Source organism: Sprattus sprattus (assembly GCF_963457725.1).
Source record: "Sprattus sprattus genome assembly, chromosome: 2".
Lineage (NCBI taxonomy): Eukaryota > Metazoa > Chordata > Actinopteri > Clupeiformes > Clupeidae > Sprattus > Sprattus sprattus.
In genome coordinates this window covers 13,089,522-13,160,720 of record NC_137921.1, presented here as the reverse complement: position 1 = coordinate 13,160,720, position 71,199 = coordinate 13,089,522, and the positions used below count along the sequence as shown (strand labels likewise).

The 71,199-nt window shown below is 41.3% G+C and overlaps 6 protein-coding genes across 14 annotated transcripts in view; 5 read left to right on the top strand and 1 right to left on the bottom strand.

Moving 5' to 3' along the window:
* Positions 1-24,883: 24,883 nt before the first annotated feature.
* Positions 24,884-28,544, top strand: mmp9 (matrix metallopeptidase 9; the record flags this gene model as incomplete). The annotated part of the gene is made up of 13 exons (XM_080860461.1): positions 24,884-25,018; positions 25,219-25,457; positions 25,608-25,756; positions 25,929-26,057; positions 26,244-26,417; positions 26,528-26,701; positions 26,789-26,962; positions 27,077-27,232; positions 27,338-27,548; positions 27,644-27,783; positions 27,897-28,047; positions 28,197-28,300; positions 28,420-28,544. The coding sequence occupies 13 exons, from the start codon at positions 24,884-24,886 to the stop codon at positions 28,542-28,544; spliced, it is 2,061 nt and encodes a 686-aa protein (XP_080716587.1).
* Positions 28,545-29,311: 767 nt separating this feature from the next.
* LOC308360840 (zinc finger protein 335-like) lies at positions 29,312-44,428 on the top strand. Of its 9 annotated transcripts, XR_013968535.1 has the most exons (29): positions 29,312-29,837; positions 31,674-31,865; positions 32,051-32,321; positions 32,428-32,505; positions 32,604-33,644; positions 33,952-34,095; positions 34,223-34,369; positions 34,463-34,745; positions 34,834-35,011; positions 35,233-35,345; positions 35,450-35,468; positions 35,561-35,692; positions 35,826-35,917; positions 36,035-36,195; positions 36,460-36,677; positions 36,800-36,899; positions 37,434-37,522; positions 37,795-38,072; positions 38,276-38,417; positions 39,187-39,378; positions 39,505-39,647; positions 39,978-40,114; positions 40,718-40,821; positions 41,152-41,229; positions 41,429-41,512; positions 41,711-41,776; positions 42,080-42,185; positions 42,588-44,317; positions 44,390-44,409. XR_013968535.1 is itself a non-coding variant. In XM_080833007.1 (28 exons), the coding sequence occupies exons 2-28, from the start codon at positions 31,674-31,676 to the stop codon at positions 42,707-42,709; spliced, it is 4,671 nt and encodes a 1,556-aa protein (XP_080689133.1). In that variant the 5' UTR covers positions 29,312-29,837; the 3' UTR covers positions 42,710-44,428. The 9 variants fall into 9 exon arrangements, 8 of the variants coding, with proteins under 8 accessions (XP_080689133.1, XP_080689132.1, XP_080689134.1 ...); XM_080833007.1 differs by having other exon boundaries at positions 34,487-34,745; positions 35,576-35,692; positions 42,588-44,428; XM_080833006.1 differs by having other exon boundaries at positions 34,487-34,745; positions 42,588-44,428.
* Positions 44,429-44,432: 4 nt separating this feature from the next.
* LOC308380927 (uncharacterized protein) lies at positions 44,433-46,501 on the top strand (the record flags this gene model as incomplete). Its single annotated transcript, XM_080858392.1, has 5 exons — positions 44,433-44,704; positions 45,223-45,367; positions 45,596-45,702; positions 45,959-46,005; positions 46,325-46,501. The coding sequence occupies exons 1-5, from the start codon at positions 44,449-44,451 to the stop codon at positions 46,499-46,501; spliced, it is 732 nt and encodes a 243-aa protein (XP_080714518.1). The 5' UTR covers positions 44,433-44,448.
* A 390-nt stretch (positions 46,502-46,891) lies between these two features.
* LOC308360173 (pepsin A-like) lies at positions 46,892-50,901 on the bottom strand (the record flags this gene model as incomplete). Its single annotated transcript, XM_080831959.1, has 9 exons — positions 46,892-47,029; positions 47,139-47,237; positions 47,331-47,475; positions 47,571-47,687; positions 49,110-49,306; positions 49,552-49,670; positions 49,797-49,914; positions 50,500-50,641; positions 50,846-50,901. 9 exons carry the CDS (start codon positions 50,899-50,901, stop codon positions 46,892-46,894), a joined length of 1,131 nt encoding a protein of 376 aa, XP_080688085.1.
* A 7,308-nt stretch (positions 50,902-58,209) lies between these two features.
* On the top strand, positions 58,210-61,694 carry lamtor5 (late endosomal/lysosomal adaptor, MAPK and MTOR activator 5). Its single transcript, XM_080831757.1, has 4 exons — positions 58,210-58,343; positions 58,497-58,558; positions 58,773-58,893; positions 61,123-61,694. The coding sequence occupies exons 1-4, from the start codon at positions 58,309-58,311 to the stop codon at positions 61,181-61,183; spliced, it is 279 nt and encodes a 92-aa protein (XP_080687883.1). The 5' UTR covers positions 58,210-58,308; the 3' UTR covers positions 61,184-61,694.
* A 3,455-nt stretch (positions 61,695-65,149) lies between these two features.
* The window catches only part of slc16a4 (solute carrier family 16 member 4), a gene marked incomplete at both ends in the record, with an annotated part of 12,608 nt that continues 6,558 nt past the window's right edge, over positions 65,150-71,199 (top strand). Inside the window, 6 exons of the mRNA XM_080860839.1 lie at positions 65,150-65,172; positions 67,956-68,094; positions 68,218-68,350; positions 68,434-68,577; positions 68,680-68,841; positions 70,532-71,137. Of these exons, the coding sequence (XP_080716965.1) occupies positions 65,150-65,172; positions 67,956-68,094; positions 68,218-68,350; positions 68,434-68,577; positions 68,680-68,841; positions 70,532-71,137 (1,207 nt within the window). The remainder of the gene's footprint in view (positions 65,173-67,955; positions 68,095-68,217; positions 68,351-68,433; positions 68,578-68,679; positions 68,842-70,531; positions 71,138-71,199) is intronic.

Here is a 71,199-nt window from a genome sequence, read left to right as displayed (position 1 = left end):
GTGTTCCTACTTCCAAGGAGTGCTGCATGGTAGGTTCCCTTAAAGTTTTGTTGGCTAAAAGTAAAATTTCTTTAGTTATGCATTTGCATGAAATTAAAGGTTTTATCATATCTGTGAAAAAGTCGTCCGCTTCTTTTGTTATGAGAGATATAGATTGATAACTAATGCTGAAAATGAGAACTTTAAAATGCTGGGAGTTTGAGCAAAGAAACCATCTTCTCTAAAAAAATGAAATAGAACGTGTCAAACTCAGTGGTGAAATTACACAGTTTCAACATTCACTGGCCACAATTCCGGAAAACACATCTTGGGCAGACAAATGAGATGAGACGTTATACTACTAACCTGATATCAAGAGATCACTGAAATTATTTTTTTAAAGTCCCTATAAAATATTAACGCTCATTACTTGTGATTGTATTTGTTTCAGAAGTTGCTCGAGGCAGTTGCTAAGTTGGGCAACACCTCTAATGACAGCCAAATGGTGAGTGTCCTCGGGGAGGGCTTGGGCGCTCTCCTGGAGCGTCTCCTTGAGATGGAGGAGGAGCGGAAGAAGCTCAGAGAGAAACAGGAGACTGAGCAGGAGAGGCTCTGGATCATGGTGTCGGAGCTGAGGAAGGACCATGAGCTCCAAATGCAGTTACTGAGGGCAGAACTGCAAAGGCAGCCTGCACCATTTGATGAGGTAAAAAAAATTGCATTCCCTGTCTTGAAGCCTCAAAGTTCACAGTTCCTATATTACCATATTACTCCTCATTCTGTGATACCTAAATTTCTTCCAAAGCTGGTGTCTGCTGAGTCTTTCATAATTTCTCTTATCTGTGCTATGTATGTCCATCTGTAATTATATTGGCACTAGATATTTTCCAACTATGGTTATTTTTGGCATTGTGTAGGCCTGTATTTGTTATATGTTTGAAATGAAGTAGAACCATATTTACCCTGTGTTCTCAGAAGCAGAAGTATTCTCATGCAGCAGACAAGACTGGGGATCAATACACATCTCAGAGATACCGCACAACAACAAAACTGAGAACTGATGACAAAAGCAGTGAGAAGGCAGTGGAAAACCAAGCAGGGAAAGTCACTAAATACCAGGTAATAATAAACAATAGGAAGACACAGGGCTTTGCTGGAGATGCAGTTGAAGAAGGAAGAGGAGAAGAAGCTCCTTAATCTTTTTGAGAACAGATAAAAACAACACATGAGACATCAGGAGAAGAGGAGGAAAGAAGAGAAGAAGGAGGATTTAGGCTGGGACTCTAAAAGAGGTTAATACCAATAAATATATATTTTTAAAATCTGAGAATCTGAATACGTCATTTCAGTTCTACTTGTTGAAGCGTTTCAGAAATTGTTAACAAAAATCAGCAGATAGCATAAAGTTGCATTTCCTGCCTGTGAAAGATGCAGTCCTACCACATGAGATATAGGGAGGCTGAGGCCTGCCGAATAACGGGTTTCCTTCTAAATGCAATTTTCTTCTCTGTCTGCCTATAAGACAAAACTGTAAGTAGTGGATCTTATCATAAAGGAATTTATGGCCTCGAGATAATTATACAATTTACTACCATCGAAGGACTACAAATGTGGAGTAAATAGCTTTAAATAAAAAAAAGAGCAATGATCACTTGCCATGCCTCAAAGAACAGGAGCAATGCCTAATTCAAAATGGACGCCAGGGGATAACGAGACTGTACACTCATATGACCACACCATTATCTTTCTGTGAGGACCAGCTATATCCAAAATAAATCATATGGAGGGGCTGCTCACTTTTGCCAAACCACACTCTAATTTCCCTTGTGTATAAAGTATACAAATAATACAGTTGATTAAATCCACAACATCTCAGTTCAATCCTGATCTTGCGTCCTCCTACATCGTCAGTTCTTGCAAAGTAACAAACATATGTAAATTTAATAAGGCAGGGGTTATTTGACCAACTGAAAAGTTTGTAAAAAATAAAAACAAGAAAGCACTTCATCGGTTGTGATCCATTTGGTTCCATCAGTCAATCTCTTAAGGTGAACCTCTGGGCTTGTTGATTTCAGATCCGTGGATGGTCTCAGGTCCTTTTGGATTCCTGGTCTGTAGAAATATGTTGTTCGGTGGCCATCTGGATCTTTTCTTTGGCCCCTGTTTTGCTTTGTGATGGCCCTTGTCCACATCTCTAGCCTCTTGACCCTTGGCCCCCTGGTCTCCCAAGTGGACTCTGGCCCTACAGGTTTCATTGCAATTTGGCCTTCTTCACAACTGTTACCCCTTTCCATTGGGTTTATCATCTGGTGTCTGAAATTATATATACATAAAAAAAAAAATATGTTGCCCCCCCTTTGCCCACAAGAATGTTCACACATCCAACATGCATCGACATCGACACAAGCATAATCAAGACACAACCTTAAAACAGTTTTCCAAATATAACCCCCCCCCCCCCCCTTTGATAGAACGTGATAGAACGATAGAATGTGTGCTACTATCAACATCATTTAGATGTTGGACGTTCGGAGGGGGTCTCGCCCAGGGCGTTATTCCATGTAGAACCGCCACTGCTCCAGATCGACCTTTTGTTTACACAAACCGGGTGGATTGGGTCACTGAATCTGCAACCTTTTGCATAGGGTCTCCAAAGTGAGTAGATTCGAAACCCGCCAGCGAATTGGTGTTCGTCTAAAACCCGATCCGCATACTTTTTAACCTGATGATGTAATTGCCCCAAGTGAACGCCTCACAACCTCAGCCTGAACCCTTACTAACATTGCTGCGTCACTTCATATCAGCAACAACATAAACTAAATCGATGGTGTTAAGAAGCTGGTTAGGAAAGTGATGACAAAAACAGTTTCTTCCCCCTCGCTGTCTCACTATTGAACAACTCAAAGTAACATACATATTTATCCATGTAGCATATATATTTATCCCTGCACTTCTTGCACTCTCCACTTTCTTCTTTGCACTATTGTAAAAATTCATAGCTCCTGTACATACTTTTTCAAACTTCATAGACCATTGCACTGTTTGTTTTTGTTCATAGACCATTGCACTGTTTGTTTTTGTATTGTATTGTGTTTGTTTTGTATTGTGTTGTAATGTATATTATGTGTAATATACAGTATGTGTAAGCACATTGAGAGTCAGGTCAAATTCCAGGTCAAATTCCTTGTTTGTTCTAACTTACTTGGCAAATAAAATCTGATTCTGATCTGATTCTGATTCTGATTTACAAGCCACACTTTGATCTATCACTGTTTAATTTATTTGCATCAGACCATTGTTCAAAACCAGTTTTTAAAAGTGTAGGCAATAGCCTATATGAGCAAATTTGATTTGAAAAGATTTTTATTATTGATGGAAGATTTAAAACTGTAACTTACACAAACAAGGGTTATGGTGTGTGCGATGTGAAGCGAAATGGAAATGGAAATTCACAAAGTACTCTGAAACGGTCACGTTGGCATCGTATCAGGTGGTATGGAATATTGCTTGAGCTAAAAAGTAATATAGTGAGTGAGAGAGGGTGAAATGCCCTGTATTGTTATTCCTTCATTTCATATTACAGTGCATGAATTTCCCTGTATTGTTATTCCTACGTGGCTTCTTATTACAGAGCATGAAATGCCCTATATTGTTATTCCTATGTTTCTTATATTTCTTCTTATTATTATTCTTTGTACAAAACTTCTGCGCCTTCAGCTCTAAACTTTATACTTTTTAAGATATTAAAGAAAAACTAATATAAATGTTCCCATTGACTTACAGTGGGCCATTGTGACAATTTATCTCCCGAAACACTGTTTTCTGATTGGCTAATGGGGTGTACATTAAGTAAGGGTCATTAAACTGGCTTGCACCTGTGCTTCACTGACACCTGTGCCAAGGTTCCAAGGCTCCTCTTCCCTCTGTCCCTCTCCATTTAACTGTATAACTAGGAATATTAAGAGACACCTTCCATACTCTACTTCTTTATCTCTCCATCTCTCCATCTTTCACTTTATCTCTCTCAGTCTACTTTCTCTCACACTTTCTGCTTCACTCAATTTTTCTCTCCTTCTTTCAATATTTTCCCTCTTCACTGTCTCTTTATCTCTTTATCCATGGCCAGTCCTGTTCATTCTTCTATCCTTTCTTCTTTCAATTACTCTGTCCATCAATTCCTACAGCTTTTTCAACTTTTTTGTCAGCTTTCTTTGACTTTAGTCCTTTATCCTTCCTCACACTCCATCTCTCTGCTTCTCTCCATTTTCTCTTCTTTCAATATGTTCCCTCATGTCTCTCTCTTTATCTCATTATCCATAGACACTCCTGTTCACTCTTCTTTCAATTACTCTGTCCATCAATTCTTACACTTTTTCAACTTTGACTTTACAGTCCTCTATTCTCCCTTCAATTTCATTTACTTGCTCCATGCCCTGTCTATATCTTCCACTTCCATTCTAACATTTCTTTCCTCCTGTCTATTCTCTTTTCTATTTTCACTCATTCCCTCTGTCTGTAGAACCTCCATCCACTTGTTTGTTTCTATCTATTTTCCCTCCTCACTCTCTCTTTATTGCCTTTATCCATGGCCTTGTTCACTCTTCTTTCCTTTCTTCTTTCACTCTTGTTCACTCTTTCTCCTTACTTAACTTTTGCATTGTATGCAGTCATAAGATGAAGATTCAGAGTTTGGGGATTTGTTGAGTAGTAATAATTTAATTTAAGATCAACGAAGGGAGGCTGTGTATGGAAAGTCTGATGTTACAAGTATCAGAGTTATAATAGTCTCAGCTCCTTCTATTCAGATCAGACAATTGTCAACGCTCCAAAAACCCTACTGGCTTCCAGCGAACGTCCAATCCATATAATTAGTTCTGTGGAAAAACAATGGGCCTCATTCTCGACAGCAGTTGGGAAGACTTTCCGAAGGATTTCAGAAGGAACTCCACTTCGGAAACATTTATGAAAACATTTGCATTCTCCATAGTTTTTTCTTCTGTGCTTTCTTCTGAACTTCAGACAACTTTCAGAACTCGAAATAGCAGTCGTAACTCTGCCTGAATCTTCTCAAATGCGATTCCACGGGCCATATTGTGGTTATTTGAGGAATCGCGTTGAGGAATGACATTTGAAAAAACTCTGTATTACAGTAAAAGGGTTAACGGTTGAATTTGTGAGAACCCGTTGGTGATTGCGTTCACGTCAACTCTACAGACATCCTCGGATTAAAATAATAAATACGAGAATATTTGTATCATTAACAATTACGTTTCACATTTATAGTCATAATTACACGAGGTAGTATTTATTGTTACACTAGGTCTATATGGTTCATAGCTTGACTGTTCTCTCCCTTGTACGTCGCTTTGGACAAAGGCCGCGTCTGCTAAGTGACTGAATGTGAATGACATGAACACTGCAAATGTAAGTGAATAAATAAATAAACACTAAACCCAATCTCTAAGAACTAAGGCATGAATTTATTGTATTTTATACTACTGCTCGTGGCCAGTCTTCACCCCTATGTAGGCCATGTTGAATGATAGGACTGACTGCAATTTATACTCCTACTCGGGACCGGTCTTCACACCTATGGTGACTATTTTTTCGATAAAAAAAAAGTGATTACTTAAATGTGTTTTACGGACTTCGGACGTTCAACGTAATACAATATCTCCACCTTATTAATGAACACCTGTTACGAGGTGGATTCAGGAGATTGCGACAGCACACGTTTCTAAAATTGCGTCTCCTAATAAGGAGCTGGCAGGGCGTGTATGTATGCAAATCCACTTTCACGAGAACGCGCATCAATCTAAGAAACGAATCGGAAGGAACCCAGCTGAGAAGACTTCGGCTGCTTATGAACACATTTTCAAGCGTGCGGGAATGCAGCGGAAGCGTTTCTCTTACGTTGTTTTTGCAAGGTCATGTAAGAAACATTTCTGAAGAATTACAGAAAAAGGTCGAGAATGAGGCCCAATGTTCCTGGCTCCAGTTCAAAACTGTGTTTGCCTCCCATTTTCCGATCATCATTGAGGACCAGCGTCCCCTTGGCAACTTGCCACTATTATTTAGGCTTTTCATTTCTTCCTCCTTCTGCAAATGATGACAGGTGCTGCAGGTGTATGTGCAGGTTGTGTAATGCTTCCTCAAAGTTTTCTTAGTAATGCTCAAACTCGCAAAATGGCAGATATTAAATGGTAACTTTTTGTGAAATTTTGCACACGCATTAAGGACAGTCCCTTCTTCATTCACACCAATTTCCATGGCTCTCAATAGACCACTCTAGCGCCACCAACAGGTCAAAGTTGGACTTTTGTAACACACACAACTTTTGAACCGTATGACCGATTTTCAAAAATGAGGTACCATTGGATTCCCTGGATCAAGACGAATTAAACCATGGCGTCAATTTCCGGTTATTTAGATTTTCCGCTATTTCCGGTTTTATCAAAAACCTTTGAAAGCCTACTCCGCCTACAATTTTTGGCAAATCTTCTTCAAAATCACCAGAGATGATCTTCAAACCTAGCCTCACAAAATTTGTCGACAGAATTTTGATCCTCACAACTGTTTGTCCGTTACAGCCACTCAAATTCAGCAGAAAAGCGGCCAAACAGGAAGTGAAGTCATATGTCATCAAATATTTAAGTGAAATTTACGCCACAGGGTGTGTTTAATTCGTCATGATCCAGGGAATCCAATGGTACCTCATTTTTGAAAATCGGTCATACGGTTCAAAAGTTGCGTGTGTTAACACAAGTCCAACTTTGACCCGTTGGTGGCGCTAGAGTGGTATAATGAGAGACATGTAACTTTGTATGAATAAAGAAGGGACTGTCCTTATAGTCCAGGCAAAGTAAGCCGTTTTGGGGCCAAAAATAGAATTAATTGTAATAGAATTTTTTTCAGCATAGATCATTTCCATGAGGTGTCCAGAACAACATACTAAAAGTCCTAAGAAATCCTAGTTGAGGAAATATGTTAAATTCTCATCAATCCGAGATGTGTGCCATAAGGCCGTGCAACATTACATCCCAATGGGACTATTTTTTTCCTTTACTCCTATCAAAATGAAACTTTACACCATGAAACAACCCATGAAAAGTAATACATTTTGTATTACAAGTTTCTTTGAAAATGAATTTTAATATGCAAATGAGCTGTACACGCACGCTAGCATGTGGCCTGTTAGCACGTTAGATGTGACTGTTTGTGTGCGTGTGTGTGTGTGTGTGTGTGTGTTAGAGAGAGAGAAAGAGAGACAAAAACAAAGAGATAGTACAATACAATGTTCTTTTTAGAATCAGACCTGTTAGCACGTGGCCTATTAGCACGTTAGCCGTGACTGTGTTTGTGTGTGTGTTTGTGTTAGAGAGAGAGAGAAAGAGAGACAAAAACAAAGAGATAGTACAATACTATGTTCTTTTCAGAACCAGACCTGTTAGCATGTGGCCTATTAGCACGTTAGCTGTGACTGTGCGTGTGTGCGTGTGTTAGAGAGAAAGAGACACAAAAACAAAGCGATAATACAATACTATGTTCTTTTCAGAACCAGACCTGTTAGCACGTTAGCTGTGACTGTGTTTGTGTGCGTGTGTGTGTGTGTGTGTTAGAGAGAGAGAGAAAGAGAGACAAAAACAAATAGATAATACAATACTATGTTCTTTTCAGAACCAGAACCAGACCTGTTAGCACATTAGCTGTGACTGTATGTGTGCGTGTACGTGTGTGTGTATGCGTGTACGTGTGTGTGTGTATGCGTGATAAAGATATAACTAAATAGTAAGCAGTGAATAGCGTGAGTGGGTCTGAGTGAGTGAATGTGAGAAAGAAAGAAAGAAGTTTTTTAGGTGTGTGTACTTCACCACCAAAAGGAGGTTAATGTAGCACACATTCAATTATATTAAACTGCAAATAAATATCGGACATGAAGCGAAATATTGTACCAGCAGCAAATTCAAACTGAGAGGGCCAGTCAGAGTGAGCTCTGGAACAGAAGAACCGTCTTTATATTCAACAGGCAAACAGGACACTGTTGGTGGAATTTTGAATTATTAGCCAATAGACTTGTGGGCCGCACCCCTTCAATGGGGAGGAGGATAACGCCCGACTCACATTGCTGCGTTGGAAGGCGTTGATGCGTCAGGGTTAACGCATCCCCATTCACTTTGCATGGGGTGACGTCATCCTTTGCCGAACTGAATTGTGGCTCCGTTTGGTTCGCGTGCGTTGCGTTTCATGCTTTGCTCGCGAGTTGAAGAAGGTTCAACTTTGACAGGCAATGCATGCGTCAGCCAATCATATTGCCTTTCATGCATAACTGACAGCACAGGCACTAGCCAATCATATCCCGTATATGCTCACGTCTACAGAGCGGCAAACTCAAAAAAGAAAAAAAAGGCTGCCAAACTCCGTAGATGGTCGTATTTGTACCTACAAGTTGGTTGTTTGACTTTTTTTTGGTTAGATTTTTTAAAAGTTACCGAGAAATAGACACTGTACAATGTAAAAACCCCTTTATTGTAACTGAGAAATACGTATCATAGGATTTGCGAGGTGTCTGAGCACACTGTCTAATGATGGGTTAGGGTTAGCATGCTACTACTCACAGGGTAAAAGCTTACTAGTGACGTGATTGGTTTGTTGACCTGTCAATATCACTATAATGTCTCCGTTATCAACAGAACCCCATGCGCCAAACTCCTCCTCCACCGTCCGTTGCATCAACGCCTTCCAACGCAACAATGTGAGACGGGCATAATAATTCTATAGTCAGCATCATTGACATGTCACGGAAAAGGTTCTTGATCGAGAAAAACAAATCGAAAACATTTTCTGCCATCGTTGCATTCTGTTTTTATTCACTTTTTGATTTTATTTTATACATAACAAGCTCATTATTTATACATTTTATTTCTGACTGGCTCCTATTATACGTATATTATACGTTTAAACTACTTAAACTGCAATGATAACTATTAAGGTGGCCTCATCCAATATATACATGTCAAGTTTGAACATTTGTCCAAATTAGCACCTATTTTAGTAAATTAAGCCTCATTTGCATATTTAGCCATTACTTTTAAGAAAACCTGCAATACAAGCAATACTTTTCTTAATGTATGTGATAAACTGGGAAAAGTTTTGTGGTGATATATAAACGTTTTGTTTTTTTAAAACCCTATTTACCAGTATTTTCTCGCCCGAGAACAAGGCATTCATTTGTTAATGTAAATTCAATAAGTGGAGACCTGATATAAATTGTATTTGGTGGATATGTATCAATGACCCTTTGAACTATCTAAAAATGCTGAAAATGCTGAATAACAACTTTTCCTAAAAAATATTTACCTCAGACTTTCAACTCGACCTATAAACAGATTAGGGGTAATAGTACACTACTGTTTCCGCCATGTCTGATATAACACTGAAAATCACCCCCTCCAAATCAAATAATATGGGTAAATGATGCATTTTCTGAATCCTTAGGGTCATGCCAGTATTTCAGTGTTTGGATTTTGTATCTCTGATGCTCCCTGGTGCCACAGGATTAAAAGACATAAGATGACTTAGGCGGAAATGGAAGGTAAACTGTGTGTGATTAAAAGTTTGAAGAGCTCCAGGGTTGGCTGTACTTATCTAAAATGTTCACAAAAGGATTTCAATTAAAGCTCAGTGTCTCCCCTTTAAAATGATACCAAACATAACAAAATAAAATACTCCAATATGTCCAATATATGTCCAATATAGATTTTCAGCTATGTCAGTTTTTGTAATGTTTTTTTTTTTTCTTTTAGTTTTTTTTATCCAGCCTGGATCCTCTACCCCTTCTCTATTAATAAGTGTGGAGCTCATGTGCATATTCAAATTAATTTCAAAAGAAACTTGTAATACAAAAGAAGTTACTTTTGATGTATACTTTTACTATGTAAAGTTTTATTGCGGTAGGAGTAAAGGAAAAAATTAAGCATATTTGAGTGTATTTTGGGCATATTCGATTAGTGTATAGCTCATTTGCATATTAAAATTCATTTTCAAAGAAACTTGTAATACAAAATGTTTTACTTTTTATGGGTAGTTCCATTGTGTAAAGTTTCATTTTGATAGGAGTAAAGGAAAAAAATAGTCCCATTGGGATGTAATGTTGCACGGCCTTATGGCACACATCTCGGATTGATGAGAATTTAACATATTTCCTCAACTAGGATTTCTTAGGACTTTTAGTATGTTGTTCTGGACACCTCATAGAAATTATCTATGCTGAAAAAAATTCTATTACAATTAGTCTGTCGAAAAACGCTACTTTGCCTGGACTATTAATGATTGTGCCAAATTTCACAAAAAGTTACCATGGTTACCAATGGTTTGTCCGGTACAGCCACTCAAATTCAGCAGAAAAGCGGTCAAACAGGAAGTGAAGTCATATCTCAGCTAATCTTTGAGATATCAACACCAAACTGGTTTGTCACTTGGAAGATACTACAACATGTTCCCATGTGCAAAGCCAACTTCATATCTTGAAAAATGATTGATATAAAGCAAATTGGATACATTGTTAACGCTAAAATAATGCTTTACACATCTGCAGGTCAAAAAGTGAAACTCTGATTCAATCACAAGTTCATATGAAGACACTTGAGAACGTTTAGTACACAAATCTGAAAAAAAGTTGACTGTAACATGAAAAGTAGATTTTTGGTGAATATTTCAAACATGCATGCTTGACTACTTGCTAGGGTGGTTCTCTATAGAATGTCTCTCTGTCTCCTCATCCGCGCGGCTCCTAAATCTCACACACGCAGTCTTCCATTAACACACGCGCAGTCTTGGTTTTACGCACATACATTCTCACAGACACACAGCTTGGTGTCACACACATACATTCTCACAGACACACAGAGTAAGCGCACACACACAACCTCCACTCAGTCTAAACTTCAAGGCAAAAGCATTGTAAATGTTGGATTTGAAATGTAATATCCCATTGGCAAGTCTGCAGCATGGATTTTTCTATACAGTGACAAATTGTCACAAAAATACATTTTTCCCTGGTTCGCAATGTTTGGAGGAGGAAACCGCCATCGCTGCTTGCAGCTATATTTCCCTTTTCTTTCTCTCTGTTGCTGGTAAGCAAATAAACGCCACTGTATTCTTTCCAGAGGATTTATTCAATACACACCGAAATAAGGTTACAGCACATAGGTTTTTGGCTCCGGTCGCTCACACAAAACCATTCCCAAGAATCACCTCTCTTTCTCGCTATGCCACACCCACCCTGTATGTACGGCTCTTAAGGGAGCCGCACCATTTTACAACACACGTTAATGTTACCTAAATGATATATATTAGCGCAGGTGTGAACATGCATCAGCTAAAGGTAGATAAAAGAAGAAGGATCAGAATCATAGAGATTTGCAAGCAGTCTGTGAGAGTCAGATGAATTCTCTCATAGGCCATGTCTGTTTATACAGAGTTACTGAGATAAAGAGATGTCACAACATCTAAGGGTGGGTTATTATAACGTAACTGAAAGCACTTCTGCAAGAATTTGATTAAGACCTTCCTTTGTTCCAGCACACACAAAGCATCTGTGCATACATACATAGACACTCATACAACACTGTTGAATCATCAACAAACCAACCAACCAACATGCCCACCTGTGGAACCAGGTCCAGTCGAAAAAGTCATTGGAAAAACCTTCTAGGCGGGTCAGACAAGTGTCAATGTATCAAAATCCCTACAGGCTTCCAGCGAACGACGTCTTCCATATAATTAGTTTTGTGGAAAACAATGTTCCTGGCTCCAGTTCAAAACTGTGTTTGCCTCCCATTTTATCATGTTTCAGTGATTGAACATGGCCATCAATGAGGAACAGCATCCACTTGGCAACTTGCCACTATTAAGGGTTTTCATTTCAAATGAAAATGATGACAGGTGCTGCAGGTGTATGTGCAGGTTGTGTAATGCTTCCTCAAAGTTTTCTTAGTAATTTCCCTACCCCGCCCTGTATTGGCTATAAAAGCTGGAGGCCTTAGTCACCGTCTTCAATCTGATTACAGACTCTGTCTCTGTGCTTCCATACCAGTCTGAGATCATCTGTCCACTGTTAAGCTTGTGAGTATGTGCATACAGGGCCATAACAAGGGTTTGAAAATCAGTCAGGTTGTGAGAAGGGGTTAATAATGTTCTATAAACTACATATAATGGCTATTTGAGTGTGTGATTAAGAGCCTTCGTGTGTGTGTGAATGTAACCTACATGTGTCAAGGAGTTTCTTCAGTCTTGGCTTACAAAAGAAACAGACAATTTTTTTTTCTGTAGGTTTGGACATTGTTCAATTAGACCTCATCATCAATGTGTTGATAGTTTAGTTTAATTTACTGTAAGGTAGCTAAAAAGAATAAAAGTATTTTTTATTGTCATCCAATATAGGCCAAATAGTTTTTTTACAGCCAGCTTGCTAAAATGTTCAGTGTGTTACTGCTCAACTGTACCCTAGGCTAATTTCAAGGGTAAGATGTTGTATATGTGTGCATTTACTTCATCAAGTTTCAATGTAAGCTTCTCTATTACTCGATGACCAGGCTCAGAAGCATATATTTGTGATTGCATTGGAATATGTTGGAAGTGTGTGAATATGTTTTTTATTCATGTATTGTTTGCGATTACTTGTTGATCTCTGAAATGTTCCCCCAGGAGATGAGTGTAAACAGGCTTACTGCTCCTGGCCGACTGTACCCAGGAGACTTCCTGAGATCAAACAATAATGCTGCCACTGCAACATTTTTGGTACAGTGTATTATGTGTAACAATAACCTTAAACTTCCTGATGTGTGAAAATGAAGTATTCCTGACTCCTGCCTTTTCATCACAGGATGATGGGAACTTTGTTGTCACAACCACAAAACAAGTTTGGGAAACTGGCACATCAGGACATCCAGGTACCTACATAAAAATGCAAGAGGATGGGAACCTGGTCTTATACGATGGCGACGGCACACCACATTGGGCCAGCGACACTGGTGGGAATGGTGGGCCTGCAACCGTGCTCCGCCTGACCGATGATGGGCAATTAAAAATACTTGATGGTTTAAAAGTGCTCTGGAGTCGCCCCTGTCACTGATGCACAACACTGAGACCAGCAGATTGGGATTCTAAATTGTTTTCTAGTCATCAGCATCAGCACTGTTAAACGAAGTTGAATGATTTGATTCATGATGAAGTGATTGACATGAAATAAAGACGTAAAGATTAATACCTGCAGCTTGTTTTTTTGTTTTTTTTAATGAATGGCATTTCCATGCACTAACTTGGGCCTCCTGTTTTTAAAGCGAACACAGGTATGGGTGGGGATTTCCAAAGAACACATGATGCTACCCGAAATCTAAAAACAAGATTTATTTTGAGCAACATTTGTCTCTCCTACCTTACTTCCTCATTTTCTTCCCTCAAATTTTGGTCCTTCCCTGTAACCATGATGGAAATTAGGAAATGAAACACTTACCTTTTGGATCAGAAACTCCCAAACGAGGCTTCCACAGCCTTGAGGAAATGTTAAGGGTATATGTTCACATTCTAAGAGATGAAGCCCATACTGACAGTCAGACTCAATGTAACCAATGTAGAGCTTTTTACATTCAGGGCTTGGTGCATCATATTCGGACACAAATAAAGTATCTGCAGCTTGTTTTGGTTTTCTAAAAGAATGAGAGAGTGGCATCCCTCTATGCCCTAATTGAGCAATGACTCTTTAAATCAAACACAAGAGAATGCTAAACATGTATGTTATATCTATATCAGCCAGCAGCAGTGCTGTAGTGATAAAATTAGGAGGAGGAGACAAAAGAAAGGACCTCTATAGGACCTAAATAAATATTAAGGCATCTAGAAACAGGCCCTGGGTGTTACAGCTGAAAAGTATAATATAAAAAGAAACCATGCTGCAATTAAACACTTCCCCTGTTCCGCATGTATTGTTATATGTTTGAAATAAAGTAAAATCTACGTTTTTTCCCTATTATGTCATCTCCACTTGTATGACTAAAAATTGTGTAATTTGAAGATGCAGATATAAAATGCAAAAAAAAAATGGTCTTTTATTTTTACAAAAAGGTCTGAATAAAGTCAACGCTCAGAAGATATGATCCAAAAAACAGAGAGCAACTCGGAGGGAACTGGGCAGAAAAATCAGTCAGCAAACAGCAAAAAAAACTAAACAGGAGGCAGAGAATATCCAAAGACTTACTTACGAAAATCAACAGGGTAATAATGTCCATCGTGCCGAAAGGACTGACTCTCCAGAACAAAGACTGCTTACAGTAATTTCACAAAGGGCCAGAAAAACCCAGGTAAAGAGTCCTTGGGCGTCCTCTAGAGGCCAAACAACGTCCCAAATAATTGTAAAAAAAAAAATGTAAGGAAGGAGATTTTCCTTGCCACTGTTTCCAGAGGCTTACTTTTAGGAGGTCCGAGCTTCAATTTTTTGTACCAAATAAAATGTAACATTTCAGACGCTATATTATAATGATTGTATAATTCCATTAAAAACCATTTATGCCAATCATCTGTTTTAAAAATGAAGTGTAAAATTTATATTTTTCTGGATTCATCATCTTCACATATGCTGAGATCAGGTTCCATCTGTGGGAAAATAGTAAAGATATTTAGATGTTAGCAGCCCAATTACCATGGTTTTAGATCCTGTGAGCATACATTAAATATTGTTCTTCACTGTGCACTAAGTCACAAAAAGTTTCCATAAAAAAATATGCAAACATCTTACATGTCACAGTAATTAAGGATTCTTTATACCTCTCCAACCTGCGATCTGGGTTCAGCTCTGGGTACTGGCTGTCCTCAGTTTATCGTTGATAACTACTAGATCAATTATGGTAAGGATAAAGGATCTGACTGAAAGAGTGATAAGGCTGTCTTGTACAGTAGGTGGGGCTATGTGAACACAAGTTCATCATAGAATAAGTGAAGGACAAGCTGGTCACAGTTATTCTTCTTATCTAAGCTGCTACTTCTGTTGTCTTCCAGTGTTAAATACAGCTTCAGGTGTTGTCCTGTCACCTCACACAACACAGGTCTTCAGAGCCTGGGGATATAGAGTAATATATATCCAGTACCAGTCAACAGTTTGGACACACCCTACATTTTAAGGAGAAGGGTTTTCTTTACTTTTATTATTTTCTATATTGTAGATTAATACTGAAGACATTTAAACTACGGAAGAACACATGGGATGATGTACTTAACAGAAAAAGTGTTATCTATCAAGTAGAAAATAATAAAAGTAAAAAAAAAAAAATGAGAAGGTGTGTCCAAACTTTTGACTGGTACTGTATATATATATATTCAGTTTTCTCCAGTCAGTCACTGCTGGTAGAATCCTCCGGTGTTACTGGGCTTTTGCAAACGCTAGTGAGCCTGTTTGCTATAGCTGGGACACTGAATTGTCATTGCAATGGGGGATTTCAAATGAAAGAGTGGGTGGAAATTGAGAAGTTCCGTTTACTTCTTCTATTTACACCACATGTTCAGCTCAGACTGGCTCAGACAATCAGACAGTTTCTCTGTTTCCCACATTCTTAGGTCAGGCTTTGTGGTTTAGTCATTTATCACAGACAAGGCAATGAGTTTGTCTGGCCGTGTGTTGACATCCTTTAATAGTCTGTAGTTTGCAATCTTTAAAAAAAATTGAGCTGTAAACATATTTTAGACATTTTATTACTTATGTGGACCATCATAGACATTGCTTCCCAAAGTGTTTGCACTCACCTTGAGTAACAATTAATATTCAACAGCGGGTAGGAAGTTGATGGAGGTGCAATCTGTTTGAGTTTTGACTGTTATGAACAAATATCACGATGACTCTCCTTTAAACAAGTCAGGGTATACATTAATTGTGCTGGGGATTCACTATTTGATTATGCCCAGTCTCTGAAACACTCAATCAAGAGGGCTTGCAGTGGTCCTTGCACTAAAATGCTTCTTCAGGTACTGTTGAACCCAGTCGTCTATTTTCCTTTGGTTGTGTCTGACTGTTTTGAAATAGCACAGTGCCACCCATTGGACAAGTAAATGATTGCATGAAGAAGGGGAGGTGGGTAAACCTAGTAGTTACTTTGATCTTCTAGTGGAGAGGTAGAGTAGAGAAATACAGTAGAAGATTAGTGAAGGAGTGAATAATGACTCAGGTCTGTATGCATTATTAACCTCCATTACAACACATCCTGCATGACGCATGAACAGAGCTGGACAAATACCCTAACTGGAGATGCTGGGTTTCTAAGGATGCTGAAAAAGAGAACCAGTGGTTGTGGCTGATGCGCTCGCAGCCCACTTGGGGTTATAAATATAATTGAACAAAAACTGAGATATGTGAAGGCTTGTCGAGGTCTAACTTGAGCAATATACATTGTTGTCTCTGGTAGTGGCATGTATTCTAACCCATCATGAGAATGGAGTGGAAGGCTCTGGGACGTGTAAGAAAAAAGGAAGTTTCTTTTGTGATTGATGGAAAAACCTGTCCAGTAAAGTGGAAACCGGATTCAGCGGTGCACATCTGAACAACAAGCATCTCCAACTCTAGCCATGTACAGTATACTGTTTAAGACACCTTCAAGACCTTTAATGAAAATGAACTAGGCTTCTAATGCAAACAGCTCTAGCAACCTTTTGTTGTTCTGTATGATAATCAGGTTTCTCTGACCCTCAGCTTGAGATGGTTCTCAATGGCCCAACCCTATTCCCATACTACACTCTGATGAAGGAAGGTGCCTGTTTGAAAACCCCAGTGAAATGCTCACAAAGACAGCTTTGTTGATGTTGTATCCTGCTGCTCAAAAGAGAAGATTGGCCAGTGGGGTCCGCAATAGCACAAGGAATTTAACATCTTTTAAAATACATTAACTTATGTCTGGCAGAGCTGACAAACTGCACTAAAAAGGGGCTGCAGGTAACTCCAATACTACAAGATCACAGTGATATGGTGTATTTGGTGTCACTTTCATATTGACCTTCATTTCAATACCTTGCATGACACCTGGATAAATTACACAATGCCATGTGGATGTGACTGAAGGCTAGATGGTCATCAGCACATACTCCCCAGTATTCGGGCCTCAAGGTTTTCTTTTTTCCTTCCCGGTTTGACAACCCTGAAAGCCATAGAATTCTTTTGAATCATGGTTCAATGTTTCCATGTGTAATTATGGTGTTTTAAAAGAATGTGTGAGCTCATTTAACTGCTAATACTCATGTCAAATGCTTTGTTTACGGCTTTTTTAAGTGAACTATTACTGTTAGTTGTCCCCAGGCAGGAGGTCAAGTCAAGCCCCTGCAGAAATAATATACAGTCCATGATTGCTCAACCTGACAAGTCTGAACCAGCCTACATGGCCAAGCAGACCAAACACCGCCTGACTCACTCCTCATAGAAGTCCCAACTGGGGAATTTCCCCTTCCCTGTTTCCCCTTCCCTAAGAAAAAGGATGCTGGCGTTCCATGTATTTACAGTTAAACGTTGAGTTTGAAGCATGTTCCGGGAATCTGAGCTTACTTTGAGTTCTGTCGAACACGGCAGTTGGCATTGATTTTTCCTATAGCATCCATAGTTATCTCCATTTCCTTGCATTCCCTACCAAATGTGTCCCTGTTGCCCTTCAAATTCCTTTAAAGGACGCAGTGTTATTTATAACCTACTGTAAAGGCATTTAATCTTATTTGGACCTTTTCACCCTTACCACTTTTATTTTACTGTGAGGCATTACCCTTAACTGTGTGATTGCTTTCAAACCAGCGTGTTTAACAGGACTGTTTATGTCGCGCACATTGTTTTTAGCGTGTGGTTAGTCAGACCACAACCTGTCCTGCCTCTGCAGTTTGTTTATCTTTCTCTCAGGACCAGTGGATATTGCTTTTGTTGAATGAGCAGAAATGCATCAGCATGGCTCATCAAGTATAACAGGGAGGAAATGTCTTTTGATGTGCTGTTGAGCTGAGTTGACCACAGGGGCCAGGTATTCTCCGCAGCTGTTGCTGATGCCATCGTTTTGGTTCTTCTGGGAATGTAGTGCAGTATTGCTGTTGTATTCGGGTTGTTGCACCATAGACTGGCTGCAATGACTGATTCCTCCCTTTTTCTGCTTCCTCCAACGCTAATAAGCCACTCTTTTACTGCTGTACTCGTAATGAGATTTTTTTAGCCTTTGGACAGATGTCACTTGCCGCATCTGTTTAGAAATGTAAAAATGTTCTCTGGAGAACTGAATCTAGAGTTTTTGAAACCATGGGTTGAAGCTGTGGCCCTTGTGCCCTCCACTCTTCCAACTCTTGCTGTGCTTAGTGCTACCTGAGGCCCTTCAATCTGCGCCTACCTGTCCGAGATGACTCACAGGGCTGAGCCCAATCGGAGTGCTGTAGCGGAACTACAGGCAGACATTACAGTCACCAGCAGTGCAATCAACATGAGGGCACACTGACTCATGTGTCCCAAGGCAGACAGAAATATGGGGGTTATTTTTGAGACTGTCATACTCTTATTTGTTAACATTCAGACTAATAATCCAGTGCGTCATGTGCTGCTGCCTCGGGATGATAAACTGGGTTTAGAAAACTGTGGAAATGTAATACATCAAATATACTGGCAAAATGAATCCCAATGGGTTCTACCAGGAATACTAGATTGTCATCGATTCTTCTTAATTCTAGCAATAGAAATGCTAATCTAATCAGATCTGATCTGAAGAAAGACAAAAAGAAAGATTTGATAGATGGATAAAAATGAGGTGTTTGTGTGTGCGCGTGTGTGCGCGTGTGTGTGTGTGTGTGTGTGTGTGTGTGTGTGTGTGTGTGTGTGTGCGTCTGTGTGTGTGTGTGTGTGTGTGTGTGTGTGTGTGTGTGTGTGTGTGTGTGTGTGTGTGTGTGTGTGAGTGTGAGTGTGAGTGTGAGTGTGACAAACAAGGTAAAAAAATGCTGTTCAGCAACTCGGTAACAAAAAAAAAAACAAGACGGGAAAATCCAAACCACATCCTGATAGAATCCTTTGAAGAGGAGTCTAATGGCACGCTGCACTCACTGACAAGGCTTGGAGTTGTACATTCAGCACTCAGCTACTCATGCATGAGCCCCATACCGCAGTGCGTTGATAAAGCTGTTGGGGAGAGCGATGACTGGTGACCACATATCCAGGAAGTCAAAAGTTTAGATGACGACACTGTGTACATTGTCCTGTTTTTGGAGAGGCTGTGTATAAATAACTGACGCCCCCACTGATGCCCCCACAACAAAACCACAAATATCCCCCTTGCTGCCCTTATCTGCAGGTAAAAACAAACAACATGACACCCATGCTCTTTATTAAGCTGTGGCTGCATGTCACTGAACTTTAGAGCATCAGATTCACCCATGTATGTTACTGTAAACATTAGCCCGTTGCAGAAGTGGACACAAAGGACAAATCCATTAGATTAGCCAAAGTAAAATAATTGAGTTATTGAAGTATAGATGCTCCTGGTTAATAGAAGGGAAAGTTGTTCAAGTTGTACTTGAGTTAAAGTACTGGAGTCATTTTCTTTTTATTGCCAATGTTTGTGTGTGTGTGTGTGTGTGTGTGTGTGTGTGTATGTGTGTGTGTGTGTATGTGTGTGTGTGTGTGTGTGTGTGTGTGTGTGTGTGTGTGTGTGTGTGTGTGTGTGTGTGTGTGTGTGTCAGTGTCGGTGTGTGTGTGTGTGTGTGTGTGTGTGTGTGTCGGTGGGTTTATATCGGTGTGTGTGAGTATTATTATTAGAATTATTAGTATACGTCAGCAGTGGATTCACACAGGAGCTGGCAACATGACAACTTGGCAGGCAATCCATACAAACTACTACAGCAATAGCAACTACTACAAGTACAGACAGGTTGGACAGTGGATTTTTGTAGGCAGTGAGGAGGTTTGTGCACAGCAAACATTTAAAACATCATGAAGCCTTTTTCACTGGCCTGTGATGAGATTCATTTCATTTCAGCTGGTCGCACACCTCCCAGTTTCTGTAACCTGTAGCATAGCATTGCTGGTGCATAAGCGAAATGAACACGCTGGAGACACAAGTCACAGATCCATCTGTACAGGCATCTCTATGACCCTAGATACAGTCTTGCCTGATGGAGGCCTCAGGTTCAGAACTTTGCATGTATGCTGTCCCAAAACTGACAATTGCTTGGGGGAAAAAACACACTGTTCCTTGATGCAGTTCAGACTGGCTTTTGTTACCATAACAAGTTACATTAACCTATAGTGACTAGTGACTAGCAATTAAACACTAACCAGAAACTTCAAGGACTAGTCCAGTTTAATCCACACATGAATACAGGTCATCCAGTTTAACTGCCATGTCATATCGCCTAGGCGCCTTCACGGTGCTCTGTTAGGCACATTCCCTTTTCTTATTGCCGCTTCCAGCAGTTAATCCACAAATGAATACTGGTGATACAGTTGATGTTAACTGTCATGTATATTCCACTGTGCTCTTATTAGGTGTATTTTACTTTCCAAAATGGGTAGATGGTATTTTTCTCAGTAGTGACACCTTTCGTTTTGGAGAAGACACACACATGCAGTTGAAGACGTGAAATCTAGATCCATGCTTCAGTTTTCATTGCAATACACACTCTCATTTGAAATTCCCAAACTACCGCCTAAGAATCTAAACATAATCCCAGTCTTGACTTGTACACAACACTCCTCCTTTGGGAAGCTCCTCTCTGTGACTCAAGTCTCCTTCTAACCTCATAAAGTCCAAGGGTCATGAGTCAAGATCCTCTGCTGTTAATCATTCCTGTGTTCAAATCATTAAACACAGCATAAACACTCAGGCAAGGTCTTTGCACAAACCTAGTATTTTTTTTTTCATCATTTAGGATCCAGGGATGAGAGCGTCTTCAGAAATGAGAAAAACTGTACTCTGTACAGATGAAAAGGTCAAAGTCCTGGTGCCACTGTGCATGTACACTGTACTGTTCTGATACACTGTATTGGCACTGCATCAACTTCCCAATGTCAACAAACTTATATATAGTATTATGTATAAGTTTAAGTCTTATGTAATGTTGGTCTAACACATTTTCCCCAGAAAATACAGTTTTCCTACAAAGATTAGTTTTTATAAAGCTCATCAAAACGTTTATTGACTTTAATATACATGAGCATGTTAACACTCTAGGTATATTGCAAATGTCTTTGCCAACATTAAACGTCTGGCCTCAGGGTGAAATGATGTTGAATATCGTATTCCTGAAAGGCAAACTGTTTCTCCGTAAAAGCCAGAGCCATATGTGGGGGCTGAGTGGGTTTGGCTGTCGGTGATGGGCAGGGCTGACTGCGGAGCTGTGGTTGTTTTACAGTCACCCATCTCGGCCTGCGACATTTAAAGGGTAATTATTTTCAGGCGTTAAACGATGTCTTGTGAGGCAACAAACAATATGGCAGTTAACATTTATTTTGTTTATATGTCTTCCCAAAGCACTTCCATTCAGCTATGGGGACATGTTATTGATAACGCTAGAATGATGCTATGCAGTCCCACAAGACTTGCTTATGCTGTGTCATTGAGCGACTGCATCTAACAAAATTGTGTTTATCTAGTTCTGTGCTCAAATCCAAATAGCCCAGCAAACATCTTGTAATTATCTTCCTCAGAGATGACACAATTTTTAGACTTCTGTTCCAGCCTCACTATATGCTGCTTCCAATGGAGTGGGTGTCATAATATGATGGAAAACAAGATATGACGTCCTGTGTTTTTCGTGGTACCAGTGTGCCATGTGCCAGGCGATGTGGATGAGAGGCAGCATAAATAATATGGCGGCCCTCACAGTCATGGAGCCACATTCATTAAACGTTCGACGCCGTTCTTAATTAGTGTCAGATGTTTGGAGAGAAAGCATGAGGATTTAGCAAAGCGTTAAATATAAAGAAAAGTAAGCATATGCTCGAGTCAAAAATAGCAACGACGTCTGCATCCAATTTTCTTGCAGCATGAGGTCGCATGAATGAGAAGAGGGTGACCTTTGGGAATGAATTAAGTCCTTAAATCACCTCTATTTAGAGGAAAAAAATCACTCAATTTCTATTACATATGGACTGGCAAAGGAGGTCTGGTCCTGATATTTACTCCTTTGCCTGGTAAGTAGCCAATCCGAAGCAGACTAGAATATCATGTGAGGAAGTTGTAACCCCAGCTTTAATAATGCTAGTCAACATTTAGGCTTAGAAATGGGTGTGCACACTGCTGTGTAATGATTTAAGATTGTGTTTTTGAGGCCCATGTTTTCTTTAATGTATATTTGTCTTCAAAGAGATTTGTTTCTATAAATGTCCTTGAAATTGAGACGAAAGAACTCTCTCCACTTCAAAGCTCCAAAGCCTCAAGTTCCAAAGCCCAAAAACGTAAACAAAGACGAAGCATGTGTGCAGACGATGGGATGTCTCCTCTTACTTTCACAAGGAATGTTAATGTTTTACATTTACACCAAAACATTGGCAGTAAGCCAGAGTCCTTAACGTGAAGCATCAAGAGTCTGTGAAACTAGGGGATCTGTTAAACATGTTGTGTTAATAGTGTGTAAACCATGACTATACAACTGAAAATGCTGAGTAAGAATTGTTGTTACATTCATATTCAGGAGTATTAACTGACTGTTAGTTATGTATATTAAGATTGGTAATTTGCTGTCCTTTGTGAAAAGGCAATAGTTCTGTGCTTTGCCTTGTCTATTTTGTCACCATGACACAAGTCTTGGAAGATATCCAACAGTGTTGCTTCAGTTCAGTGCCAAAACTAATGAGCCATCGGAAAGCCCCTTGACTTGAAAAAGTTGTGGTTTTGCCTGGATGGCACATGGGAATTTGACAGCGTTTAGGTGTATGAGTGTACCGATTGCTTGTTGGCATTATACGTACGTGCTATTTAGGCAACTACGAGATATTTCAGCTTCTCAGAAGAGATGGGTGTGGATGGGTTAGGGAGGGCTGTCTGACTGACTGAAAAACCCCTGTGATGATGAGGCTTGGTTTTGTGTGTGGTCATCATTCTGCACAATGCAGTTCTAGCAGGAAACTGACCACTTACACCACAGTCTAACACAAGGCCCTGCAACACCTCCTTCACAACAGCCTTTCCTGAGGTTTCACCTGCTCATTGATTCAGTGTTCTTCCTATTAAGACATCATTACTTGCCGTGTGCACATCCCCAAGAACAAAATGAGAGGAACTCTAACGGTATCAAATAATGAAGCAACTCTTTAACTGGAAATCAGTCACTGCCACTGTCATTTAGATTTTGAAATGTTCCAATCAATTTCATACTGACAGCTGTGACTAAATTGCACAAGAACAATAAAAACAAATTCCACGTCCGAAATATCCAATATACAGTTTAAAAAAAAAAGCTCCACGCTTAATATGCATATTCTAACTCTATAGGACTTATGTAGGCAACCATGTCACCATGTATCATGTAGGCAACCATGTCATATCCTGTGACATAATTGTCTAGATAAATAATGAATAATTATGTGTAACTAGAGACATTGAGAAAGGGCAATCGATTTTACATGATTTTCAGATAACACGTTTGCAATATTAAAAATGGTCTTTATGAATTCATTACATTTCGTTTTTTAAGTCAAATGTAAAAAAAAAATCTGTTATTTATCTTTAAAGGTAAGGTTGTTTACTATCAGTTTCTATATATGCAGGCCACCAATCTTTTCTTCAGACTACTCAAATATGGTGTTCTGCTATTTCTGTGAAAGAGGAAGGTAATTTAGTTATACAAAGGAAAATATGTTTAATTTCTAGTGCTGGTGTTTGGGGACTTCTCACAGCAGACAGTCATCTCACTGTCACAAGCAAGTATTCATAGCCAGCAACCTTACCTGACCGATATAACAACTGCCCACCCACTGATCCTGTGCAGCAGGATACAACAACAACAACAACACACAACTTGATTTAAATTACCTTTACCTAATTAATGATGTTCCCTGAAAACTACAACGCTATACTGCAAATGTTAAGTTTAGCAATAGGTCTTTTAACACAACAACAGTGCTATACTATATCCTACATTTCAAAATGCCAGGCACAATTTCAATTTGTTTACTTCAGGTTAATTGTGTCAGCAGAGATCTTTTTTATCCTCTCTACTGTTCCAGGCAGGCAAAACCTCAAGACCCCCTTTTTAAACTAGTAAAACAACAATCTAAAACCACAGCTATGTCTCAGTTGTGAATGGAGGTCAAAGACAAAGCTAGTCATAAAGCAAACACTATTTGATGAACCACTACCTTAACTCAAGGTTTTACTTTAGTTATAAGTACAAATATAATGCAAATGTCTTTTAAATGTAAAGAAAACAGGGACCCTTGAGCACCGACACACAACTTTATAATAGTATCTGGCTGAGGAGCTGAGTGACTTTGGTGCAACTGCCAGTGCTCAGTTAATCTCAGAAGTGCATCTTTTTTTTTTTTTTTTTAAACACATGTATGAAGTTACACCATTGATTAGTTCTCTTTATATTTTTTTATAGATTTCTATTGTAATTTTCCCTTGTATGGCCCTAGGAAATTGTGGGAAGCCCCTTCTTTCTTGACACATAAAAATAATAACATGCCCATATGAGGTGCATCGGAGGAGAGAGGGTGGAGTCTAATGCCTACGAAAACTACATAAATACAGACTGCTCTCAACCAATGACACAAAGAGTAGCATCAGTCACACAGAGACAGGAATCAAACTACTCATCCCCTAAGGCTGGTCTACAAAGAAACTTCAACATCGGCCTCTGTTTTCAGCAAGGCAGAAGAAGTTCAAAGCTGTTCAATACATTGAAATCTTTAACCATGAAACCTGGACTACTTGCTGTCCTTGTTTTGGGGACATTCACTCTGGGTGGATGGTGCAAACCCCTTAAGTCTGTCTTTGTTACATTTCCTGGAGATGTCATCAAAAATATGACCAATAAAGAGCTTGCACAGGTAAGTCATATTTATTCAGGTTGTAATATGCTCATTTTAACACTAATATTACTACTATATCTTGTTTGATGTGTAAATGCCTGATATTATGGAATCACTAATCACTGTTGATTAGAGACAAAAATACAGCACATTTTATGGTGGTTTGTTTCAATGTGAATGTTCTGCTCATGCCATATTACACTGTTATGTCTTCATAGCAATACCTGGAGCGTTTTGGCTACTTGAATGTCATGCAAAAGAGTGGGATGCAGCCGGCAGTGTCCGCCTCAAAAGCTCTGATGAGAATGCAGAGGCAGATGGGCCTGGAGGAGACTGGCAGACTAGACGAGACCACCATTGATGCCATGAAACAGCCACGCTGTGGTGTTGTTGATGTTCGTAACTACCAGACATTTGATGGTGACCTCAAATGGAACCACCAAGACGTCACTTACAGGTGTGTGAGCTTTTAAATAGAAAGCAAGGATGACACCATGACTAAAACATTTTGTTATGTCCTAGCCGTAGATACCTGTTTAGAGGTCTGATGAGATATTTTAGAGATGAATGGTGTTTGCTTTAAAACTGACCGCCTTTCCCCTCACAGGATCCTGAACTACTCCCCAGATATGGAGTCCTCTTTGATTGATGACGCATTTGCCCGTGCATTCAAGGTGTGGAGTGATGTCACACCCCTAACTTTCACACGGCTATACGATGGCACGGCAGACATCATGATTTCCTTTGGAAAAGCCGGTAAGTTGCAGACATGGAAGGTTCTGATGCAATGCATGGTGTAGAATTGCGCGGTCTCCCATTTCATCTTTCATATACTGATGCATTGGTACAACCCAAACCATGTGTAACTCATTTCAAACATCTCTGAGCAAAACTGAGCAGGATTATATTTTCCTTGGGTTCTTTTTAGATCATGGAGACCCCTACCCATTTGATGGAAAAGATGGTCTTCTGGCACATGCTTACCCACCAGGCGAGGGGATGCAGGGTGATGCCCACTTTGATGATGATGAGTTCTGGACTCTTGGAACTGGACCAGGTATGACTTCTCTTAATGTTGTATTTTAGAGTGTACCATAGAGTGTAAATAAAAAGAAAATAATGTACCATGATGCAGTATTCTCTGTACCCTCTACTGCTTGATGGGAAAATGTCTCCCTCTAGAGTTTTGTCATGAACTAGTCTCTTCAGCTGTTTTCAAAACCAAAATATTTGTCTGTTTCAGCGGTGAAGACCAGATATGGCAATTCAGATGGTGCAATGTGCCACTTTCCTTACACATTTGAGGGTAAAACCTACACCACCTGCACAACTGAGGGACGCACTGACGACCTGCCCTGGTGTTCAACTACAGCTGACTACGACAATGACAAGAAGTTTGGCTTCTGCCCTAGCGAACGTAAGTTTCTTTACTGTCTACCAACAAAGGATGTATGATGAATTATGGTCAGCTGTGCGTCAGAGCCTGTGGATGAGGTTAAACAATTCCCCCCTCTCTTCTTTCCATAGTCCTTTACACAATCGGTGGGAACAGCAATGGAGCGGAATGTGTTTTCCCCTTCGTGTTCCTGGGCGAGACATACAATGGGTGCACCACAGAGGGCCGCTCTGATGGGTACCGCTGGTGTGCCACGACAAATAACTTTGACCAAGACAAGGAGTACGGTTTCTGTCCCAGCCGAGGTAAGCCACCAGTGGCGAACCACGTCTCTTTGCCCCATAATCTTTTCAGAATGCATAACCTCATTGCTTGTGTCCATGTCTTCCCAGATACGGCTGTGATTGGGGGAAACTCAGAGGGAGAGCCCTGTCACTTCCCCTTCACCTTCCTGGAGAACACATACACTTCTTGCACCAGTGAGGGTCGCTCAGATGGCAAGCTGTGGTGCGGAACTACAGCCAGCTATGACAAAGACCAGAAATGGGGATTTTGCGCAGACAGAGGTAGGCGCAGGGACTGGTGCAACTGCTAAATGATGACTGTGAGCAGGCAGGTCCTGCATAATGTACAGGAATCGACTGAATTAACCTGTGAATTTTTTCTGTGGTATTTTGTAGGATACAGTCTGTTCCTGGTTGCGGCACATGAGTTTGGGCATGCTCTGGGGCTAGATCACTCTAATATTCAAGATGCCCTGATGTACCCAATGTACAAATATGTTGAGACATTCTCTCTGCATGGAGATGACGTTGAAGGCATCCAGTATCTCTATGGTATGTCATTGTTCTTAACTGCATAAAACTACAAATCTAGGAAATGCATCTTAACTGTGCACACTGACTTTATTTCAATCCCATATTCCTTTTTTTTTTTTGAAGGACCAAATCCTGACACCAAGCCTCCTAAACCCACAACTACACCTTCCCCACCTGGACCTACTCCTGAGACAGAACCCACAGAAGAACCCACGAGAAAGCCCACCATTCCGACCACCCCACACCCTGTGGATCCCTCAGCAGATGCATGCCAAATGGATATGTTTGATGCCATCACTGAGATCCAGGGGAAGCTCCACTTCTTTAAGGATGGGTAGGCTCTCTGTCATTATTCCTGTCATGATGACAATAACCTGCACACATTTGTTATGGATATTAAAAATGTATTCCATCGGCTCGTTTGTATAGGCAATACTGGAAAATGACAGGAAAAGACCACAAAGGCCTCCAGGGGCCTTATCCAATGGCTGACATGTGGCCTGCCCTGCCTGCGGTTATTGACACTTGCTTTGAAGATCATCTCACCAAGAAAATCTACTTCTTCTCAGGTACCAGAATTCTACCAGAAGTCCACTCACTTCTTTAAAAAAAAAAAAAACTCTCATCCTTTTGGTTTGCTTCGTTTACAACTTCATTTATAACTTAATTTGCTCTCCCACAGGCACTAGGTTCTGGGTCTATACAGGACAGAATGTTCTAGGTCCTCGCACAATTGAAAAGCTTGGCCTCCCAAGCAACCTGAGTCGAGTCGAGGGGGCTGTGCAGAGGGGAAAAGGAAAGGTTCTGCTCTTCAGTGGGGAAAACTACTGGAGGTGAGTCTGAACAGGTCATATATCATAAGGCTGAAAGTCATACTTTGTACAGAGCTGAAACCCTATACAAACCACTGGAACAGTAAGTAAATTGTGATCTGGACATACATGTGCCGACATTACTCAGCAATTGTTTGTTATTTTCTCAGACTGGATGTCAAAGCTCAGATTATTGACAAAGGATATCCCCGCTTCACTGACTTGGTCTTTGGTGGGGTCCCTACTGATGCTCATGATGTATTTCTCTACAAGGGTAAGAGGAAATGTTTTGTAACTACAAGAAATTGTGCCAAAAAGAAAAACCATCACAGATGAATCATTCTCTCTTCAAGCAAATATCATGGTTCATTAATTTCAAATGTTTCATTCCAGGCCATCTTTACTTCTGCCGTGGTCGTTTCTACTGGAGGATGAACTCTCGTCGGCAAGTAGACAGAGTTGGCTATGTGAAGTACGACGTCATGAAGTGCCCTGATCACTCTGTGTACCGCTACTGAGACATCCGTCTCCCTTAAGAATTTACCCACTCAGGTTTCAGTTTCATCTGTGATCTGCTGGTAAAGATCAGCCTGTGGGCACTCTTGTTAACTGTAGAAAAATATGGCAAAGCTCCATCCCGTTTGAGCGTCTCTCTGGTTTGAAAATGAGGGATTATTGATCATGACCTTCAATCCATCCATGAATGATTCAAATCAACAAATAACGGCCTTTCAAGGTCACAATGACATAGGATGTTGCTCTTTTTTTTTGTCACTTTGGAAGACCTGCTCATCTTAAGAGTATGGTTAATGATAAAAGGATGGAATACAATGTGGATATCAGTATTGTTAAAACAAAGAATATTCCTCAATTGCTCTAGCTGAAGTCAAATGGATACATTTGGACTACTGTTGGTTCTCTATTTAAAGTTTGCCTGGTGCAAATGCAAGTTTTGATGTGAAGTTATGTTTTTATTTGATGTTTGTGAATCTAATGTCTCATGTTAGCACTCAAAATATTTATATAAATCATGTGTTTTCATTTTTGTAAAAATGAATGCAATAAATTAAAACATAGGGTAACTCATATCTTTGTTTTGTCGTTTATTATAGATATTTTCATTCCTTCTTCAATTACTAAGACTCATTATTGAGCCTCAAAACAAAACACAAATACACAGACTCTCCAACAGACTTATCTGTGGAAATCATGTCAACGCTGTTGTGAATAATTAACCAACTTCACTCACAGCAGAACCAGTATGCTTTGATTACATGACACTAGATCAACTAACGTTAGCATTCAAATCTAATGAAAGGTACAGCACACAATAAACAGCACTACACTGAACTATAGTATAATAGCTATTCGACAGTTATGCATTACAACTATAAACGATAACTTACAAATTCGATATTTAATCAGAGAAGTTTAACGATTTAGCTAATCCACACATATTAGTCCGCGTTGCTGGAACAGGAACTGTAGTACGCCCTCCTCTGAAAACAATAGTTCTCTATCTTTAAATCAGATGTCTCCACTTGTATCTCGATATTGTTTGAGAGTTCAATTGTAGTAAAACTCCGTTCGGCGACAACATAGCATGTAGATCAAAATATGAAATTACAAACTAGGTGAGCCTATTTCATAACGCGCAGCAGCTGATAAATGAGATCCGGTTTGCGTCCAACAGGAAGCCAGTAGATGTTGATGGCGCCCGACTAGAATGCCGTCGAAATAATCAGTTACACGAATACGTATTTATTTCTCTGTCAGTACAGCGAAGAAGACACGGAAGTCCGGAATTCACGGTAAGAAAAATGAACAGCAGTATAGTTTAAACTCGATTATCTATTTACATTTTCCTCCTGGGCAAACGTTGGGCGCTCTTTCGATTGTAGGCCCTCAAGGTCCCTCTCCTTTAGATAGTCGTTTTGGAACTGCCTGAGTGGAAAGGAAGGGCCTGTAAAATGGCGGTACGCAGCAGGCAGAATGGAGGGCAGCTTGACTCGTTTCAATTATAAAGAGTGGGGTCGTCGTGTCGGACCTTAATAGGTTGCGTTTCAGATGCAGCCGCTGGTACTTGGTTATGTGTGACATTAGGTTACTGTCATTCCTGTTAACATTTCAAGACACTGCATACGCATGAGGCAGCCATGGCAGTTAGCTGATTATCTTATGTCAGCGTCTTGTTCTAGATCTTTTAAGCGCAACTTCGGAACCATTTTAGTTGTGGTGGTTTGGCAACCTTGGATAGCTGTTTACGCTAGCGTTGGCTGGCACACATGCGTTCATCTCGTGTGGTCTTTGCTAACGTTACCTGGCAAAATTAATTAACGTTACCCCGATTCATTGGGTAGCAATCGCCCTGTGAATGTTTTGGCCTGATTATGGATACGAAACGCGTGATTTGCAAAACACATTTTACTTTCATTCTACAGCTGTATCAAAGCAGAAGTATCTGCCTTGATACGTGGTTGAAAGCTAACTGCTTTACGGCAGCCAGCTAACGTTATCGCTAGAGAATTTGGTAGCCAGTCTCTGTTACAATTAGCCTATATGGTTAACATATTTTGACACTTGTTTCGCTCTTTCTATGTGTTTTATTTTTGACAACGTCAAAGTTAGTCAGAGTCTTTGAGTTGCACGCAACGAACATACGACATCAGACCGCTAAAGACAGCAGAGCACATTTCCATATTTTGACAAATGAAACGTATGAGTAATGAAAACACGCGAGCATATCATTGTCAATTGTGCAGCAAATGTATTGCCGTTTGCCCTAATTCACAACAATAAGACACTGAGTCCTCCTAGTATATAGATTGTCTCACCCTGGTTTTGCTGAAGTGATCACGTATGGTTTATAACTAAGGTCCCATTCCCCTGGTTGAACATACACATTATGTTTTAACGTGTCTCAGAACTCTGGAAAGTGAATAGATGTTGACCATCCAAACCGTCAACGTGAATACAGTCAACATACTGTGGTGGTGAAAAATCATCCTATGCATCGGGATGGGTGTTTAATAAACATTTAAGAATCAGTGACATAACGTCCTTACCCTCATATATTACATGACTATCTTGTGCGCTTTGTCCAACGATTTAACTGTAATAGCTCACAATCTTCCTATGTTGTGGGGCAAAATAAAAAAAAAACGACTTTGACTTCATGCAACACCTTTTATCTAGCAAAGACATGCAAACTTAAAGGTACAGTCTGCGATTGTAATCCAATAAACTTTTTGTCAAGTCCGGCAAATTGCTCCTCATGGCCCTGTAGCTGTCTACTTTGTACATGCACTCTAAAAAACCTCTGGTGTTTGAACACAGCCCTGGCGCTACAAATGGGAAACAAAGCGGCTTGGACCGAGCCATGGACTATTATATCAAATAAAAAGATTGCTTCAGGACGACGGGAGGGAGGAGTGTAGTTTGATTGGCTGTTGAGCTCAAATATCAACCAAAAATCAACCACAAATAAGGCAGTGTGCCTTCAATCATAGTTGATTAGTGGTAATTCAAGCGGGTTGGAGAAATAATAAGAAGCAGTTGCAGTGGACCATAAATGTACAAAAAGGTTAACAAATTATGGTTGTGCATTCACGCTTTATTTGGTGGTACATTCCCCCCTTGATGCTCAGATGGATTCCGAGGAGATCGAGGTGGAAAGCAGTAGTGATGTGGGCCCCTCAGGACGGGAGGAGCCGTCGGAGAGTGGCATGGGCATGGAATCATCAGAGGCCATGTCTGCTGATAGCAGCGACGCTGCTGCCCCACCGGCCATGGCTCCAGAGTCAGACTGCCACGTGGGACAAAGTTCAGAGGGGATTGTGGTGAGGATATCTGCTGAACATGGCACATGTGACTTGGGTAGCAGCACGCATGCATTCACGCTTTCTATGTACAAGACGTTTCACAACCTGTACCTACAGGAAAGACAGTGAGTGAGTGTACATGTACGTATGTTGTTCTTTCGTTGTTCACGCTCTCACAAGGGCGTTTTTGTGTTTTTTTTAAGGTGTTCATCCCAGAGACGAGCTCCAGTACGGATGTGCACGGTGTCCATCTGCCAGACTCCTCTTCTGTCGCCCAGTCCACCAGCGTGTCCAGCGTCTCAACGGTGACACAGTCCATCATGGTGTCCGGGTCAGCCCAGGTGGTGGTGCACTCAAGCGCAGCGTCAGATGGAGGGATGATGGTGTCCGACTCCACAGCCTCCACATCCTCCGACTTGGGCTCTGCCATTGACAAAATTATCGAGTCAACCATTGGCCCTGATATTATGAATGGTTAGATTATTATTTTGTATTGAATTGTCAAAGAGGAATGCAACCGGCGTGTTTTTTATTTTACTGCATGCATACAGTATAAATAAAAGCTTGTCATTTTCTTCAGGATGTATTGCTGTGACAAGTGCAGAAGACGGTAGTGCCGAGACAACACAGTACTTAATCCTACAAGGACCAGATGATGGTAAAAAAATCACCTATAAAAAGAATCCATCCTCCTGTTCTCCCCCTATGATCAGGACCCATTTGTGACTTCATGTGTCTTCGTGTTTGACTTTGCAGGAGCTCCCATGGTGGCTCACATGTCATCATCCGCCCTGTCCAGCCGCATTGCTATTGATGCTCTCGCAGACGGACCCACCTCCACCTGCTATGACCAATCAGACATGGCGGATGGAGTTCGGGGCAGCCTGGAGCCGGATCAACCGGACCAGACGGGTCACTCTGGCTACCAAGAGCACGAGGCAGGCAGTAGTAGCAGCAGCAGCAGCCGCAGCAACCGACCGGACCAAACCGGGGAGGCGCAGTACATAGAATGCAGCAGCGAGCAGTCTGATCGTCCGCGGCTGTGTCGCTTCACAGACTACAGTGTGGACAACTCTGACGAGCCTTTGCAGGGCTACGTCGAGTGCAGTGGCACCGACTCCTCGCCCCGCCACCACACCCGCTATGTGATGGAGTGCAGTGGCGGGTACCTGGAGAGTAGTGCCGTGGATGATGCAGAGCGGCCGCAGCACTCCAGCTACATCAGTGACGGCAGCGCGGGCGGCTCGTTCTCCCAGCGGGGCTCGCACTATGCTGAGTGCGTCACGGCAGGCCCCGACCAGCCCGGCTGCTCTCACTACCAGGAGCACGAGAGCACCCAGCCGGACCAGCCCCAGGACTCGGAGGACCGGCCGCAGGGTTCCGGGTATATAGAGTGCAGCACGGGCCAGGGTTCCCAGTACGCGGACGAGGGCACGTCGCAGCGCTCCCAGGCTGATACGGCAGGTAGCAGCAACCTGCCCGAGCAGATGGACTGCAGTGAGAGCCAGTCGGGGACGTACATCAGCAGCAGCGGGACCTACTCCGCGCAGCCCGAGCAGGAGGCTGCCCCAGAGTGGTCCCCCAGTGGGGAGAACGGACAGCAGGCCGACGGCGGAGTGGTGGAAGAGGTGGGGTTGGAGTTGGGACGCAGGGACCGGGCGCCTAACCTGGCGGAGCTGGAGGAGATGATGGAGGTGGTGATCGTGCAGCAGTTCAAGTGCAAAATGTGCCCCTACAAAAGCGTCTCGAAGGACACACTCATTAACCACATGAGAGACAGACATTTCAAGCCCACTGGTATGAAACCATCATAAGATTGTGAACAGAGTTATGAAGGAAAAAACATTGCCATAAAGTTTTGTATTTACACTGTAAAGATGTTTTTTATAAGAACTATTAAAAGAGTATGGACATAACATACATTTCCATATATGACCTTCTTTTCATTTTGTTACTATTGCAAGGACATTTGACCTGATTTGCCACTTACGTCAGTACCTGACACAAGGCCTATGCACTCGTGCAACATTAAAGATTGGGGCAAAAGACAACTCATCAGATGATTCTGGGTTAGGCATTTGATTGATTATCATTTGAATTTCAGGTCCTCCACCAAAAAAACGGGGTCGAGGTAGACCTCGGCGCTCTGAGGCAGTGGTGCGGCAGGTGGTGGCAGTCAAGGTGGAAGAGCCAGCAGAGGAAGAGGACGATGACATTGTGGATGCTGGCGCTATAGACGACGCTGAAGGTCAGTGAAATTCTTGGCAATTTCCTGTAGAACCCTGACACCATATCATTCATTCATTCATTCATTCATTCATTCTGTCGGCCATTTATTCATTCTCTTCCCCTTCTCTACAATCACCTGTCTGCAGAGGACAGTGACTATAGCCCTGCAGATAAAGAGTACCGCAGCAGACAGGCTCCACCTCAGCGCCAAGCTCCCTCCTCCTGCCCATCCTCCTCCCAGGACAGACCTCGACGGAGGGTTGGGAGACCAAAGAAATTCGGCGGCAGTCAGGGTGGGTCTGATGGATTGGCTGCATTATTATAGTTCATGCTGGAAAATTGATCATCGATTGATATCACTGACATGCAGTTGTGATCCATCCTAGTATCTTCTTGTTTCACTCGAACAGAAGCAGATAGTGTGTCTAAAACCAAGGGGAGTGGGGATGCTCAGGCCTCTGAAGAAGCTAGTTCCTCTGGGCTTGGGAACGGAACCACCTCCTTGGCCAATGGGAGCCAAGCTGAACCTGGGGTCAGCCAATCAGATTCCGAGAACAAAGACCCATCATCAAACACCGGGCCTGATGAGGCAGAGTGTTATCCTAGGAAACGTGGTCGGCCCTCCAAGAGGTTTCTGCGGAAGAAATATAGAAAGTACATCAATCGCAAGTAAGTAATTGAAATGACGAATTGAATCGAATTGAAATGACGAATACAGTGATCCAGTGTATTTATCATCGGATTCCTCATTTCTCAGTAGGTATTATAAATCGCTGAAACCCCTCCTGAGACCCCATAACTGCTGGATCTGTGGCTCTCGCTTTCTCTCTCAAGAGGACCTCCGATTTCACATCGAATCGCATGAAGGCAACGACCCGGAGTGCTTCAAATGCCTTCAGTGCAACTATCGGTGCAAGCGCTGGTCTTCCCTAAAGGCGAGTGTGAATTACTATACTGTTCCATGCGACTTGACAGAGATGTAGTACCAGTCAAGTTTCCTGTTCCTTTATATATCTTCTATTAAGGTTTTTTTTAAATGTTTGTGCACATCAAAAATGTTCTAAATGCCATGTGATTGTGCTGAACTTGCTATGCTGCATTTACTCAGAACTGTTCTTGGTTTTATTGGAGATGTGAACCTGGGATTTCTTGACAGGAGCACATGTTCAACCATGAGGGAATCAAGCCATATAAATGTGACGAGTGTGACTATACGAGTGTGTACAAGAAGGATGTGATCCGGCACTCAGCTGTTCACAACAAAGACAAGTAAGAAGAAGCTTCTTACAAACAGCATATTAGAGCAACATATTTTTGGTCTTGAGCCTTATAGCTAAAGGACAATCTATAACTGAACTGTTTTTCTGTTCCAGGAAAAAGAAGCCAGATTTGGTAAGATCCCTTTTTTTCTCTTTTTTTTTTTCTCTTTCTTTCTTTTACTTCCTGTTCATTCCTGTTTACTGTTGAGAATTAACAATACTCAGGTCTTCTCTGCTCAGGTGCCCAAGATCTCCCAGTTCCCTTGCCCAATATGCCACAGAGTGTACCCCATGCAAAAGCGCCTGACCCAGCACATGAAAACCCACAGCAATGAGAAGCCACACGTGTGTGACAAGGTGAGCGGCAACCCAGTGCATTATCCTCTGTCCCTCAGGAGGATCTTACAGACACTCAGACCATATAAATTATGTTTGGTATTCCATTGGAAATATAACAATGAAGGTATAAATAATAGTCATTCCTTTTCAGTGTGGGAAGTCCTTTAAGAAGCGGTACACTTTTAAAATGCACCTTCTAACTCATATCCAAAGTTGTGGAAACAGCAGGTTTGAGAAGACAGGGTGAGGAGTCTTCTCATTTATACCATTTATCGATGTCTACATTTCCGTAAATACTTAGAGAACATGCTTCATATATCTACTTGTTTTTTTAACATTTATCTTTTTAAACTATATCAGGTTTAAGTGTGAGTTTTGCGACTACACGTGTGAAAACAAGAAGCTCCTTCTGAACCACCAGCTGTCTCATACCAGTGACAAGCCCTTCAAATGTGACTACTGCAAATACTCGACTACCAAAGAGGACTTCCTAGTGTCTCACTTGGCCATTAAGCACACTGGTGAGTCCGCTTGGTCGGGAGCTGTCGTGAACTGCTGTCAGTGGAACTATTGAAGGAGAACTCTATGGAAACCTCACCTCAATTCAGTTGTTTGAATTGTATTCACTTCCATAGTGCAATTAACTATTGAGCAAGCACATAGGCAACGGTATCAAGGAAATACTCCCCTTTTCTACTCCGTGACATGATTTAGAGGGATTTAATGGTTGCGCTTTCAGTCCAGGTTCCAGCTCATCAAACACTCTCTTTATTTGTCCCCGGCAGGAGAGAAACCCTTCTCGTGTGAACTGTGCCACTTCACGACCAAACACAGGAAGAACCTGCGGCTGCACGTGCAGTGCCGCCACCCAGAGGCGTTCGAGGAGTGGAGCCAGAACCACCCAGAGGAGCCGGTGCGCCGACGCCGCCGGCCCTTCTTCACCATACAGCAGATTGAGGATCTCAAGCAGCAGCATGAGTCCCAGGGCATCCAGAACACCATTGTGAGTCGGGAGGAGAGGGGAATGGCCACCAGTCGGAGCTCTTCTGGGAAAAGGTTAGGGGAAACTGAGTGATTCCACGTGTGGTCACTTGTCTGATTGCTCTTTGCTCTGTGTGGGTTTAGGTGTCCGTGGATCCAGTCACCCTTCAGGCCATGCACAGCATTGACAACGCCTCTGTAGCCCAAGATGCAGATGGCAACACAACCATCATCTATGAACAAGGTCTGTGATCATCTTTCCATGTGGTCCGCTTTAAAATATCTGTTTGTCTACAGAGGCATGCTTACACTGTTACCTAGCGATAAGAAATCATATATTGTCGTCAATAGTGCTGTCAAAATGAACGTAGCATAAAGAGCAATGCAAAGCAAGGATGCCTTCATTGGCTTAAGCCCACACTGTGAGGAATGGAGTTTTAATAGCTAAAATGCTATTTCACAGGCTAAAATAATGACTGTTAAATTGTTAGAAAGTGAGAGAAATGGAAAAGTGCTTAAATGGAAGACCTACAGGGGTCTGTTTTCCTCCCCTTAAGTGTATATAACATGAATCGAGCCTCTGCCACCTTGGCCAAACCTCTTGGTAACTTCCATGAAAGGAGAGGAGGTAGGGGTGCACAACTTTAGTAATACACTGCCCCCGATCAGCTTGGAATGCATGAAATCAGCATGAAATCTCACTAGCAGACAGCTAGTCAGGCTTACATATAGGTTTTTGAAGTAGTAGTATTCATGCTGATCTTCTGTGCTTCTAAAGTGGGCTCAACAGACCTGTCGGCCCAGAATGCCCTAGATCTGCTTCTGAACATGAGCAACGCCCGTGAACTCGCGGGAAACGCACTACAGGTAAACCTCACCTTACAAAACAAAAAAAGAGTTGTATTTTCCATAGACTACTGTTACAGCTAATGAAGTATTTTGAAGAGCTTTGCCAAAAGCAAGCTTTTGTCATTGTGGAGGTAGATGTTAGACCTTTATGTTAGTATGTTTATATGTTTTATGTCCTATGCACCAACCACACAAAGATCAAGTTAATTTCCTGTATGTGTAAATATACTTGGCCAATAAAAATAATTCTGATTCTGATGTGTTTCTGGGGGGGATACTCTTTACTTTAGGTTGCAGTGCTGAAGCAGGACAGTAAGACCCTGGAGCCAGGCACGTGGGTGGAGGCCGAAGAGGGCGCCCAGGATGTTTCACTGCAGTCCCAGAAGGTGGTGACGTTTCACGTGGCGGAGAACGGGGAGACACTGGTGCAGGAGGCCTTTGAGTCGAGTGTTGGCGAGGCAGGCGGGGAGATCACCCAGATCGCCATCAGCGCCTACGAGGAATCGGCCGACTTCAGTGTGGTGGAGCAGGCTGCCGAGGAGATCCACAGCACTGACCCATCATACAGGTACCTCTGTCGAGTCCCCCTGGTACACAGCTGTGCCTTTCTCTTCATTATTCATAAATATTACATTTAATATGCACTTGATTTGATTTTAGGGTCCTTACCGACAACTGGTGCCATGTTCTGAGTGTTAAATGTGTAAATGTTCTGAGGCTTTGGTCGTGAACGCAGAGCGCTCACTCTTTCTTTGTGTGGTGCCTATTCAGCAGTGCAGAGGAACTCCCCACTGACGCTCAGGCCATGGAGGTGAGCAGCGATGGCGTGTCTGACTCAGGAATACTCAGGGAGCACAAAGACAAGTTCTACCTGAGCTCCAGCCTGACCGACGGTATGATGCAGCAGGTGGAGGTAAGGTCATCACTGCCTTCTACATCCATATTTAGTCATTTAGCAGACGCTTTTATCCAAAGCGACTTACAAGGATGTATATCCATTTTACATTTACACGGATGACACACTGCACATCAGGAGCATTTAGGGGTTCAGCGTCTTGCTCAAGGACGCTTCGACATGGAATCGAACTAGCAACCTTCTGATTACTAAACAACTTCTCTACCTCCTGTACCACTGTCGCCCTTCTCTGTTTGCTTTCTTTTAAAGTAACGCTATGCAACAATTTGATACTTTTTGAGATATTGTTTTATAGGCAACTAGTTTTGGTACCATCCTCAAATTAATTTTGATAGCATATGGTCATGTGGAGGACCGATAAATACCTGTGTCTTCCCCACTAGCCATCTAGGATATGCCCTATGTAGTTCTGTGTACCAGGCTGGAACACCCGGCAAAAATGGAATTATTGCTGCTTTAAGAGACTGTATAGTTTGAAAGAGCACACAGGTTACCATAACCATAAGTTATGGGGGGCACTGTAGCTCACACAGTAGCCTCGACCACATTCGGGCTTGACGCCCATGGAGGACACAGGTTCAAATCCGGCCCGATGTCATTTCTCCAGTCCACTCCCCACTTCTTCGCCCTCTCATTTCCTGTCCCACTCTTCACTTACCTATCAATTAAAGTCATAAAAAAAAGAAAAAAAAACATCAGTTATGCTGGGCAAGCCTATATAAGAGCTGTATGTAACTGTGAGTTGTTCTGTCGCACGTCCTGTCAGCTGAGCAGCGAGGCGTCGGGCTCTCCCTACTCCCGTCAGCAGCTCAACACCAAGAGGTTCTCCTGCCGGATCTGCATGGAGTCCTTCCACGGCCGCTCCGACATGGAGAACCACAAGAGGGCGCACATCGACCCCAGTACCTTCAAGTGTCCGGACTGCGAATTCACAGCCTCCTCCTGGGCAGAGGTCAAGGTCAGGCCCACAACACACCAAACTGATTGTTTAGGCACATGACCTTTAACCTGACCACCATCCACTGTTAACCTGTTGTGCAGATCGTCCAGTCATGTTAAGCGTCACACTCTCTCTGTTTGGCAGGCTCACATGGCGCTGCATTCCTACCTGCGGCCGCACAAATGCACCAGTTGCAGTTTTGCCTCAAAGAACAAGAAGGACCTTCGGCGTCACATGATGACCCACACTAATGAGAAGCCTTTTGCCTGTGATCTTTGTGGGCAGAGGTAGGTCTAGTTTGAGCACAAAGAATATTCTTGTGTCGGCAAAAGCATTGACTACTTATAACCAAGGGCCTTGGTATTGCTTTTGTTGGCTAATATTAATTGCTAGAAAAAACTAAATATAACTCTGCTCTCTCTGTAGCAAACAAATGAATGCTGTGATACAAACATGTTTACTTGAAATATGGAATGGTAAAATAAATAGTTTTTTAAAAATTCTAAAGGGTTGAATTACAGGGAATGGTCAAATATAATAATATTTGGCAGGAATGTTCTCCAGGTTCTGGCAGGAATGTTCTCCAAGTTCTGACACCTCTGGTTGTGGCTTTCCAGGTTTAACCGTAACGGGCACCTAAAGTTCCACATGGAGCGGCTGCACAGCCAGGACCCTCCGGCTCGCAAGACCAGGCCGGGCACGTCCCAGACAATCATAGTCAACAGTGACGAGGAGGCCCTGGCCACTTTGCAGTGTGAGTGGCTGTTTTCAATCTTGGTCCGTTTCGCTGGTCAGAACTTGAGTCGGGATATTCCCTCCTCCCCCTGCCCCCGTTGGACTCCTTTCACATTACATTATTTGGTTGCGAACCTGACCATGGACTGTTGTCATCAACTCACTGAGGAATGTGCAACTTTTATTTACCAATGACGCAAGGCAATGGCCTGGAGAAATAATGGAAAGCCACAATCGCTTTGCTTGCTGAACACACATGCCTATATGTCCTCTAGTACCTATTCTTTTGGCAATTTTGGAAAATTGCATGTTAATTCATAATTTGACATTTAACATAAAAGTGAATTGATTGCCTTTGTTCGCACTCACCGTGAACGGAGCTCAAGTTCGATTGCAACCACCTTCTCCTGGTGGTTGCAGTTCTCGTACCTGGGTCCTTTCCCGGGTCAGAAAAACTACTCTCACACCTGCAAATCGAACTAACTCATTAAACCGTCTCGGATCCGGACCAATCACTCTAGTGTGAAAACAGACAGACAGACTGTCAGCACTGGTGTGCAGGGCTCACTGGTGTGCAGGGCTCACTGTGTGCGGTCGTATAACTGATTCCTGTTGTGTGCAGCAGCCTTGCAGGCGGGGCAGACGGTGATCAGCCCTGAGCAGCTGCAGCAGGCCCTGGGCCAGGACCACATCATCGTCTCCCAGGAGCAGTCACTCTCTGACCAGGTACACACACACACACACACACACACAGAAATGTGTCTTTCGGCCTACAGAGATAAGGGACGGTGACGTTTTTGTTTTTTTTTGCCGGAAGGTAGACAACCCAAACTCAGAACATGTTTATTCAAAATATGTTTGTTGTTGTTGTGATATCTACTAGTGAGAGTGATAATAGTGATCTGTATTGATAACTATTAATAAACTGCACCAGGTCACAGGTTAACTCATGATCCAATTTTTCCTCTTCAAAATCAATATAACACAGACGAGGAAGAAGAAAACCTCTTCTTCATAGGGTGGAATAAGTTATTAACCAGGAGAACTTGTTTTCAGGAGGAGGCCACCTATATCCAGCAGATCACCACTGTGGACGGGCAGACAGTCCAGCACCTTATGACCGCTGATAACCAGGTGATTAGGCTTGTCACACACACACACACACACACACACACACACACACACACACACACACACACATGCAGTAGGCATCAGCAGCTTGTTCTCTAGTATGTCTGTTCATCTTTCCGACTGAGCTTCCCTGAGGATTAGGAAGGGTTATAAGGGGAGTTTTCAGTGCCCCCCCTTAATGTGCCGTTCGCCTCTCACACAGGTTCAGTACATCATCTCCCAGGACGGAGTCCAGCACTTACTCCCCCAGGAGTATGTGGTAGTGTCTGACGGCAACCACATTCAGGTGAGGCATCGAGTTTGAGATATTGAATGGACCGCTATTCATTGTGTTTGATAATGTGTTTGGCCTGACTCATGTAAGGACGTCATTACAGCCCGCATGATTGAAATATACATAACAAAAACAAAAAAAAGCTGAAAAAGAACACAAAGTAAGAAATGTAACTGATGCCTTGTTCTGTTCCCTTCTTTGTGCCTATAGATGCCAGATGGCCAGATTGCGCAGATCCAGTACGAGCATGACGGCACGTTTCTACAGGAGCAGCAGGTCAGAAAACCAAACCCACGTTACAGGCCAGCAGGCCTTGTGACACCACTTTATTAAGCACATGGGTCTTTGTCCATGTAAACAATAGCCAGCCACAGTATCACAACACACTGAATCAACAAAATCAAATCAAACTTTATTTGTACGGCGCATTTTATAACAGGAGTTAACACAATGCGCCTCACAGAAGGAAAATGGGGTTACAAACACTCGTAAAGACACACAGATTTTCCAGAGATAAATAAACAGGAAATGGCCTACTAACCACACTGTACTAACAATTGCCCTTCTTCCTGCGTCCAGATTGCACTGACTCATGACGGGCAGATTCAGTACGTGCCTCTCAGCTCCGAGCAGCAGATCGTCAGCCCTGAGGACCTGGAGGCTGCGGCCCACTCGGCTGTCACAGGTACAAACTCCGACCCCACCCTTACAACGTGGTCCATTGCTTAAGCAACAGCTTCATACTAATCAAGAGTTAAAATCCCTTAAATACATTTAGAAAAACTATTAACTTTGGATTTTTCTAACCGTATGTCAACTTATTCATGTACTTACAATACAAATTTACAATAAATATTAGAGGCATTTGAGTGTTGCCGTTCCTGACAATTCAATTAAAGTAGAAAGGATTGCGTAGAAATATTTGAATGTGGGAGATGTGTTGTGCATGGTACAGGAGAAAGAAATATGCAGATCTCAAGATGCTGTGTGTGTGTGTGTGTGTGTGTGTGTGCGTGTGTCTGTGTGTCTGTCTATGTGTGTGTGTGTGTGTGTGTGTGTGTGTGTGTGTGTGTACGTGTGCGTAAAGCTGTTGCAGATGCAGCCATGGCACAGGTACAGACTGTCTACACTGAGGCTACACCTGAGCAGCTGGAACAGATGCAACAGCAGGGCATCCACTACGATGTCATCACATTCTCTGAGGACTAGAGACACCGACACACCAACACACACACACACACACACGCTGCTTACTGACGGACTCTCTGTACATACTAAAGCGACGTGGGCCTGCAGATACATAAGCACTCTATTGCTGAGTCCCTGTATACAGAGCGGACCATAGGGGGCTGCCATCATTCATTTGATGGGTTGTTTGTAATATAAATAGAGCTTTTTTATTCTCAAAAAAAGTACACCACTTGCTTGTGGCTCTTATATGTTGGGTGCTGTACAATAAGAGGCAGAATACTTTATGGGAGGATAAGTGACTTTGTAATTATTTAAAATGATTTAATTTATCTACAAACATGTGCCTGAGCTGCTTTGACTTTCGTGGACACAGAAAAAGTTCTATTAGCCGACATATTTTGTGATCGAGCGTTTTTTTGTATGTTCTTTTAAATGATTGAATCGACTACAGTGGTACTATGTACTATTTTTCTGTGTGGCTCCGTAGTCGCAGAGGTCCAGAGATGCTTTTGTTGTCTAGGCCTTTGGTCAGTATGGTTTTGTTTTGTTCTGTTGTACGTGTTCATCTGTTGCAAATCTGTTCCTCACTAGGAGAAGCTTTGCTCGCGAGTTGCTAGAGATAAAAGAAAAAAACGGAGTGAAGTTTAACCTGAAACCAAATAAATCACTTTACATTGTCAGTTCGCTCACGCTTGGCTGCGCACATGTGCTTGCTTCCATGCCTCCACTCATATTCACCCTTAGCTTTATGTCACACCAACACTGTGCATTAGGTCTCCACCTCAAGCCTCGACATTCGTATCAGCACAGGGTTGGCACGGATCAGCCTGTGGACTTTCTGATTCATCCTCTTTCATGGAATACACTTGAGTTTATTTGATTGGTTCCATGTGAGGTTTTCACTCACCTCTTGCTTTTAAGGGGTGAGTTCACTCACCTTGTTGCTGCAAAAGAAGCTCTTGAGGAGATGGGTGACTTCTTTGAACTCTACTTGAGCTCATAGTCACTCCACCCATGTAGTACACAGAGCTGGGGACTAATGGATAAGCACTAGGACTCGTGGGTTTAGCCCAGAAAGTACACACATTGGGTGCTGCCATCTTCACAATATCCTGTTCCGGGTAGAAAACTAAGACCAACCAACTAAGCAGTACATGACTAAATCGAGACTGGTCTATGCAATACATATTAGACACCAAGATCAGATTTATTCAATTTGTAATTGGCTAAGTGGTACTACACACGACAGATTCGAAAATAATAGATTATAGAATAGACGTATGATTATATGACGTATAATAAATGTATGATTAATGAAAGGATCCAATGGAGAAATCACTTCTTACCAGCATGATATCTCAGCATTTGAGCCTTAATGAAACTGACTATGGATAAATCCCAGCTGAGAAAGATATTTGCACTGTAGTATCTTTGCATTGTCTGAACAAACATATAAATGGAAAAAAAATATGTGGGGAAGAATTGCCTTTGCCAATAAAAAAGTTAGTTCCTCATTTTTTGGCCCACTCACATTGCTTTGCAGCAGAAGTGCTCACAGTGTTCAAGAGACCTGTTGATGGTGGAAGATGAGACTTCTACTCACCCTGCTTTTCTGTCTTAAATATGGTAAGACTCCTGTTCAAAGCCTCACTGGAATAATAAGAGCATTGGCTGAGGTTGACACTCACTGTTTTTCAGGTGTTTATCCAGCGAGAGGGCAACAGAGGACAGATGTGTTTGGGCAAGTGCTACTTCAAATGTATTTCAATCCGTTCTATAATCTGTTTGAAAAAGCGTGCTGTAAATCTGACACGAGTGGATGTAGCGTGTTTTTGAATAACAGAGGATATGTCAACAATTTCTATAACGGAAGAATATCCCTGAAAGAGTTTAACGGGGGGATGGAAGTGAGGATATGGAATCTACAGAGAGGTGATGCCGGTTATTATAGATGCACCGTTCTTGGAAAGACATCCGCCATCGTCTACAAGGACATTTATGTTGAGATTGTTGGTAAGGACATATTCTTGCCATCAGTGCTACTGCTGAAATTGAATAAAATGTAATGAAGTAATGAAAATGTTGAAGGGTAAATTGGTGGCATGATTTTGCCTTTAAAAGCTTTGTTTACTTGCACTGATGTTCGGGCACTGGAGGACCTGTGACCTGACATTTTGGTATAAAAGACGACAACTTAAATGACTAATTGTTCTGTGACTCAGATGAACTTGCTCTGACCACAGCTGGGGCGTCAGTGGTACTGGAGGTAGAGGAGTCGTTTAGTAATTAGAAGGTTGGAAGGTTGCTAGTTTAATTCCCCACTCCTCCTTACCAAGTGTGTGAGTGTCCTTGAGCACGACAGTCCTTGAGCAAGACTGAACCCCTGAAACTGCTCCTGATGTATAGATGCAAACATTCCTTGTAAGTCGCTTTGGATGAAAGCGTCTGCTAAATGTAATGTAACACAGCTGTGAGTGTGTTTGCATGGATGTGTTCCCCATGACCATAGGGATCTTTGTATTCCTCTGCAGACACAGTGGCCCGTCTAAGCCCTCTCCCGCCTACTCACCAACCCTCCAACCAGCTGACAACTGTCACAGCCTTGCCCACCTCTGCTGCACAGACCTCAGCTGCACAGACCTCAGTTGCTCTCTCTGATATTCACGAAAAGCCTCGGTAATCTATCATATCACAAACACAACAATGCAATTTGTAACTATCTCATGAGAAGAAAGCCAATCTCATGTCATACGACAAAATGTTATTCCACTCAGTGTGAAATGCCAACAAAGATTGAATTTTGGATTGGATGTTTAGGACATTTTTTTGTGATTTGCAACCCTACTGAAGTGAGAGCATGGCCCTACATGCAAATACTAATTTCTGTGTCATTTTATTTCTTAGACTCACATGGACGTTGTTGTTGTTAGTGGGAGCAGGATTCAGTTTGATCCTGGGGATTCTCATCTCAGCAGTAATGGCCGTGCTTCACCACAGAAAGAGGGTGAAAGGTACTTCATTTTTGCATATAATGGATCACTGCATCCTATTGATTCTGTCCATTACGGGATTTAGTTATGTACAATCTGAAATTAGGATTAAGCTTGAGTTTGAGGTCTTTAAGATTTTACAGTATAAGCTGTGATTGTTTGCTGACATAAAATAAATCGCCCTTTATTGTGTCTTGGTTTCTGGATTTCTTACATTAAAAGATGTTAATAATGCCATGAGTTTTGAGTGGTAATGTGTGTGTTTCCCTTTTCACAGACAAATATAGAGGAAAGCCATCTGACTCCAAAGATAGCATCCTGTCTGTAAGTAACTATATTTGAATCTTTCCTGTCTGACTCAGGGTCAAGTGACTTGTGTGGAGCTATCATAAATAATACAGACTACAGATTCTCCTTTTGTTTCAATAGTTACATCTTAGTCAGCCTTCCCTTTGTCCCTTAGTACCACTGTTTAGTAAAAATAGTAGAAAGAGTTATTAACTTAACTTATAAAAATACATATACAGTAGACTGGGTGAGACAATGCAGGATGATGACGGTCCTGCAATCCTTCAATGCTTCTGAATGAACCTAATTAGTTTGTATTAAGACTGCTTTCTACCCTCACATTCACACTTTAAAGCACACCAGTGAAGAAGTGGCCCCTATCATCTACACTGTGGTTGACTTCAAGCCTCATGAAGAAACCAGTGAGCTCTATGCAAACGTATGTATGCATAGCCCAAGAACAACCAGGGCCAAATCACCACTGGAGGCCCTGGACACTGTTGAGTATTCCACTGTTGCCATAAGTCTTTGACTGACTCTTTACATTTCGCTAGATGTCATTTAAAGAGGTACATGCTGACTACTGTCCCTCTCTGAAAGATGGCTGTTGTTGTTGATGATGTTATAAGATGTTGAATTTTTTTTTTTTGCTTGAATATTGAACTCTGTGCCATTTCAAGTTATTCAAACCGAAAAGATAAAGAATGTACAGTTTTTTTTTGTCAATTGTTGAAATATATATAAAATCAAACATTGTGTGTTTTTGCACCAGTTGTGTGCGAAGTATGTATACATAAACATGCAGGAACGCTGAATTTGAGTCATTGTTTTTATTTATATATCTTTGTTCACGGTGCACATTTCATCATGCTCACAATCACATAGAGCCAGATAAATGTTTCATTTGACAACTCAATGGTATTTACGCAACTGGAGCGAGACCCACCATATTGTATTGCCTGTCAAAGACAGTGTAAAACTGCCTGATGAAAACGTCACCCAGGATCCAGAGCTGGTCGCCACCTCCGTTGCCGAAGCCAGTGGTACAGCTATTGTATCCCTGTAACAAAGACACACGGTGATCACATGTCAGTGAAAGCTGATATTGACATTTATTCCACCTCTTGCTATAACAAGCTCATTGTTTTGTGTGTCTTATTTGCACCCACCTGAGACACATAGGCAGATGCTGGGATGGTGAAAGCATGTCCGTTGATTGTGAAGGTGACCTCAGGCATGTTCTGGATGTTTCCACAGGACACGGAAGCCTATAAGGAGACACACCCAAGTAAGAGTAGTCCTCTGCTTTTGTGTTTTTTTTCCCCACAGTCTAACAAATTCAATAAAAAACAAATACTTACATCACCATACTGGTCGGTGGTGGCGCCCACCCAGCTGTTCATGTTGCTGATGTCACCGGAGGGTCCAATAATGAGGGAGGTTCCGGTGTCAACAATAGCCTGACACCCACCAGAGCAAGCAACAGTATTTCCATTGATGGTGACACTGTAATGGCGCAACAAGATGAAGTCATATTGGGGAAATAGTTTGATACGTGTCTCGGTGGGTGTGTCTGGGTGTTGGATGGACCTGTACAATACCTGTCCATTGCGATCTGCCAGTAGGACTCTGAGGTGAGAGGAATCCAGCTGAAGCTGCCGGTGTGGTACTGAGAGTCGATCTCACCAAACAGCACCACACTGCCTGTCTGACTGTTCCTGGAGCAATAATGGACAAGAATGGTGGTTCATTTTTGACTGATTTACAGTACTGTGCAAAAGTTTTAGGCTGGTGTGAAAAAATGCTGTAAACTAAGAATGCTTTCAAAAATGGAAGTGTTAACAGTTTATTTTCATCAATTCTTCATAAATTAACAAAATGCAGTGAAGGAACAGAAGAAAATTCTAAATTAAATCAATATTTGGTGTGACCACCCTTTGCCTTCAAAATAGCATCAATTCTTCCAGATACACTTGCACAGTTTTTGAAGGAACTCGGCTGGTAAATTGTTCCAAACATCTTGGAGAACTAACCACAGATCTTCTGTGGATGTAGGCTTCCTAAAATTCTTCTGTCTCTTCATGTAAACCCAGACAGACTCGATGATGTAGAGATCAGGGCTCTGTGGGGGTCATACCATCACTTGCAGGACTTTCTGTTCTTCTTTAAGCTGAAGATAGTTGTTAATGACATTGGCTGTATGTTTGGGGTTATGTTCCTGCTGCAGAATACATTTGGTGCCAATCGTACGCCTCCCTGATGGTATTTCATGATGGATTAGTATCTGCCTGTATTTCTCAGCATTGAGGACACCATTCATCCTGACCAAATTTCCAACTCCACTTGCAGAAATGCAGCCCCAAACTGGAAAGGAACCTCCACCATGCTTCACTGTTGCCTGCAGACTCTCATTATTGTACCTCTCTCCAGCCCTTCGGCGAACAAACTGCCTTCTTCTACAGCCAAATATTTCTAATTTTGACTCATCAGTCCAGAGCACCTTCTGCCATGTTTCTGCACCCCAGTTTCTATGTTTTCGTGCGTAGTTCAGTCACTTGGCCTTGTTTCCTTGTCGGGGTAGAGCTTTTTGGCTGCAACTCTTCCATGAAGACCACTTCTGGTCAGACTTCCCTGGACAGTAAATGTCTGTACCTGGGTACCACTGGTTTCTGCCAGTTCTGAGCTGATGCCACTGCTTGAAATCTTCCGATTTCGAAGGTAAATAAGCTTGATGTGTTTTTCATCAGCTGCATTAAGTTTCCTTGGCTGACCACTGCGTGTACGATCCTCAACGTCTTCTTCAAAAGAGCTTGAACTGCACATTTTGAAACCCCTGTCTGCTTTGAAATCTTTGTCTGGGAGAGACCCTGCTGATGCAGTATAACTACGTTGTGTCTTGTTGCTGTGCTCAGTCTTACCATGTAAATGGATACAAAATAAACATTTATTGTTTACATTTTTCAAAGCATTCTTAGTTCATAGCATTTTTTCACACCTGCCTAAAACTTTTGCACAGTACTGTATGTCTGCAAGAAACACCACCATCTAAACCAACTAAAAAAAAAACATTGATAAAACTATGGGAACGATAGGAAAATGGGACATTTCGTATTTTCAAGGGCTGAACATGGCAGACTCACCCGCTCAGGTAGACGGAGAAGAGGTCCTGGGAGACCAGGCCCTGGCTCATCATGTTGTCGAAGACAGGGGTGGCTCCAGAGGCGGAGAGGGAGGGGAAGGCAAGACCAAGAATACCATCAGCCTGTTGGTACTGCAAGAACGGGGCCTCGGTTTCGCTCAGGCCAAAGATCTGGTTGCTCACACTGACTCCGGCCACCTTGAACGATACATCATCATTTGAATCAAATACAGTGTCACAACACAAGTGGCCCGAACCAGAAACATAAATATGGTAGTGAGGCACTGCTGCCTAATAAAGACTGCCTTATTCAGATAAAATAAATGAGGATATGTTGACATGGGGGCTTGGGGAGAAATACCAATAGATGGACCCATTCTGCTATTCTGGGCTTTCATCGTTCTGACTTTTCAATCAAAACAGGACAGGTGATTCATAATTACCCCGACAGTGTCGTAACCGAGAACACCAGTCATGCTGCCAGTTCCATACTGGATCTGGAGAGTCTGTTGAGTGCTCTTGAAAGAGCTGGAGCTCTGAGGGTTAAACTTCTGGTGGTTATCTGAAAGAGTGTGACATTTTTGTGCCATTTCAGAGAGAGGATGATTGAGCAGTTATTTCTGAAGAGTGTGTTGGACATACTGTGTGTCCTACTGGGGTCACACACAACCCGGTGAGCCATACTCACTGCAAGCAGCGCTGTTGCAGTACACAGAGGGGACCCACAGGTTTGAGGATCCAGTGTCAAAGACAACTGTGAAAGACTGGGGGGGATTACCGATGGTGATGACGCCATAGTAAGCAAGCTAAAATTAAGAAAATTACCAGTTATTAATCAACACGAAATAGTACAACACTTAATTTTGAACATGGTATCAAAATCAGACATAACTAAAGAACTTAAGTTGTTAAAAAAAAAATAATAATTTTTCACATGAAACTCTATGTCAATGTAAAAACCTGAAATAGGAAACGGGGCATATATTAAATAAGCATATCTGAGGCTGAAGGTTAACCAGAATGTTCAGGTTGTCAGACTTAAGAAACAGTTTTGTGTTTAACAAGAAAAATTAAACATTTTCACAAAAACAAACTGTGAATTTGCCGAGGGGAACATAACGATTAAAATCAGCTTCACACAGCCACCACTTTCTACATAAGCTAAGGGGTTTCTATTCCCCCATCAGTTCTTGTGCTGATGGGAACATGTTCTATGTCTAAACATCAATGTGGTAAAGCAATCAAGACAAATAAGCCCAGTGAGGATGTAAAACACTCGCAATGTTTCGTTTCTAAATATGGATCCATCGAGCATTCAGGACAGGCAGTATATTCTTGAGAGGATATGTTCTTTCTTGTCAGCGTTCTTCTGCCTATAATCCTTCACTTACATCAGCATCATTGGTCATGCCCTCAGGTCCATTTTGCTGGAACTTAACGAAGGGCTGGTAAGGGAACTTTTGCCTGTACTCCTCCCAGAGGCCCTTCTCCTTCAGTGCCTCCCGGGCTGTCTTGCCCTTGATCAGAGGCACACTGCAACACACACACACACACACACACACACTCACACACACACACACACACACACACACACACACACACACACACACACACACTCGCACACACACACACACACACAGACACATAGACACACACAAGGAATTGGGTATGATCACACATACAGTATGTGTGACAATCAAGAGGAGGAGACCTATCAGGGGTCCATGAGAGACTCACCGAATGCACTCGGAGAACGCCACCAAGGCAAGGAGAACGATAGCCCACTTCATCATGCTTACTCAGGTGAGGTTGGACCCAGTCAGTGAAGAAACCTGCTCCAAACTCTGCCATTTATATCCTCAAGGAAAGCTTAAGATAAGCCGGCTGATTAGATATAATAGAATCTCAGATACTCCAATGAAACAAAGTCACTAAATGTTCACATGACTTTGAAGTGATCTGATATAATTTCATAATGTGTGTCAATATTGGCAATGGGGGGAGCACCTTTAGTGCTTATACTATGTGGAGATATCATGTTTCAAAGTGAGGGCTTAGGAGCTTATGCTTATTTTTCATTATCATGTATCAATAGATACGTTTCTACATCATTATTTATGGATAACTCAAAACTAATTGTTACCTTAAAGCAATTAAACACAAAATATCTTTGTATGTTTAATTGTGCAATCACAGGTCCCCAAAGTTTATATCACTAATCACTATTTACCAAAAATACATTTGTAGATGTGTGTTTCTTTGCGTCTATTAATCACAGGAAACCAAAATGGCCGCGATGTGTATGTACAGTATATATATATATATTTTTATATATACTATATATTAATATACATTTTATACGTATGATATGATTGCTTGCTAGTTAACATACAGTTGGTTTAAGACACACAGATAACTAAGAGCTACTCTTTTCTATGCAAACAGACTTGCCAATATTTTTTGCCATGTCATTATTTTCCAAGATGGAGATAACAAGTAGGTCCCTATCAGTTGAAAAACAAACTGGTACTACAAGTTGCTCTGAATGGAAGGGTTGGGTCAGGACCACCAATATGCCAAAGCAAATGCCTGGTAGGCGTAAACTTACTTGGCAATAAAAACAATTCTGATTCTGACTCTGATTCATCCATAGGAATTACATTCATCGATGGTATCCATCCAAAGGAATTGTGTTAATTTTAACTTAAATATAAGCATGGCCTCCACGGGCTCAATGACAATAAGAAATTACATCGGACACAGCATCAGGACAGCTCTCTCCCTCTGGCCACCACCCTGTGACTGTAGCTCCTTGTGCATATAGTAAATAAAACACTCAATTCCAGACGATTAATGTAGTTCTGTCTCATAATATCTGGACATTTATGTCTAAATTTACTGCATGAACCCTGGCAAACCCTGTCCTTAGTTTGTTCGTGAGATATGCAGTCAAAGCAGATATGGTCCCCCTTACGAATAGACTTTCATGAGCAAGTAAACACATGGGTCACCTCCAGCTTTCATGTTCACGTATCTATCAACACGCCTGACCAGAGTTTTCCTTAAGAGCCAGCATTTCACACTGTAGGTTGAACTCTTCAAGGGCAGCTTTGTATGGAGCTATAACACAGTGTACTATCATGCCTTTAAATGAGTTGGGATAGAATAATACAGCTGATGTACTGAACATTTCACAAATGTTTGGGAAATGCTTCCTCTCCCTTCCTCTTCCTTTTTCTACCTCTCCTTATCCTTCTTCTAATGCTTTCTCCTCTAGTACTTAACCCGCATTTACAGTAGTTACATTCCTGCACTTTTGTATTTCTTATGTAAAACAGTATTTATTGTCAGACTAGGTCTCTATTACTTGTAGCTTGAATGTTCCTTCCTTTGAAAATCGCTTTGGATAAAGGCATCTGCTAAATGACTAAATGTAAAAGTAAATGTAATTGTAATTGTAAATGTAAATGTTTGTTGACATACTGAGTTGACTGTGTTTTATTTACTGTGTTTGCACTGTATTCTTTCTTAAGGATTCTGTTACATAGATGAGAGTACTCTGAGGATTGTTTATTATATAAACAAACAAAGATTTGAACATAAACATCTTACATTTTAATCCTGACCTTTTACACAGATCAATATATACATCGGACAATTTAAATAATTCTTACACATAATTTATTTGAAAACAAAAGCATAATACATATTAGATAAACAAAGATTATGGATAAAATTGCACAACTACAAGTCTTCTTCAGGAAGTGAATAATTAGAAGCTATATTTATATAATAAATGCTTCATGAAATTAAACATGATTTTTGCTTTGCCGATTCAGATGTTTAATGTGGCAGCTGCACTGTTTTGTGGAAAAAGAAGTGACTAAATGTATGTGTGTGCCAATGAGAAGAGAGGCGGTGCACATGATGGTGGTTTTTCCTCTTCTTTTCCCTCGTGCCTCTCCTTCAAGTAAGTCCACAGCAGTGTTTTGATTTAGTTTTTCCTGTTTCGTCCTTAGTTCATGCTGTCAAAAGTCTAAATTTTTTAAATCGCTGTTACACCTGTACCTGGTCTCTGTAAATCGTGTGCAGACCAGGTGCGGGAGACATGGGCAAGTGTGGTGCAGTCTCTTTCCAGGGAAAGGAACCTGTTCAGAGAAAGGGTGATTTGAATGTTGAATGAACTGTGCCCCCTTGTGGAGTTATACACATCATGTAAAGAAGCTGACAAAAACATTTTCAGATCTTGACATAATCTTGTACAATAATGTTTTTACAGGTCCTGTGGAAACTCATTCAGGTAAAACACTCTACACATATCATTATGTTATACAAAAATAGTTTTCTGACTAGTCAAGCTGACATAAAATCTGATAGCTTTGCCACTATCTCCACTATCTGGCACAACTCCACTTCTTTTGACATTAAGACAGTACCTGATGATAAGGATCCGTATTTGTCTGGATATATCTGAACAATCTTACGTTGTCTGGCTCCAAGTAATACAACTTCACCACAAGTACTGACCCTATCCCTGGTCCCAGTGACAGGGAGAGTGATATAAGATCCATATCTACTGAGGATCAATATTTCCTGCAGTTATCAGCACCTTGTGCCAGAGGAGCATCCTAGCTTCGGCTTGATACAGTATCTAAATTCTGCTTCCCCTTTTGCTGTGAGGAGTAGACTGTCTCTCTGTCAGTGTGTTCTGGGGCGTTGACTGCCATTTATTAAGAAGAAGTTACCAAAGACATCCCTGTAGTCTAATTGGGCTGATTAATTCATCCATTGTTTGACTCATGGACTATATTGCTCATTTTACATTTCCACATAGAAGATTTTAACATCCAGAGTACCTTGAAAGCATTTTAATGCTGACAAAGATTAATGTCTCCTTTCTAGCTAATACGTCCATAATTACATATTGATTAAAATCACAAAAGAAGATGAAGAGGCACAGAAAGAAAACATACATGAAAGCTATTTTAAATAATAGGAATGCGCATCCTCAGGACTGTTTTTCCAAATAGGTGAAGGAGTGGCATTATTCAGTCATTCTTTATATTGAAATATACTTTATAGTCACTCTATATTAAATCAAACATAATTGCTACCTTATGGCTGTAGGGGTGACACTCATCGCCCTCATCACCCCGCGGTGTGCACATGCGCAATCCCCGCAGCCACAGGCTCACAGCGCAGCACAGTCCAAGACCACACTGCATATCTTTATCACATGCCTGACACACACACACACACACACACACAGAGAGAGAGAGAGAGAGAGAGAGAGAGAGAGAGAGAGAGAGAATGACGTCTGACTATATATATATATATATATATATATATATATATATATATATATATATACTGTTGTATGATGACATATCCATCTATCCTGACGTCCCTGCATCAGATCCAAGTAACTGTGGTTGTGTGTGTGTGGGGGGGAAAGTTTCTCAAATGCATGCCAATGGTCAATACACAAAGGAGTTCATAGTTTTGAAATGATTCTTAGTTTCAGGTAGTTTTAGTGTAGTGCACCCAACTGAAATGTATCCCTGAATGCTGAATGATAATGATATGGCGCATCTCAAGAATGACATTGATGTGGCTCAATCTCAAAAACAACAGTTCACATTCTAATTTAGGTGGTCAGGTGATGATGCAACGACTTCTCTGAATAAACTCTATGTAATAGGTTTCCATGATAAACCTCAGTAAAAACTAAGCCAAACTACAATGCATGTGCAAAACAACCCCCCCCCCCCATCCACCGATGCAACTCACCCCTGTGATAACAGCACCTTTGGACCAGTTCAGAGACAGCAGCAGGACCAGCACCATTGATAAAGGCACAAGCTTGGTCATAGCAGCAGACCCAGAAGTTTCTTGCAAAAGAAGATAGAAATGTTGAAAATGTCTCGAAGATGTATCGAAGATGGCACCCAGTCGTCTTCTCCTCCTCTTCTTCTACTTCTTGTTTCTTCTCTTAGGCAAGGCAAGCTTCTGTGACCACTGGAGCGATGGCTCCTTCTTTATGTATCACTAACCTCCTCCCCTCCCTCTTTATGTCTGGACCCTCGTCATCTCTTTTAGTGTGACGCTGTGTGGGGTATAAAGGAGTGTTCCTTAAATGGATGGTATAGCTGTTTAATGCAAGTCTCATGCCAGGCATAGTCTGTATAAGGACATTGGGTATGTCTATTTCGGAAATACTCTTTGACAATGACATATTGATGTACAGTACCACTGTATTTTTGCCAAAGCCTGTTTTCCTGACGAATGTGTACATCAAGACAGTGATGTACATTAGTTGATGTACATTACATTACATCAAGACTAGTTGATGTACATTACCACTGTATCTTTGCCCAAGCCTGTTTTCCTGACAAATGTGGGTTAAGAATTTAGTGCTGGCTTGACGACTCCCATCATGGATTAGTGATCTGCGCATGTGAGTCAGCAGACATATTTTTAAATCCAGAATTAAGTATAACTCAATGACATTGTAGGATAAAAGCATTTTAACACATTGTATTCCATAAATTGTAATACATTTCATTCTCAAATTTGAGAATTTGTTTCATTCTAAAAATGCAATGATAAATCTAACAACAAGAATATTATGCAAAGTCACTTAAAAATGTAAGGTAAGCGGTAATGATTAACTTTTTAAACATACTTTAGCTGAATACTCATGCCCCAGTCCCATTCTTTAAAAGTTTTTGCTTGAAAATATGAGCTATTTAAGTCTCTGTTCAATCAATGTATGAATTACACACATAATTCTCAGCTCCTCCAGCCCTGCACGTGTATATGTCTGAGAGACGAGTCTATTCGTGATGACGAGTACAGAGGTGTCAGACCTGGCCTGTTAGAATGTGATTTAAAAGCCAGAGAAGGTGTGGGAATGCTATAGGTTAGTCAGCAGGGCATTACTTGGCTTATGAGCAGGTGATTCTTCACTGGAATCCTTGTCTGGCCAGGGCACATAATTACATTTCACATTTTGGCCCTGTCAGCACGAATGCCTGGCTGGTCCCCTCTCCTCTGACAGGGAAAGAAATCATTCTGACAGTGGGCGACCAACGGAGAAGAGTAGGAAAAAGGGTCGAGAGCTACCTCAGTGAAAGACACACTGATATGGGCACATATGAAGCTACGTACACCTCGTGTCAGAACCAACAAAACAGGTCCAGTCTACAGACCAGATTGACAGACTACAAAATCCACAGACCACAGGGTGATGATCCAGTTTTCATCCAGGGGTGGTTTATTCTATGGGTTATTCACAAAGTCAGAGTCGAACAAGCGAGCAAAGATTCTGTTAACATTTTTTCAACTGGACCAACACAACTGAGCGATATTTTGGAAGGTGTCAGTAATGCCTCAAAATACATGATGCAATTAGAAATAGAAAATTCCATGATGAACCAGTCCATTTCTCTCATCAGATACTCCCTGCATGCCTGTATAGTATAGTAACCTGTGGGTTTGTCTTTCCAACTGGGAAAAGATAAGAATACCTCCTATAGATACTAACTAACATTTCTGTAGAACAACAGTGGACAAACCTGATGGTGCAGCACGTTCTTACACCTCAGCCATCACCCTGGGCTCCTCTCAGGGTGAAGACAAACAGGGAAATGTTTTCTTGATGGCATCATAGACTGACTGACGCTAAGTGGTCACATAATAACGCAGTCAAGCTTACCACAGGTTTATTAAACGTATACATCACCATATGTATAGGGAGGAATAAGGAGCATAACGACGCATGAGCCATTTAATGTCTTTTCAATAAATGACTCTAGAAAAGCCCTATATCTCAAACCATAGGCATGGAGGTTGTCAATAGCAGGGTTTTATGCTGATTGAATGCGAATTGTAATTTGCATACATATTGTCTTTCAAAGATATGACAACACAGCACAATTGAGAGCTTTGGACAGGCCAAACGTATTTCCCAATCATTTCTTCTATATGCTTTGTACTAATAACAGACTTTAAAATATGCGGCCTTGGCATCATATCTATACAGCTATCCTAGCCTATCCAAGCCTATTTGCCTTTCTACATCTCACTGTTCTTCCTTTTTTGGTCTGTCCTTCTTTAAAACATGAATTGAATGAATGGGTTAGTTAGACTTAAATTCCATAAAACACTTTAATACTTACATATTTTTACGTCGTGCTTTGCTTTAAATTTAATACTCTAAAGTATACTCTTTTGGTTGGGAAAAAAAACCTCGGACAGAGAGAACAGTGCGTCATCCATGGGAGACTGGGAGATGTTCCCTTGTCAGACTCAATTCAAAGTAACACAATAGAGCCGGTTACCATATTATCCCTCTGCGTCAAATCTTCCCTTGGCTCGCCTTGCGCCGATCTCTGATAAGGATTTCCACCTATGGCAAGACAGGATCAGCACCACTCTGCTACACTGAAAAGAATTGCTCTTTTACTAGCACCACTATCAAATCGCAAGGATTGACTCCACTGATATCCACATTCTCACCATCCTCCACAGACCTTTAAAAAGCCTGTGCAAACAATGGCTGAAAATGTGAACTTAACATCCTGAAATAATCAAAAAGGTTACCATAGGGTGCTCAACCAGAGCCTGTGTGAAAGATATTTTCTGGCATTTTAATTTTCTGTCAATTAAAAAGATGTTTTATTTTTTTTTACTTGGCAAACTGAAATGTGGACAAATTCAACCTGAAATGCAAATGATAATCAGGGTAACATAGGCCAACTCTGTTCAGTTTCAACTCTGCTGGATGGATGTCAGAAAATGTAACAGATCCATTAATTTACTGCTGTCTGTGAACATAGGCTATGGCCAAAATTCCAACTGGTGTTTTTTTATACAGTAAATACAAAAGATATATGATGTGTTGTGAATTTTGAATTTAAAATGTTTCAAGTTATATTCTAAGATCAGGCTGTCACGTTTTGCGTTATTATCGTTTTTATGAGTTTTCTAATCAAGGAAATAATGACTTGTTAACTGTCGCTACACTTCTTGTCCCTCGAAATACGACATCGCGTTTTGGTAATTTTTGGGCCTCGTAGGTAGACGTACTAAACTGAGCACATGATCAGCTGGAGGTAGACATTCTGCTCTAAATAGCTTACCAGTTGTTTTATAAGGAACAGAACTTCACCACCAAGGTTTGGCCTTATTATCTTGAGATGGAGTCTACACTTGAACAGCATCTTAACGACACGTAAGTTGTTAGAGGCATATCTTTCTTCCGAAGGACAAAAGGACATGCTCAATTCAGTTATCCCATATATCAACTGGAAAAGCTAGGCTGTGCTAGGTCAGCTTCTTGGTTGAGCTACCTATTTATGGTTGTTGTCACGTTTTCTTTGTCTAGTATGAAAAATCCGGCCATTGTTGGCGTTCTCTGCACCGATGAACAAGGACACAATCTAGGCTGTAAGTATGAGGCTATTTGGCATCTACGGTAACATTGCTTCACGATGATGTCAACATCCCCTATTGCTGTAGGTGCTGTTATTAGCTAGTTTGTTAACTGTGGCTAGGTTACCAGTTAACAAGTGTAGCTATCTGTTTCTACGTGTCACTTTACTTTCTCTGTTTGTTTGCGGATATGTAACTCAATGGATAACGGTATGTGTGAAATCCATAGGCAGAGGATCCTTATCTGATGAGCAGGGCGGTGTGGTCTCTGTTTTGGCACGGCAAGCAGCGACACTCACGAGAGACCCAACAGACCCAACCCCCACTGTGTGCCTTGAATCTGACTCCGGGTAAGATACCTTGTGATTAGTAAAATAATCCATGGTTTGTGTTCTGTAGTCGTTTTTCCACTGACCTGTAGGCATTCCTTAAAGATATGTCGTATTCAGATTGAATTCAGAAAGGATATAAATATGTTTACACCAGTGGCGTAGCCAGAAAAAAAATACTAGGTGTTCCCAAGAAAATACTGGTGTTCCTGTTTTTTTTTCAAATGTATTAACTCCAAAATAATACATTAAGCATGTATTTTAACAGAGAACAAATGCAACCGCTGCAAAACATAAAGGGACGCAGTGCCCAGAGATGAAGAACACATAGAACGTGTGCGCATACTCATGGAGCCATACTATTACGCATACTATTACGCATGGTTAACAAACCCATTTAATTAGTATCTGAACAACACCGCTGCTGGGTTAAGAATGTAACGTATTTGCTGCTATATTTGCGCTGCAACTGAATTCACAGGGCAAGGCGGCGTGGCTCGGCTTTGAATGCATTAATTATCTCATCAGTCCAATTCCTCTGCGAGCTCCTTTTCAAACATGAGCAGTGAGATGCTATTCAGTCTGTCTGTGACCATTGTGGTTCTGATCTTCGACTTAACTCTGTTAACAACCGAGAACAGACGTTCAACAGAGCAACTTGTGACTGGAAGTGTTGCCAATACACGGATTAAGCTGTTAATTCTCGGAAACACATCTTTATTACATGAATCTAACACTTCCATAATGGACGAGAATTGCAGTCCTCCGTCCATTTTCCTTTTGAGCAATTGCTCAAACACATTCAGCTCGGATGTTTCCAACTCAATGCCATAATGCCCGCTTGCCTCGCGCAATGCGTCGAGCTGGTAACGTGCGTCTGGCGCAGGCATGAGGGAAGCAGCGGCCTTCATTATTCCGTAGGAGTCTCGTTGGAAACGGTTGTTCACTGTTTCCTGCACGTTTTATGTCAATGTAAGCTTTGTGTCGGGCCACTGCAGAAGCATGAGCTTTACTTAATTCGTGGTGTATACAGGTCTGACTGAGATGCCCCCAGTCTCTCATTCCTGTGTTTGTGAACCTGTCTGCCTTGTCGTTTCTGCTGAAGTGACGGCATGACTGACAAAACACTGCATCTAATTTAATACTGTACTCCAACCAACTGTATCGGGCATACCACTTGGTAGAAAAATTCCTTTCCTTTCCACTGACCGCTTCGGTGACACGGAAAGCTTGCAGATTGGGCTGGCATGCAGGCTCGTCTACAGAAGAGAGATCTGGGATCCCCGAGCTAGCTGTATTGGGTTCATCTACAGCAGCGTCAGCTGCATAATCTTCTCAGATGGTGTGGGTAGCTGTGGGCTCACTTGGTGGTGTCGTGGGCCTGCTTGTTGAGGGGAGAACATCTTCGATTCTAGAACCTGAGTCCTGTTGGCCCTCAAGCCGTGGCTTTTTAAAATAATTTTGAAGAGAACTCTGTTTCATCGTGGCATATTTTTAAGCACACCATGTCGCACTCGCGAAGCTTGCGTTTACAATCGGTTGCTAGGTGACTTTTTTTTTGGGGGGGTGTTCCAGCTATGAAACTGGGTGTTCCCGGAACCCTTTGGAACACCCGTGGCTCCGCCTATGGTTTACACACGGCCTTAGGTTTGCCAAGAGAGTGTCAATACTTAGGTTAATTATATGTTTAACAGACTGAGATTGTGAGTGCCTAACTGTAGTGACCCTTACATTACTTTATTAAAAGTGCTTGCATTCGGGTTTTTTTTAGTCACACTGTAGTATTTCTTTCTGACCAGAGCCCTCATTCGCCAAACAGCTGTACTCTCCTCATCAAAATAAAGTCTCCTATTCACCTTGGAGGCCTCTGCTCAGTTATAATTCCATCAGCTAACTATCAAATGTATTTGTAACTATCAAATATTTTTTTGTTTGTTTGTAGTCAAACATGCAACAAAGCCACACAGCTTTTCATCATTTTTGTTTTACTTTGTTGTTCGTCTATTGAAGAAACCACAAGAAAATCTAACTTCTCAGTGAATCGACTTATAGTCTGAAAGACAGAACTTTTAGTTGACTAAAAGAATTATTTTTGAAGGACTTTTCAAGTAGAGTCTTTAAGTACATCTTGCATCACCAAACATTAGCCTATTTCAAAGTCAGAAGTGGCCTTAATATATGACATGAAACTATTGTTTGCTATACTATATCAGCCCTGTGTTTATAATTTGTTTTGTCTTTTGTTCACAGAAATATCTTGATACGGTCACATGGAACCATCACAGTAGCTGTTCACAAGATTGCATCATGAAGCAATTGACTCCTGGTTTCCTTATTTATTTACTTTTTCCTGTATTTTCCAGACTGCATTACAGAAGTCACCATAGTCTGGTACATAAGTGCCATCCTAAATTCTTTACACTATGTGGATGACATAGAAGCACACTGGAGAATTTGAATTGTTGTGAAAAATAAAATATTTTTAGCGACTCAACATCAGTATCGCAAATTTAAGAATAATGAGTAGCCTATTGTGTACTATTTGCCATAGGCCGAAGTTTATTTTAAATTAATATACTAATAATGCGCTAAGACCTAAACTGCCGTGGAAGATATTAATTTTACTTTTATGCTTACTTTTATGACGCTTTCTTTTTTCATAATATATTCCCTGTTTGGTCTCATGTGTCTGTTGTTGTTTATTCAGGATTCCTGCTCTTTTGCATAGCTCAGCAAATAAAATGTATTTTAACCAACAATCACAAGATTGGTGATTATTCTTTTGTATATAGCGGGTCTTCCAGAGACATGGTAGTCATTCTTCATGATCTTTTTCCATCCATGAGACTTTTGTGGAAGTTCTGTAGCCTACTGTAGTAATGCATCTGTTCCACTAGAGGGACTACAGTATGATGAAGCTGCTATGAGCAAATGACAGAACGTTTTTTTGCTTTTTCCAATGAGAATGTAAACAGCACCTATTTTTATATATACTTAATCACTATATACTTATGGTAGTTATGTGCTATGTTAATAAGGATGTCTTGGCATTTTTCTAAATCATGGCAGTATAAAAGGCTGTTAAGGTGGATCAAATTTGGAAACAGTCACACAGCCATTAGGCAGCCATTGTGCTTGCTGACCATTCATTTCTTTCCACGTTTGTACACCGGAAGGCCTCAGTTATTATGGGGCTAAAATTTGAAGATACTTGACTTCTGCATGTTTCCACAGCGTGCACATTAAGGTTAGAGGACAGTCTGGATAAACTTTAACTGGAATTGAGATTATTAAACTGACCCGTCATCTGAATGATTCATTATTTTCTCCTTACTTTTCACGCTTCAGTTTACTGTAACTAGCTACTAACTGTTTTCTGTTGTAGTTGCCCAGTAACCCTTGGTCTGCAGTGGACGACTGATATTTAGAAACATGAAAAGTGAGTATAGTGGAGAAAATAGTTTTTGGAGTATTTGCATGATAAACACTTGTAAAATGAGAGAGAGCTTTCCCACTCATTGTGGTTATTTCCTTTGAATAGTATTATTTCTGTGGGGCACGTCTGTTAACGTTTATGATAACAATGTAAGCTTAAGTAAGTAGCCTAACTATGGTTAATATTTAGTCAAATTAATTTTAAATAGCATATGAAAGCATACTCGGAACTGGTTATAGAGTACCAATTGCTCTCATGTCTTGAAACATTCATTCAATAACGCGTGGGCTTACGTTAACATCACGTGGCTCCGAAATTTGACTGGGGGCTGTAGCTCTGTTACGCTAGTAGGCAAACTTCGTCTTGAACTGTTAAATACCTGAGGATCGTCAACTTTCCCGCATTTACAGTGAAAACGTCTACTCGAGCCAGACCATCATAAAGGGGTTTCCCTGCTCCCAGGCGTTCTTTGGTTTTGCGCACACCAGCCGCACCAGCCTTAATGACTATAACAAACTGCTCAGTGGACTTGAGCGCTGATGGACGGAGTAATTGCAAAATATGGTGAGGACTTTCTGTAACATTATCTCGCTTTTTGCTCAAAATATTTGTCTCATTTCCATGTAGAAAAACTGAAGCCCATATTCCTCATCCTGACTATTTTAATGTTAAGTCTATGCATTTTTGTGGTTATTAAATCTAACTTCTTTAAACTACATATTCAATGTCCATGTTGCCAATATTTTTAAAAAGCCATTGACGTGTTGAACAAGATGTTTGCTTTCTCGCTATTAGAAACAAATGGTTGCTGTCCCACTCAGTGGCATACAGAATTGATGAAGTGGCGTTTTAATGTTCTTTGCTTCCTTTAAATTAAATAAAACCAAAACGCAAAGTGTCAAGTCTAGCGTTTTTGATTCAGTCCTATTAAGTCGTCACACAGGAGCTGTTCAACATAAATGCCATATGAAACTTAAGTGTTTATCAAACTGTTTTAAATGAGCTCACCCTGAATGTCACTGAAAATAAGAATTTTGCCCCAGGGCTCGAAATATTCACACTGAGGTAATCAATGTTATATGGTTCACAATGGGCTGATCTTCCGTGTCTAACATTACTCCGTGCAGAGCTGTCGCACGAGAATCATTATGATATCGGGACCGAACTCATGTGCAGCGATTGGACTTGTATAATTGGTAAGTGCAACTTCCACTTAAGTTGTAAACTGTTGGCTGTTTGGTGCATTGCCGTTCCTTCCACTCTAGGTCTAATAAATTAAGCCATGATTTGGATTTCAGCTTCTTTATTACATAACGTCAGAGTTACTGTGGGCTTATGTGTGGTAGTATTAAAAGAGAGGTGATGTAAGGATGAGATGCCTGAACAGCTGTTTAGAAAACATAGGTAAATAGTAAATTGGCAGGTGATACATTTCCATTGTTTTTATCTGCTCTCCAGACTTTTTCTGATAGGCTAGCTCTTTGGTTAGAACCAGCATGACTTTTAAAGCACCTCCAACATGGTGTGTACTGGTTTATAAATAGCACTGTAAGGTGTTAAAACACCACATGATAATTGTGAATTTTTATGGACAAAATCTGAAAGACTGACAAGTTCATCTGCACAAGCAAAATACAGGTGTGCAGATGTCCGTTGCGAAAGGACATCCGATTTTGACCATGGAAGCCTTCACTAACAGTGATACATGAATTGTTTATCCTTTACTAAATATCATATACATTCATTTTAGGTGTGTATTGTAACAAAAGTCGAAGAAATGGTCAGAGAAAGACATTCAATCTCAGCCTGCAGAACTGACGTAAGATGGGTTTAGTTTCATTCACAAAAAGTATCACATCAGTACGTCTGACTCATCCGGAAAGGGCTGGGGCCATTTCTTGCTTTTTGTAGTCAATACAACAGCCTCTCAATTTCAGCCAGAAATAGCTTCTGTATACTGTAACAGACATACTGTATGCAGCTGTGGCACTGAGCCAATGAACCACCTCTTCCTTGGGATGACTGGTCAGATGCAAGGAGGAAGACCCCCCCCCCCCCCCCCCCCCCTCTTCCCCCACCACCACTTTCTTGATCCTCACTCCTCCCTCTCCTGTACCTGATGACCGCAGAACGAATGGCTGTGAGCTCTAGTTGAACTCTACCCCAGAGGACATGACACATAGCTGGTCAGGTTTAAACAAATCTCATTTTTTGCCATAAATGCCTTAAATGCAGTTGGTTAACATACCTCAGTCAATTTCACAGGGAGTTGCACAGTGAGGGAGCACTTGTTAAACTTAGAGGGATATAATGCAATTTGGCTGAAGGCTATAGACTTCATCACACCCTCTTTGGCAGATTCTGCAGCACTGGACTAGAAATAGAAATAGAAAAGCATTGTATTCGCATACCACAAAATTTGGATTACAAATATTGACTAACAAACACAAAAACGAGTACAAAAACAAAACACCAAACTTCGTCCATACACGCCGCCATCACCAGTACATGTCCTGCATGCCTGTGGTTTACCTCATTAATAGAGATGCTAATGCTGTATGTCACTTTCATTGGCAGGATTTCCAGGTAGAGAGGAAACACTTGTTTTTCCTGTACTCAGAGGCGATGACATTATCTGTGCCTGATGTGAATTATGCAAATGTGTTCTCAGGAGATGCTGACTGTTGTTGTACTGCTGTCTGTTTCAGATAGGAGTAGAACTTCACCAAGTCCATAGAGACGGCCCACAAACTGCATGTGTACAGGATGACACTGGGAAATTAGAAAATTCTTGCTGTGACTAGTTTCTCCAAGTCCCCCCCCTCTCCCACTGCATCAGCTATGCTACCAAAAGAACACAACAGGTAACATTTAAATCCTTCTCTTAAAAACAGTTCACTCTCAAAACAGTTGTACTATTAAAATATTTTTGTCCATGCCGATCCACCCAAGTAGCATGTCTTCGCCATCACAGTTTATACCCTTCATGACTAAAGTAATGTCTGGTATCCTTGTATTGTAAATAGGACAGTCTCCTTACACTCATAAGAGGTTTAATCACCAGCACTGGAGAGCACACTAAAGACAGGGCACTACAGGCTACTTTATAATTAACTTGGAATAATTCATGCTCAAGAACATATTTTAGTATATTTGATATCACCTTTCTAAAAGAGAATGTTTAAGAACCAAAGGCAAACCCATTTGCAGTATACGTATACCAATGTCTTAAGAGAACTCAGTTAACCATCACATAGCTGCAATTTTTCAATATTGGTTTGTAAGCTATCTGTTTCCTGACAAAAGATTGTGTTTTCATCAATGATTCCACAAGCACGGAAGAAAGGGACTGGTCTCTCTTTTGTTATGTTACTGTTGTTGAACCCCTGGGCTTATCATTAAGGCCAGCTGGTTTTGTTGGTGGAATTCCCTCACTGTTTTTAATTAAGTTGTCCCCTTAAGGACACTTCTACAAACACGGACCTCTAAGTGTAAAGCTAATCTCAGGAAACATGCCTTGAGACAAGCTTTCATGCATGGAATAGTTTGGACTGGTTTGGGGTTGCAAAACCACCTTTCTGGTTTAAGACCACAAATCACTTTTGAAACGGAGATCTATCTAGTATCTAAGATGGTTTGGGCTTCTAGCTTAAACAGAGAGAGAGAGAGAGAGAGAGATGTATAAAAGAGAGGTCTGGACATGAATGAAATCAGTGTCCAATGTAGACGAAAGTGTGAACATGTATAATTCAATGAACTTGCGTAAACCTTGTGGCGTATGTTTATCAAGACCCCATCAAGCAAGTTAGCTCAATTTAGGGGATTTGGAGGTGGGGTGTCGGGCAGGCCCAGGATTGCAATATCACCGTTAATTCCACACTACAATTTAACCACCCCTCACCCCTTAACCCACACATGCATGCGTGCGTGTGCACACACACACACACACACACACACACACACACACACACACATACACGCACATACACGCGCACACACACACAAACTGGAACAGTCTGTGAAAAGCCCTCAGATAGAAATGCTTTCCCTGCAGTACACTGGCCCGATTCATTCGTCTTTAATCCGCTAAGCAGTTTCTGCCTAATTTGGGTTTGGGGCTTTGAGCGTGTCTGTTTTAGCTGGATTGGAGGACCTGCATCAGAGAACAATTTATGTATCCTAACAATTCTATATCTGCATAATTCAAGTAACAAAATAACAGGTATAAACTTTAATCAAAACTTGTAACTGTGAGCACCATCTGACTAGTACACTCCCGTCATAATAACTATGCAACCCTAGGCTCACTCTGATGAACACCTGCCTAACTGGTAAGACACATTTGCGTGAGACTTACCTGTGAGAGACTTACTTCTGTTGTCATTGTGGATGCATTTCCTGAAAGTTTTTTCTTCCTCATACCAAGTCATTATAACTAGTAATACATTAAGAGGAGACCTGTTACAAAAAAAAAAAAAAACATATTGAGCACAGATATACTAGATGTATCAGATTCCAGGCAGTGGTAGAGAACCACCTAGGATGTGGTCAGTGCTTGGTTAACCCAAAGCTGGGTGTTCATTTGAATGGACCCCCTGACCTTGGAATGCCTTCTGCATGTGACTATATAGGTTCCAGACTCAACAAAAATGTCCCTAATTAGCACCATATTTCTTGAATGTTCAATATTTAACCCAATTTACAGTCAATAAAAAGGCACATCACTGAAAATTTCCAAGAACACAGCTGATGTTTAACCATGACAATGGAAAACAACAACTGCTCAAAGCTCAGACACGGAGGCAGCAGAAACATGTCCAGGGTTCAAAAGAATGACTCTTGGCTGGACCCAGCCCAGGGCTGCAGAGGGCCACTTGAAACACGCTGTCCTCTGGACGCGTGATCAATTTGAACTCTTCAATAATTCAAGATCTTCCCCCTCGTGAGATGGCACTTGCAGATGTCTCGTGTTTATGTAAGGTTGCAGCAGAGTGACTTTAAGGCACAGTCAGCCGTCTACCCTGTGTCTGTTGTCTTTGAAAACAGTTCAATGGTCCAAATAATTGATTATAAATACATTTTCTCAGACATATTTAGGCGTCCGATTTCTAGCAAGTCAGGAGTCAGGAGTCAGCAGTTAGGACATGTATAATCATGCATACTCAGTGGTATTGCAGTGATGCAATCGACCTATGTGTTCTGTGGGTAACTATATGATCCAGGATGGTTCTTTTTGACTGATCAAAATGTAACCATGTTCCCTGCAACAAATCCAATTTGCTGACCCTGTCATGGTTCAGTGACTCTCGAGGCGCAGAAGGATTAAAAATTTACAAATACTGCAGTCCGCCAACAGCTTCTGCACACTCAGATGGTTAAGCGGTTCAGCAACAGTTGTAATAAGTTCAAAAGAGATAGAATACTAGCCAGAAGTGATTAAATTATAACAACCATGCTTCATGGTTGACAGAAACATTGCATCATTTAGTACACTTCTGTTGTTTTCAGGTTGACGTCTTGAAAGAATATGTAATGTCCCTTGAGAACTCACTCACTGATTTCTTTCGTTTTTTAAATGAGAGAATAAAGTGTTCCATGTTGGCTATATTGGTTGCATGTAGGTAACAGAGCATTGTTATGATTACAGTGAAGGCAAGGCAGCCAAAACTATTCAATATGAAAAGAATGTGAACCACGAAGCCACCACCAAGAAAGAGAGGGAAGTTCAATATGTGGACCCACCAGATGGAGGCTGGGGTTGGATGGTGGTTCTACACTGTTTTCTGGTATGTTCTTTCCAAAGCTAAAATTTTCAATGCTAGTAAAGGCACAGCCCAATCCAGGCAAACTTGCAGTTTCTGGATAAGGTTTCAGTGCTAATCCTGTTTTCTTGTCGGAATGTCAAACAGGTGAATGTTCTGGTCATGGGAACTCTAAAGAGCTTTGGCATCTTTTTTGTGGCGTTCCAAGATGAGTTTGGAGGCTCGGCTGAAAGCATCAGCTGGATTGGCTCCATTATGTCAAGCCTCAGGCTATCTGGAGGTTAGTCATCTTGCCTAGTGTTATACCTCGCACATCTTACCAAGGTTATGTTCTAAATGAGCACCGCTGAATCTGTCTTTCAGGTCCGATTGCCTCTGTGGCATGTGCCAAGCTGGGAAACCGTGCAACCTCCATCATGGGAGCAGTTTTTGTTACTGTAGGCTTCCTTATAAGCATATTTGCTACAAATGTTGCCTTCTTATACGTCAGCATGGGTCTGATTGTGGGTAAGTTCATATTTCCCAACTTGAAATGGTATAGCACAACAAAATGTAACTGAGCATGTCTGAATCTGTATTTAAAAAAATAAATATTCATTTTCCATGTAGGTATAGGTTTTGCTTTCCTGTACCAAGCCAGCTCTGTTGTCACGGCAACATACTTCCGGAAGAGGCTGGCCACTGCGTATTCCATTGGCCGCTCAGGGATGGGCTTGACTTTCGCTCTAGCTCCTTTCACACAGCTTCTTCTGGACCACTATGCCTGGCAAGGTGAATATTACATCACCTGTACATTCTGATATAATGCTGGTATCCAACAAAGACAAATAGTTTCTCGGAACTAACTAGAGTACAGACATATCGGGGATCTGAAATTAGATTGGGGATCTGAAATATTCAAAAGGATTTTATTTAACTTGTTAATTGCTGAATCAGTTCCAAGATGTCCCTGGTTTCTCTACAGGCAAAGCACTGAGCTTCTAATCAAAGCCTCTGAATTACAATAAAAAAAGATTCTTCTCTTGTCCTCAAATATGCAACTAAGATATAATGATATACCGTGGTGCTAAAAAGTTTGTGAGCCCCTTAGACATCTTCAAAAATATGACCTAAAATGTGATCTTCATCTTCATCTTCATCTGATAGAGAAGAAGCCATGTAGAGATGGAGGAGATGCCGTGTACAGGAGCACATTACAGTCATAAAAGAAAAAAATAATTGGGAGAACCTCAATCATGGCTTTCGTAGCTTATAAAAATGACTTGCTATCTCATTATTACAAGAAGATGTAAATATAACCAGAAAATATTTCAGTAATACAAGATGATACACAATGGACAGGAATTGACAGATTCTGCAACCAGACCAGCTATGAGTTTGTTCTGGTTGCAGAAAGGTAGCCTCTAGCTTGTGGTTAAGTTCGGTACTTAAAGCTGGGTTAGCTGCTCTGACAGGATAGGACAAGAATGTTCTTTCTGCCTGAGCCAAAAATGCTGTGCGGTGTTCACTTACCAATTAAAAAAATACCACTTTCATTACTTATTAATAAAAAAAGGATTAAATCAGTTTGCACCATTGCCTTTGTCCTATCAAGTATTGTGTTGTATTGTTGGGACTAGGACTGTATTAACTGATGTTTTACTGATAAACATTCTGACCACATCATCAGAACCCCTTACACAGACAACAACCACCAAGTTTAGAAACGTATTTTATTTATCAACCAAATTATTCAACATTAAATTACCTTTGTGTGAAAAAAGTATGTGAACCCCCTTTTTTACCCAATAAGTGGTGTGAACCCAATGACTTCAAACAAACATTTCTGGCAAGTATTGATCAGTGCAGAATTTATATTTTAATGATTGCTGTTTTGGTCCTTAGGCAGCAAACCACTCCAAACCACAATGTTATCACCTTGTGTCAACGTTTGGGATGGGGTTCTTTCGTAGTTAGTTTTAGTTTTTTGTCAAGCACAGTGCTTCTGTGACCAAAAGGATTTTGACTCATCTGTCCACAAACAGGGAAGTGGCTTCCTACTGTGGCAGGGTATCTGTCCATGAGTTGAAGACACAAAAAGGATGGGTCTTTTTTTTAAAGACAACTCACAAAAACATAAGTTGGTCTGGCAAAGAATGGTTACTGCGCGGTAAAAATGGCCAAGTTACAGTCTGGACTTCATGAAAGAAATCTCACTTACATCACAGAGCTGAAGCTGAAGCCAAAATCCCCCCCAACTGTTGGGAGTGGGACTGATCTACAGCTACCAGACATTTTAGTTTGAAAGGTGTTAAGTTGTTTGAAGGAGGTGTTCAGAATTTCACATATGTTTTGGTGAGATCATTTGCTTTTGTTTTTCTTATAACAAAGAAACAATTTTGTTCCGTAACTGTCCACAGGTAGGCTCTTTGGTATATTCTTCATATTAAGAACCATGTTGTTCACATGTCTTCTTGCACAGGAGCTCTGTTGATCTTGGGGGGTCTTATGCTGAACCTGGTGGCCTCAGGGATGCTTCTGAGACCAATCAATGTGAGGCCCTCCATCTCATCGCCTCCTTCCTCGCCCTCAATCCAAAAAGGCCAGTGTGCCATTTTAAATGGACAAGAAAAGGAACCACTTAAGAACGGCGTGAATGGGTCGTCACCCTTGGCCAATGGGATAGCCAAAGCAGACTCTTCTCCGTCCCCAACATGGGACACAGAGATAGTAGCCCAGGGGCGTAAAACTCTGACCGATGTGGAAGTTTCACAGCCAGTCCATAATGGAGTGAATGGGCTAGAAGGTGATGGCTGCAAGACAGGGGATGCTCCTTTGGAGCGTAACGGAGGCTTTGCTGGGGCAGATTCTTCTTTGCAGGAGAAAGCCTCCAATGAAAGCTCACCCAAAAAAACGGCCCAAAAAGCTTTGGACTTTTCCCTCCTGAAGAACCCTTTCTTCTGCATTTACACCTGGTCTCTGGTCTTCAGTCAGCTAGCTTACTTCATCCCCTATTTCCACCTGTCAGCACGAGCTAGGAATCTTGGCATTGAACCCATGGATGCATCTTTCATCATCTCCTTAGCAGGTGAGTTTTTCCATTTTTGTTGCACTTGTTGCAGCCATTAACTTTCTTAAATATAAATGCCT

Bases quoted from the DNA above. Each gene is read 5' to 3' on its own strand.
- LOC308360840 (XM_080833002.1), top strand. From the start codon at position 31,674: ATGGATTCCGAGGAGATCGAGGTGGAAAGCAGTAGTGATGTGGGCCCC. The intron at 34,746-34,833 runs GTAAGTAATTGA...CTCATTTCTCAG, and splicing joins AGAAAGTACATCAATCGCAA to TAGGTATTATAAATCGCTGA. The intron at 36,678-36,799 runs GTGAGTCGGGAG...GTGTGGGTTTAG, and splicing joins AGGGCATCCAGAACACCATT to GTGTCCGTGGATCCAGTCAC.
- lamtor5 (XM_080831757.1), top strand. From the start codon at position 58,309: ATGGAGTCTACACTTGAACAGCATCTTAACGACAC. The intron at 58,559-58,772 runs GTAAGTATGAGG...TGAAATCCATAG, and splicing joins ACAAGGACACAATCTAGGCT to GCAGAGGATCCTTATCTGAT. The intron at 58,894-61,122 runs GTAAGATACCTT...TTTTGTTCACAG, and splicing joins TGCCTTGAATCTGACTCCGG to AAATATCTTGATACGGTCAC.